Source organism: Myotis nattereri (assembly GCF_964212035.1).
Source record: "Myotis nattereri genome assembly, chromosome: 3".
Classification (NCBI taxonomy): domain Eukaryota; kingdom Metazoa; phylum Chordata; class Mammalia; order Chiroptera; family Vespertilionidae; genus Myotis; species Myotis nattereri.
The window spans coordinates 94,367,069-94,439,157 of NC_138077.1; the positions used below are offsets into that span (position 1 = coordinate 94,367,069).

General features: G+C 40.4%; 1 pseudogene across 1 annotated transcript; it reads left to right on the plus strand.

The window, feature by feature from the left end:
* The first annotated feature begins 35,927 nt into the window (after positions 1-35,927).
* Positions 35,928-39,447, plus strand: LOC308515416 (cAMP-dependent protein kinase type I-beta regulatory subunit-like; annotated as a pseudogene). The gene is made up of 2 exons: positions 35,928-36,022; positions 38,942-39,447. The product of its transcript is annotated as a cAMP-dependent protein kinase type I-beta regulatory subunit-like (transcript).
* The last annotated feature ends 32,642 nt before the right edge of the window (positions 39,448-72,089 follow it).

Consider the following 72,089-nt stretch of genomic DNA (forward strand, 5'->3'; position numbering starts at 1 on the left):
TTGGGGTGGAATGTTCTTAAAATGTCAATTAATTCCATCTAATCTAGTGAGTCATTTAGGATTGCTGTTTCTTTGCTGATTTTTTGCCTAGAGGATTTATCCATTGATGTGAATGGGGTATTAAATTCTCCTACTATAATTGTATTGCTCTCATTCTCTTTCCAGTTATCTTCCAAGGGTTTTTTTTTTTTATGTATTTGGGTGCTCCTGAATTGGGTGCATATATGTTTACCAGAGTTATAGCCTCTTGTTGTATCGATCACTTTAGAATTGTAAAATGACCTTTCTTGTATCTTGTTATGACTTTCACTTTGAGGTCTATTTTGTCAGATATAAGTATTGCTACCCCAGCTTTTTTTTCATTTCCATTTGCCTGAAAAATATTTTTCCATCCCTTCACATTCAGTCTGTGTGATTCCTTTGGTCTGAGGTGGGTCTCTTATAGACAACATATGTATGGGTCATGTTTTCCCCATTTAATCACTCAATGTCATTTGTTTGGAGCATTTAATCCATTTACGTTTTATGTTATTATTGCTAGGTACTTGTTTGTAACCATTTATATTCTTTGCCTATGTTCCTTCTTCCCTTTCTATTTCTTCTTTTTACAACAGTCTCTTTAGCATTTCTTGCATTGCTGGCTTGGTAGTGATAAACTCCCTTATTCTTTTTTTGTCTGCAAAGCTCCTGATTTCCCCTTCAACTTTGATTGATAGCCTTGCTGGATAGAGTATTCATGGATTCAGTCCCTTGCTTTGCATCACTTTGTATACTTCATTCCATTTACTTCTGGTCTGATGTTTTTCTGTTGAAAAATCAATTGATAATTTGATTGGAGATCCTTTGTAGGTAACTCTCTGTTTCTCTCTTGCAGGCTTTAAGATTCTCTCTTTGTCATTAATGTTTGCCATTGTAATTACAACATGTGTTGGCGTTGATCTTTTAGGGTTCATCTTGTTTGGGATTCTCTGTGCTTGTGTGACTTTTTCTTCCCCATATCAGGGAAGTTTTCTGTCATTATTTCTTTAAATAGGTTCTCTAATACTTGCTGTTTTTATTGTCCTTCTTGCATCCCTCTTATATGCATGTCATTTCGTTTCATGTTGTCCCAAAGCTCCCTTAGGCTCTATTCTGCTTTTTAATTTTTTTCTCTAATTTCTGTTCAGATTGGGCTTGTTTCTCTACCTTATCTTCTAACTAATTTGGCCCTCCACTTCTCCTAGTCTATTGTTGAAACCTTCCATCTTGTTTCTTTATTGTAGCTCTATCACTTTTGAGTTTCTCCTTATTCTTGCATTGGTTGTTGAAATCTCTTCCATCTGGTTTATGACCATTACTCTGAATTCTTTTTTCTAACATATGGCTTGCCTCTGTTTCATTTAGTTTCTTTCTTGGTGATTCCTCCTCTTCCTTTTCGGGATTGTTTCATTGTCTCCCCAGTTTTGCTATCACCAGAAGGTCCAAGTGCCGAGTTGCTGAGGCCCGAACCATGTGTGGCGGGAGTACCATGCAACCCAAGCATCACTGAAGAGCTCAGGGACCGAGATGCATGGCTGCCATGGTTGGGTGGGAGCCATGCATGCCAAGAATCAGAGTCCCCATGTGCATGCACCAAGAACCAGAGTCACTTGCACTTGGTGTGGCCTCGTGCGCACACTGAGAAACAGAATCCCCATGTGTATGTGCCAAAAATCAGAGTCACTGGCACTTAGTGTGGTTCCAGGCACGTGTCGAGTATCAGAGTCCCTGTGCACATGTGGTGAGAATCAGAGTCACTGGTGCTTGGTGCGGCCTCCTGTGCACACTGAGGATCAGAGTCCCCACAGGTACGCATCAAGAATCAGACTCATGGGAGCTGGGTGAGGCTGCCGTGGATCAGTGGGGGAACTCTGCACCAAGAATCAGAGTCACTTGCACTTGGTGTGGCCTCGTGCGCACACTGAGAAACAGAATCCCCATGTGTATGTGCCAAAAATCAGAGTCACTGGCACTTAGTGTGGTTCCAGGCACGTGTCGAGTATCAGAGTCCCTGTGCACATGTGGTGAGAATCAGAGTCACTGGTGCTTGGTGTGGCCTCCTGTGCACACTGAGGATCAGAGTCCCCACAGGTACGCATCAAGAATCAGACTCATGGGAGCTGGGTGAGGCTGCCGTGGATCAGTGGGGGAACTCTGCACCAAGAATCAGAGTTCCTGCATGCACATGCACCAAGAATCAGAATCACAGGCCTGCTAGAGGCCCGGGATGCATGGCCACCCTGTGTTGGTGGGAGGCCCACTTGAGGGTTAGGGTTGTGCAGGCCCTATGCTGCTGTGATTCACAGGAAACTGTGGCCAGGATGTCTGGAGTTTCAGTGTTTGTGGGTCTGCAGCTGTGGTAGCAGGTCTTTGTTCAGAGTGGCTGTTGGGTCCTGCTTTGTGTCTGAGGCCAGTCTGGGTGGTGATGAGGGAGGGTTCAGAGTCATAGCTGTTCTGCCCTTCAAGATGGTGTCGTTTCTGTGCCAGCATTGGCCTTTTGAGAGTGTTTGCTGTGGCAGTGGGGTCTCGCAGTCTAAGACTGCCCAGTTCGCCAGCCCTGGAAAGTCTTGCAGGCTCTAACTATCCCGAACACACACACACACACACACACACACACACACACACACACACACACAACACATATCTACACACTCACCTTTCACTCACTCTCTCACACTCTCTCCCTCACTGCCATCTTCCACGTCTCAACAATCCAGACCGGATCTTGATTCAGCAACCTTAGTACTTGAGTTCTGGGCAGGAAAGAACTCAGAGTCAAAACTCAAACTATAAGAGAAATTTTATTTCAAAAATCACAGAGGTAGAAGTGAATCGTAGAAGAAATGGGCTCAGGAAACAAGTTACAGAGGCAAAAAGAAGGGGACCCTTAAGCTTAGGAGAGAGAAAGGTAGAATGTAATGCACCTGGAGGGGAGGGGAGGGGTAGAGTAAAGGCACGGTGTACTCTGGGTCATCAGGGGAGGATCCCAATAGAATAGTCATAAGATTGTTAGGTGTGTCCTTTCAGAGTCGTGGTCTCCACTGATTGGATTGCACTGGGAGAGGGGTCATAGTCATTGCAGCTTGTTTGCTGCTTTTCTGGGCCTGGAGCTGAAACACAACTGAGACCTAGATACATTTGATGCAGGTCAGAACCTCACTGTCCTGGGGGTTTAATGCTTAAGGCTATTCTCTTCCCTCCTTGCTTGTTCTCCCTCTAAAGGAGGGTCTAACCTGCATGACTGGCAACATGCCAAGGGATGAAAGGTCAGAAGTGTATGACCAGCAATATGAAAGGTCAGGGGGTCTAAACCCACATGATCAGTGATATGCTAGGGGAGGAAAGGTCACCCTGGGGACACGATCCTTGTTTTCCCAGTTTTGCGCACTGCCAGACCTTCTGTACCTGGCCATTTTCCTTGCTCTGATCATGTCTGTTGCCTACCACAGAGGAAATATTATGTACTAGATATCACTAGATAAGGTCATGGGAACCACACCTAGCCAAGTTATTAGTCCTGATCTAGAGAACTCTTAACTTATGCAAAATAAAAGATGTTATGGAAAAAGAACAATTAAGGAGATAGAGGGGGGAAATGAGTGGTCAGTTTAAAATTTGTGTTACCCTTTGAAGGAAAAGTGGGATTTTGGCAAAGAAAGGACAGAAAGGACAAATCATATTTCATGTTTCCATTCTCTGGACATTGTTTTGTGCTATTCTTTCTACCCACATTTCCTTCTTTATCCCACTGAACTTTAGGATATGTGGCTGATTATCTTGTTCAATATTTGTTTTTCCATTGATAGAAGATGTATGAGAACATGTGTCATTTGTAAAGCTTTATCTTATTAACTTAAATAGTACCTGCTAGCACTCCCACTTTTTTTGGCACTTAATAAATATTCAGAATATATTTGCTAAATCAATGATTAACTGTATAAGAAAATGTTTCTCTCTTTCTCTCTCCCTTTCATAAATAAAATTTAAAAACTAAAGTAATTCATGATTTTTTTTTTTGCTTATGATGAATAAAGTAAATATACTTTCCTCAATTGATGACTTTGTACATGGACAATAATCCATTCAGCATTCATGTCCACTTATATGTCCACCTTATTTGGGCAATGAAAATGCATGTAATGCACTGAGCTTCAAATAGCTCAGGGTTTTTCTTTAGCATTCCATATAGGAAATCAGGAACAGATATTAGGAATCTAATTGTGGAGTGTAGTGTAAGTACTCTGGTTTATAGTCCTAGGAAATAGAGGCACTGTGTTTGGGAACTATGTCTGGCATGAAAACCCAGCTTTCATCATTACATGTGTTGCCCTCAAAATGCAATAAATAAGGTAGACATATAAGTAGGCATGAATGTTGAATGGATTACTGTCCATGTGCATTCATCATAAGCAAAACAAATAATGATTTACTTTAGTTTTTAAATTTTATTTATTTGTTTATTTTTAATTTATTGATTTGAGAGAGAGGAATGGAAAGAGACAGAGAAACATTGATTTGTTGTTCCACTTATTTATGCATTCATTGGTTGCATCTTACATGTGCCCTGACTGGGAATCAAACCCACAATCTTGGCATATTGGAATGATGCTCTAATCAACTAAGCTACCCAGCCAGGGCCTCATTATTTATTTTAGAACTTATATTTAGATGGTGCCATTCTCTTAACTATAGCTGTAGTCTTTGTCTTTAAGTGATAGAATTGGATTTGATGACTTTTATAGGTCCTTCAAGCTCTAATGTCTCTAAATTTTTATAGTTAATAGTTAAAAGGGCTGTGTTTAGCAGTGGGTAGAATAAATGTACTCTTTTAGAGGTCAAGAGTCACACTAGTTCGATTATTTAAGAGAAGTTGATATTTGTCAATTATACCTTAATAAAGCTGAAATAAAACAGAAGATAAATAATTCCTCCCCATATAATAATCTATCAATTGTGTTTTGATTAACATGACAGTAATGAAAAAAACAACTAGGTAAAAACTTAAGAGTGAAAAACATCAACCAGTGGTTTGGGCTGTATTATGAAAATAACGAAGTTGAAATTCTTCTCATTCTCCTCTTCTCACTGAATTAGTTTGTGGTTTTTATTTTACATAAACACATTCATTAAAGGGCTTAGAGCTGCTTGAACTTGACAGTCACTCCTCTCCTGACACTTCTCAGAGCAATGGCTTGAAAGATACATTTTTTAACTTCCTTTCCCCCATTTTCTTTTGTCTTCTTGGAGTATTATATATCTAAGTGACAGGAGTCTTACAAATATTTAGGAAGATAAACACCCTGAGTCTGTTAGGTACAACAAAAGGATTCATACATCATTTACGTGTCTGGTGCAGGGGAGGACAATCACCTTGGATGGGTTCACTCCATTATGGCTGATTGGTGTCCAGGACATCATTAGTGGTGATTTTGTCTTGTCATTTGTTTATAGATGCTATGAAGGATACTGATCCCAAAGTGGAATTTCTGCCGTAGAGCCAAGAATCATTATATGTTGTTATTTACTTGTAAGATGATGAATACTATAAGATTTGGAACAGCTTCTGCAAATAATTTTCAAAGAAATGCACATTTTATCCTTTTCTACAAGAGTCCAACTTTTGAAAAATAGATGAATAATCACTATTTTACAAATAATTCTTGTTTTTAATGGTCAACTCTCAAAATCTTAATCAAATTTTCTTTTGTCGGGAAATAGAAATCTGGAAAACCTAAGTCTGTAACACTCCTAGTGAAAAGTTCAGAACATCAATTTCCCCTATTTTCATATGAAACCAGGTTGACTATCTTTAATTTTTCTCTCCTCAGTGAATTAAGTTGAGGCTAAATTACTTGCTTGATTATTACACATTCATGACTTACATTGCATAAGGAGACTGGGTCATGGCAGGCTACTCAGGAGATTCATGAACTTATGATTTATGGACCTGCTGCCAGTTTTGCAGTTTCCCTCACATTTTGCATGACTGTAGGCTGCCATTGCCATCCTCCTTTATCTGGAAGATGGTTAAAGAGATGGAGAAGGAATACTGGGAAATCTTCACATAATCAGAGCCTATCCTTTGGGGGCTGAGTAACCATACTATGTGCACTACCTTCTCCCAAACATCAAATGTTACCTTCTAAATAATTATTATATTTACTTAAGGGAAAATGAGATAAAGTAATGTAAATGTCATTTGAAGGGCAGCCATGCTGTAGAGGCCTTCTGCTACCTTTGCACTGGCGATGTTAGATGTAGGCATATGTTTTGTGAACCTGTTTCATCCATAAGAGACGCCTGAGATTCAGAAATTATTTTGCATTTGCTTGACAAAGGAAGCCTCCCCCAACTTCTGTGATTGTATCTCTGTGTCACTCATGATCACCTTTCCATGACAGCTTTTCCTCCTCAAATACATTCTATACTAACACTCTGCTTTCCACAACCTTTGCATGGCTTTACATATGAAATACTAAAACATCACCAGTTTTAATGAAATAGGCAACCTACTATTTGAAGAATTTATATGTATAGCCTGCTGACTAGCTACCCTCCAACATGAGCTAGATGATGCATTTCTGGAAACTTCAAATTAATCCTTTTTATTACAGAAGTAGGTACCCATGCAAATGAATAGAAATAGCTGATCTCATTAAAGGCTGAATTGAAACCAATTCTTATGGTGGCAGTAGCTACAACCTGTGATAATTTCCCTAGCTGCTATATGAGTTAAGTCCTGTAATTACATTTAAAAATTCTAAATAGCATAATTTTAGGTTATATTATATTTTTATGTGTACATTTGTGTGTGTGTTGAAGAACAAGGTGTAGAGATGTATTTAAATAAGCTTGAATTTTAATTAGGTTGGTTTGATTTTTATATTCATGTGGCTTTATATATGTCTTTCTGCAGACACAACATTTTCCTCTAATTCTTTTTGATTCTCATTCTCATTTTGAGAGACTGATGCTTAGATTATGACTCTCATTATAAATGCATACTAAGCTAGAGGGCTATTTTTATGCTCATGGACTCAAATCATTCTGGGACTTTAATTTCTTTTCTATAGTTTGAAACCAATTTTTAAATTCAAAATGATGAAGACATTTGTCCTTGCCCTAAGGCCCTGATTTAAGATTTAGACTGAAGGTTAAATATCAAAACTTTAATACAAATCAAGTGCATGCATTTCTGAATAAAGGTCTGGCACCATCTGTACAGGGCATTGATTCTTCTAGCTAGAGGGCTGAAGAGTCTGTTTACAAAAGAATATACAATTTAGACAGAACACGGGCCCTTCTATCAAATAGAAGAGAAGAGTCATGTTCATTTGTCATTACAAGCACACCATTTCCTTTTCGGCGAGTTAATGCCCTTCCTTAAAAGGAGATTAGTCCTTCAATATAAAGACATTGGAGCTGGCAGGCAGCATTCAGGAGTAGATACAGATTATAAAAGCCTGAGGTCAGACCAATTCAGAATCTCTTTAAAACATCACCAGAGAATACTGCTGTATCCACATTCACCTACCAGGATTATTTTAGACTCATGATCACATAAGTTTTCACAGTAAGAATTTGCATGCAAACAGACATCAGTTCTCAGTAGACAATATGGAAACTTTGGTTAATGCAATTAGAAAGCAAACATAAAGACAGAGAGGGAAATATTCTCATCTTAATGTATGAAAGAAAGGGTCAAACTTGATTTGAACTAACATCTGTCCTCTACAAGTAGATGACCCCAGTTTCTTTAATAACTTACTCTCAAAATTAGGTGCAATGGGTAATTATCCTGGAAGAGAATTTAAATTCAGCTTTTAATTCCTTTCATAGATGAACCTCATACTATAAACACAAGGATAATAATAGGCCAAGGAACATTTAAATATTTATGTAGATTCTACTTCAATTTTTATCTGGAAACTTTGCAACCCTAGTAGAAAGAATGTTTCTCTTATCCTTGCATGTTATCATTTCTAGGACTTTATTTTTTATTTTATTTTTAAAAATATATTTTTATTGATTTCAGAGAGGAAGGGAGAGGGAGGGAGAGATAGAAATATCAATGGTAGAATCATTGATCGGCTGCCTCCTGCACACTCCCTACTGGGAATCAGGGCCACAACCCAGGCATGTGCCCTTGACTGGAATTGAACCTGGGACCCTTCAGTCTGCAGACTGAAGTTCTATCCACTGAACCAAACCATGTAGGGCTACTTCTAAGACTTTAAATGTGAACATGTTAGTACAGAAAAATGCAGTGAAGCCCAGTGATGCTATAGCTTTGAATAAGTATCAATCAGGAAATTGTCTGAGAATGAAAACATGTACCATAAATAAATTGAGAATTATTCCAGGTATTATAGTGCAATACAAATATATAACATTGATGTTACATTAAATATATTTATATATTTTATATTTCCTTAAAGTCTTTGAAGCCACTTAAAAAACTTAAATCAATTTACAGTGATGGCGAACGTTTTAAGCTCGGCATGTCAGCATTTTGAAAAACCCTAACTTAACGCTGGTGCCGTGTCACATGTGGAAATTTTTTGATATTTGCAACCATAGAAAAAACAAAGACTTATTTTTGATATTTATTTTATATATTTAAATGCCATTTAAGAAAGAAAAATCCACCAAAAAAATGAGTTCGTGTGTCACCTCTGACACGCGTGTCATAGGTTCGCCATCACTGATTTAGGAACTTCATTAAAGGCATTGTAATCTTATGAAAAGAAATTAGTTTCAAAGTTACCTGGTTGTTTGAATTTAGGGCAAAGACTGATTATTAGCATATTTTTTATATGAAAAGCTTGGTTATGTATTGGGTGCGTTAATTACAGAGTTTAATCTTTTCCCCATGACACAGGTCATCAGTAAGCACATTCGATATTGTATTGAGTAACAATGCGGTGACCCTTTCAAAAACCAGCCAGGTATGAAAGGTTATTTACCCTGAGAATAAGCTCACCCACACGGCTCTCCTCTTCCAACCTATGGGCCTTAAATATGTGTTTATTCTTTTTTAAAAATTTTTGTTTTATTGCTTAAAGTATTACAGAGAGTATTACAAATGTCTCCTTTTTTCCCCCCTTGACCTTTTCCCAGCCTCCCCTACCACCCAGTGTCTTGTGTCCATTGGTTATGTTTATATGCATGCATATAAGTCCTTCGGTTGATCTCTTAACCACCCCCCCAACCCTCCCCACCTTCCCGCTGTAGTTTGACAGTCTGTTCCATGCTGCTCTGCCTCTGTATCTATTTTTGTTCATCAGTTTATAATGGTCTTTATTATCCATAAATGAGAGAGCTCATGTGGTATTTTTCTTTCATTACTGGCTTATTTCACTTAGCATAATGCTCTCCAGTTCCATATATGCTGTTGCAAATGGTAAGAATTCCTTCTTTTTTACAGCAGCATAGTATTCCATTGTGTAGATGTACCACAGTTTTCTAATCCATCCCTCTGCTGATGGGCACTTAGGCTGTTTCCAAATCTTAGCTATGGTGAATTGTGCTGCTATGAACATAGGGGTGCATATATCCTTTCCAATTGGTGTTTCTGATTTCTTGGGATATATAACTAGAAGTGGGATTACTGGGTCTAATGGGAGTTCCATTTTTAGTTTTTTGAGGAAACTCCATACTGTCTTCCATAGTGGCTGCACCAGTCTGCATTACCACCAGCAGTGCATGAGCGTTCCTTTTTCTCTGCATCCTCTCCAGCACTTGTTTGTTGATTTGTTGATGATAGCCAATCTGACAGGTGTGAGATGGTACATCTTTGTTGTTTTGATTTTCATCTCTCCAATGATTAGTGACTTTGAGCATGTTTTCATATGTCTCTTGGCTTTCTGAATGTCCTCTTTTGAAAAGTGGCTATTTAGGTTCTATGCCCATTTTTTGATTGGATTGTTTATCTTCCTTTTGTTATGTTGTATGAGTTCCCTATAAATGTTGGAGATTATACCTTATTGGTGATAACATTGGCAAATATGTTCTCCCATGCAGTGGGTTTTCTTGTTGTTTTGTTGATGGTTTCTTTTGCTGTGGGGAAGCTTTTTATTTTGATGTAGTCCCATTTGTTTATTTTCTCTTTAGTTTCCAATGCCCTAGGAGCAGTATCAGTGAAGAAATTGCTTCAGCATATGTCTGAGATTTTGTTGCCTTTGGATTCCTCTAGTATTTTTATGGTTTCCCATCTTACATTTAAGTACTTTATCCATTTTGAGTTAATTTTTGTGTATAGTGTAAGTTGGTGGTATAGCTTCATTTTTTTGCATGTATCTGTCCAATTTTCCCAACAGCATTTATTGAAGAGACTGGCTTGACTCCAATTGTATGTTCTTGCCTCCTTTGTCAAATATTAATTGAGCATATTGGTTCGGGTGGGTTTCTGAGTTCTCTGTTCTATTCCATTGATCTATATGTCTGTTCTTGTGCCAGTACCAGGCAGTTTTGAGAACAATGCCTTTGTAATACAGCTTGATATCTGGTATTGAGATCCCACCTACTTTGTTCTTCTTTCTCAGGATCGCTGCAGCTATTTGGGGTCTTTTTTTATTCCAGATGATTTTGTGGGGAGTTCATCCTAGGTTTGTGAAATATGCCGTTGGTATTTTGATAGGGATTGCATTGAATCTGTAGATTGCTTTGGGTAGTATGGGCATTTTAATAATGTTGATTCTACCTATCCATGAACATGGTATGTTCTTCCATCAGTTTATGTCTTCCTCTAGCTCTCTTTTCAATGTCCTGTAGTTTTTTGAGTAGAGGTCTTTTACCACTTTAGTTAACTTTATTCATAGGTATCTTAATTTTTTTGGTGAGATGGTAAATGGGATTGCTTTTTTAGTCTCTCTTTAAGTTCACTACTGGTGTATAGAAATGCCATAGATTTCTTGGCATTAATTTTGTATCCTGCTACATTGCCGAATTCATTTATCAAGTCTAATAGTTTTTTGATGGAGTGTTTAGGGTTTTTTATGTACAATATCATGTCATCTGCGAATAAGGACAGTTTTACTTCTTCTTTTCCAATTTGAATGCCCTTTATTTCTTCTTCTTATCTAATTGCAATGGCTAATACTTCCAGTACTATGTCGAACAGGAGTGGTGAAAGTGGGCATCCCTGTCTTGTTCCTGTTCTTAAGGGAAATGGTTTTAGTTTTTGTCCATTTAGTATGATGTTGGCTGTGGGCCTGTCATATATGGCTTTTATTACGTTGAGGTATGATCCTTCTATTCCCACCATGCTGAGGGTTTTTATCAAAAATGGGTGTTGGATTTTGTCAAATGCTTTTTCTACATCAATTGATATGACTATGTGGATTTTTTCTTTCAATTTGTTTATGTGATGTATCACGTTTATCGATTGGTGGATATTGTACCATCCTTGCATTCCTGGGATAAATCCTACTGGGTCATAGTGTATGATCTTTCTGATGTGTTGTTGGATCTGATTTGCTAAGATTTTGTTGAGTGTTTTGGCATCTATGTTCATGAGGGATATTGGCCTATAATTCTCTTTCATTGTGTTGTCTTTATCTCGTTTTGGTATGAGAGTGATGCTGGCTTCATAGAATGAGCTTGGAAGTGTTCCTTCCTCTTGAATTTTTGGGAATAGTCTGAGGAGAATAACTTTTAGTTCTTCCTGGAATGTTTGGTAAAACTCCCCTGTGAAGCCATCTGGCCATGGGCTTTTATTTGCTGGAAGCTTTTTGATTACTGCTTCAATTTCTTCCATAGTTATTGGCCTGTTGAGATTTTTAGATTCTTCCTGATTGAGTTTTGGAAGGTTGTATTTTTCTAGGAATATGTCCATTTCCTCCAGGTTGTCTAGTTTGTTGGAATAGAGCTGTTCATAGTATTTTTTAACAATCATTTGTATTTCTGTGGGGTCTGTTGTTATTTTGCCTCTATCATTTCTGATTTTGTTTATTTGGGTCCTCTCTCTCTGCTTCTTGGTTAACCTGATTAGAGGTTCATCAATCTTGTTTATCCTTTTAAAGAACCTGCTCTTGGTTTCATTGATTTTTTGTATTGTTTTTTTGGTCTCTATGTCATTTATTTTTGCTCTAATCTTTATTATCTCCTTCCTTCTGCTCACTCTGGGATTTTCTTGTTGTTCTCTTTCTAATTTTTTGAATTATAGAGTTAGATGATTCACTACCATTTTTTTTTTTTTTTTTTTTTTTTTTTTTTTTTTTTTTTAGGTAGGCCTGTAGAGCTATAAACTTCCCTCTCAGGATTGCTTTCATTGTGTCCCATAGGTTTTGGATTGTTGTGTTTTCATTGTCATTAGTATCTAGGATGTTTTTAATTTCTTCTTTGATCTCATTGATAACCCAGTCAATATTTAATAACATGCTATTCAGCTTCCAAGTGTTTTAATGTTTTGGATTGTTTTTATTGTAGTTTATTTCTAATGTTATGCCATTGTGGTCTGAGAAGATGCTTAGTATGATTTCAATCTTCTTGAATTTGGGGAGACTTTGCTTGTGTCCCAATATGTGGTCTATTTTTGAAAATGTCCCATGTGAAATGTCCCATGTGCACTTGAGAAGAACGTATATTCCTTGGCTTTGGGGTGAAATGTTCTGAAGATGTCAATTAAGTCCATCTGACCTAGTGAGTCATTTAGGATTGCTGTTTCTTTGCTGATTTTTTGTCTAGAGAATTTATCCAGTGATGTCAGTGGTGTATTGAGGTCCCCTACTATGACTGTATTGTTGCCGATCTCTCCCTTGATATCTTCCAGGAGTTTTATTTATGTATTTGGGTGCTCCTGCATTGGGTGCATATATGTTTATCAGGGTTATATCCTCTTGTTGTATCAATCCCTTTAGTATTATGAAGTGGCCTTCCTTATCTCTTGTTATGGCCTTCACTTTGAGGTCTATTTTGTACGATATAAGTATTGCTACCCCAGCTTTTTTTCATTTCCATTTGCCAGAAAGATATTTTTCCATCCCTTCACATTCAGTCTGTGTGAGTCCCTTATTCTGAGGTGGGTCTCTTGTAGACAGGAAATATATGGGTCATGTTTTTTTATCCATTCAGCCACTCAATGTCTTTTTATTGGGATATTTTGTGCATTTACTTTTAAAGTTATTATTAAAAGGTACTTGTTTGTAGCCATTTTTATTTTTTGTGCCTGTTTTCTCTCTTAGTTTTTCATTTCTTCTTTTTACACCAGTCCCTTTAGCATTTCTTGCATTGCTGATTTGGTGGTGATAAACTCCCTTAGCCTTTTTTTGTCTGTGAAGCTTCTTATTTCTCCTTCAATTTTGAATGATAGCCTTGATGGATAGAGTATTATTGGATTCAGTCCCTCAGTTTCCATTTCTTTGTAAATTTCCGTCCATTCTTTTCTGGCCTGATGTGTTTCTGTTGAGAAATCATTTCATAATCTAATGGGAGATCCCTTGTATGTAACTTTCTGTCTCTCTCTTGCAGCCTTTAAGATTCTCTCTTTGTCCTGAACATTTGCCATAGTAATTATGATGTGTCTTGGTGTGGGTCTTTTGGGATTCATCTTGTTTGGGACTCCCTGTGCTTATGTGACTTTTTTCTTCCCCACCTCAGGAAAGTTTTCTGATATTATTTCTTCAATTAGGTTTTGTAACCCTTGTTCTTCTTCCTGTTGTTCTGGCACCCCTATTATTCGTATGTTGCTTTGTTTCATGTTGTCCCATAGCTCCCTTAGGCTCTCCTCCTGTCTTTTAATTTTTTTCTCCAGTTGCAGTTCAGTCTGGGTGTGTTTTGCTTCCCTGTCTTCTAATTTGCTAATTCGGTCCTCCACTTCTCCTAGTCTACTGTTGAAACTTTCCATGGTGTTTTTTATTGCAGCTATATTACTCTTCATTTCTTCTTGATTCTTACAATAAGTTATTGATTTTTTCATCTGCTTCTTCTTGATTCTTACATAAGTTGTTTTTTCCCCTCCATCTTTTTTATGCACTGTAGGACCCTTATTCTGAATTCTTTTTCTGACATATTGCATGCCTCTGTTTCACTTAGCTGCTCTGCTGGCACTTCCTCCTTTTCTTTCCTTTGGGGGTTTCTTTTTCTACCCATTTTTGGTCTCACTGACTGATCTAGATGTCGAGTTGTGCAGGGGCTGCTACTTGGGTAGCAGTGGTTCCTCAGGCTGCAGTTGCTCCTCAAGTCATCGTGGTAATGGCTGCTCCTCAGTTGGTAGCGGCTCCTCTGGTGGGTGCTGTTCACAGCAGTGGTGTCTCCTCTGGCTGGGTGGGGCGGCTGCTTACACAGCTACTGTTACTTGGACAGGGGTTGGCTGTTCACGTGGCTTCTGCCCCCCAGATGGGCGCAGACTACTCACGTGGCTGCTGCTCCTTGGATTGGGGGTGGATGCATGCTTCTGCTGTTCCTCAGATGAGGTGGGTTGCTCATGAGGCTGCTGCTCTTTGGACAGGGGCAGGTTGCTTACAGGGCTACTGCTCCTTGTGCCCGTGTGGGCTGCTTGCACAGCTGCTGCTCCTCAGATGGGGGCGGGATGCTCACCCAGCAACTGCTCGTCTGACAGCTGAAGCCTGGATGTGGCTGCTGCTCCTTGGACCAGTGTAAGCTTCATGGGGCTGCTGCTCCTCAGATGTGGTCGGTCTGCTCATGTGGCTGCTGCTCCTCAGACAGGGGCAAGCTGTTCAGGCGGCCGCTGCTCCTCAGGCCGGAGTGAGCTGCATGTGCAGCTGCTGGTCCTCGTACGGGCTCAGTCTTCTCACGTGGCTGCTGCTCCTCGGATGGGGGATGGGCTGCTTGCATGGTGGCTTCTCCTCGGGCGGGAGCAAGCGGCATGTGTGGCTGCTGCTCCTCAGATGGGGGTAGGCCACTCACCCAGCTGCTGCTAGTTGGACAGATGCAGGGTGCATGTGTCTGGTGCTCCTGGGACCAGTGTGGACTGCGCAGGGCTGCCGCTCCTCGGACATGGGCAGTCTGCTTGCACGGCTACTTCTCCTTGAATGGCAGTGGGCTGCTTGCGGCACTGCTATTCCTTGTATGGGTATGGGCTGCTCACACCGCTGCTGCTCCTTGTATGGGGGCAGGCTGCTCGTGCAGCTGCTGCTCCTCATATGGGGGCAGGTTTCTCGCACACCTACTGCTCCTCAGACAGGAGCAGGGTGTGGGCTGCACAGCTGCTGTTCCTTGGATGGGGGTGGGCTGCATGGCGCTGCCACTCTTCAATCATGTGCTGGCTGCTTGTGTGGCTGCTGCTTCTCAGATGGAGCAGGCTGTTCACGTGGTTGCTGCTCCTCGGACTTGGGAGAGGGCCAATCACACAGCTGCTGCTCCTTGGATAGGGGCATGCCACATAAAGCTTCTGCTCTTAGGCCTGGGGCAGGCTGCTCACAGGGCTGCTGCTCCTTGGACAGGAGTGGGCTGCTCAAGTGTCTTCTGCTTGTGTGGTTGCAGTGCCTTGGGCTAAGACGTTGGGCCGGTCAGAGGGGAGCATGCTTCACAACTCACAGGAGCCTGCACCCAGAGTGGCTGGAGACTTGTTGACAGTGGGACCACAGCAAAGGTAGCAGGTCCTTGGCAGGGGTGTCTGTAGAGTCCCAGGTGTTATCTGAGGGCACCCTGGGTGGGGGTGAGGCCTGGATCCCAGTTAAAAATGCTAGGCCTCTGAGGACAAGCCGGCCTCCCAGAACTGCTTACAATGGTAGCAGAGGCTGCCTAGGTAGGCGAGCCTGTTTAGCCTGACCCCGAAGTTCCTGCAGGATCTGTCTGTGCCTCACTCACATATACACACACACATCCCACATGACCACACACTCCTCTTTTGGTTCCTCATTGACTCACACTCTCTCCCTCACTGCCACCTTATTCCTGCCTCTGTAGTTGGGTGTGGGGTGTTATTTACCCATTTGTGGATGGAGTTTCCTCTCCAGGGGTCTGGATATTAGGCTCACTCTCTAGCACCTGGCCAGACAGGATAAAATTCACCTTGACAAGACACAACACAAGGGGACCAAAACATGAATGTACTCACGACAATAATAACTCCACTATAAGTGATCACCTGAGAAAAGAGAATTAGGGGTGAGAAAAGAGAGCATAAATGATATTGAAGAGAGTGAAAAAAGATAAGAGAGAAAAGAAAAAGAAAGAAAAAGAGAATATATATATATATATATATATATATATATATATATATATATATGAAAACACCACAGAACCAATAGATAAACAAACAAACAAAACAAAACAACAAAAAATGCACACACCAAACCCCCAGCAAAGAGGGTGGGGGAAGAATCTGTAGATGCTGAGCTTATATATAGAAGATAAGATTAAGAATTGGATGAATATGGGGAGGATCTCAATTCAGTATAAAGTAGAAAGAGGATGGGTGGATGTGAGGAAAGAGAACGAGAAAAAATAATGATAAATTTACAAAAAATTTGATTTCAAAAATGGTATAAAAATAGCATATAGAAATAAAAGAAAATAGAGTGATGGAAAAATAATGTGAAAAGAAATAGAAAATAAAGCACAAACAAAAACAGGAAAACAAAAAAAAGAAAAAAAGAGATAACAAAGTAATAAAAAGTAAAAATAAAATAAAATAAAATAAAATAAAATAAAATAAAATAAAGATGAAGAAGTGAAGTGTTTCTTTGAAGTGTGTCTTTGACTGGCTTACAGATCCCAGTCTTCTGTACTGTAGTGTTTCTCAGGATCTGATTGCTGAGACTAAAAGTCTTTCTTTAGTCCAGCCCCTTTGGACTCTCAGGGACTATTTAGGGTTTTTGTTGTTGTTTTGTTTTGTTTTTTAATCCTTTGTACCATTCAGGGTGGAATCTGGGTGTGGCTGTTTTAGTTGCCTGGATACTGGAGGGAGAGGCTATCTCTTCAGGACAAAATGGCTGCCCACATCCCAGGCTCAGGCATGACTCTGCACCAAACTCACTGCCACTTCTCCTGGATCCCCCTCTCTCCCCAGGTTCCACAGTTCCACACCTTCTCCCACGCTCCAGCCATAGGTAAGTGTCTGTATCTGAAAGGTCCTATGAACTAGGCTCTATGAAGAAAGGCACAAGCCACAGAGGCCGGAGAGGCTGCACCTCTGTGCACTCCTCTCCTGCGGGCACTCATCAGCCTTTACTGACTGTGGACCCAGATCTAGAATCCCCTGCTGACCAGCAGTTCTTCGAACCTTCTTTCCACTGCGCTCGTCCGGAGGGACAGGCTTGGTGCCGGCGCTGTGTGGATTCCCTCTGATCCTCAGGGCTCAGAGTTCTGGCAGATTATCCTTCCCAGAGCCTTGACTTTACCTTTCTCCAGGAGTCCTCTGCCTTTCCCGGCTGCAAACGGTCTCCCAGCTGAATCTCTCCTACCAATTCAGGCTGGATGTTACTCGTTTCAGCTGCTCACGCTATCTGCTCCGGGACAAGGCACGGGACACTTCCGTCTATACTACCGCCATTTTGTCTCTCACATATTTTGTTTTATATCAACCAAGATTTTAGACTTTTTTTCAGAGAGTTATTCTGATGTGTATTACTTCAATAATGATACTGCTGCCCTTGTTTTTATAATAGTTTTGATAGAAACACAAAAAGTATAAAGCCTATGAAAGCATGTTTTTATGGGTAGAAAAACAATGAAAGAAAGGGAAGAAGTCTAAAAAGATGTAGTGTAACAAAACAAAACAAACAATCAAACAAAGAAACAAAAAAACAAAACCACACCCTTATACTTGGTTCAAATCCTGGCCTTCAAACAGATTAGCTGAATGATATGAAGCATATAACTCTAAAGGTTATTGTTTCTTCATCCATAAAATATGAAACATAGTTTGTACTGTATTTGGTCTTTGCAGGGGTTAAAGGAGATGATAAGATGATGTATGGGGTTAAAGGAGATGATAAGTTGATGTATGTGAAGAGCTTGGAATATAATGCTCATTACATGTTTCTACTCCCACTACCTTCTCAGGTGATAGAAAGGTCAGGATGCAACAATTACTCATATACCAGGCTGTGTTAGAAGGCCTCAAGAGAGATTTCTCCATTTCTCAATTTTTGGATTTTCCTTCCAGGTAGATATGCTAGCCAGTAGTCCAGGCAGAACTTTATGTACAGCAACCTTCTGATTTATTATGGACACTGATATGATGGGAGTCAGTGACCAAAGCAAATGGTATGCATTGGAGCTCAGTGAACTTGTGGGTGCAATTTAGCCCTCTTATACTTAGCTCAAATTCTTTTCATCAAAACTTTTCAGTTTTGTCTGCAACACAATGCCTACTAACCCTGATTTAAAACCTAACTCTCAAGATAAATCTTAACAGACCTCATGTGGCCCAACCTGTACTGTACACTTTATTTCCAAGCACCATTATAATAGCACTAGAGGTCTGGTGCACTAATTCATCTGAGTAGGGTCCCTGGGCCTGGTCTGTGGGATAAGGCCCAAACCAGCTCTCTGACATCCCCCAAGAGGTCCCGGATTGCAAGAGGGCGCAGGCCAAGGAACCTCACTGGTGCACGATTGGGGCCAGAGAGGGACCCAGGAGGTTGGCCAGCTGGAGAGGGATCGTGGGAGGGTTCCAGGGTGTGTCTGGCCCATCTTGCTCAGTCCTGATCAGTTGAATCCCAGAAGCAAATTACCTACCAGTTGGAACATCTGCCCTCTGGTGGTCAGTTTATGTAATAGCAAGCAGTTGAGCAGCCTTAGCATATCATTAGCATATTATGCTTTGATTGGTTGAACAACCTACTGGATGACTGGGCACTTAGCATATTAGGCTTTTATTAAATAGGATTACCATGTGAGGAGTATCACTTCCCAGTAGGTTGGGGTGGTTCTGTGCTGGACAGGTTTTTCTGAAAGCAATATAGAACATGCTTCAACTTCCACATTGTTTATGGTTCTCTTCATTTGTAGATGTAAGGATTCTATAAACTGGTAGCAAAAAGTAATTGTGTAGGTAACATAGATATTATTGAAGCATCTAGTCTTTAGCCTTCTGTTGGTCAAAGAAAAAACAAATAATAGCCTCTAAAAAGAAGTATGAAAATTAACTTATTACATGTCTCAAATTTTTAAGAAAAGGTTCATTGTAATACTTCTTTTCTTTCCACCTCTAACAAACCTAATATCCAAAGCTCCTGAAATGTGCTTTCTCCAACCTCCTAGCCTTTAGTGCAATCTCTTTTTTTTTCCATTTTCCCCATAATATTACATCATAGTAATACAAAAATCTGCTTGGAATTGCAGGGTGATCCTCATCATTTGGGCAAATGAAGAAATTTAACAAGCCAACCCAAAAGCATCTTTTGTGGGAAGTGAATAAGGAAAGGCTAGAACTATTGTTGTTATTTTTATTTTGCTTTTAAAATATGCAAGCTTAAAGTGCCAATGGGCAGAGAATAAAAGAGGTATATTGGACAATGAATATTTATCAATGGACTACTGAAGCAACTTAGTAACAAGTGTGGGGGGGAGGTCAAAGACAGCAAATCATTTCTGCTTTATTAATGTTTGATGACAAACTCTTAGGGGAATTAACTTTAGAAAATAGAAAAAAGACATGAATCTGAGTTTTGTATTCTGGTTGAGTGTAATTTACTCCCTTTGGATACTGCATATCTGCTATTTGGAGACATTAATTTTCTCTCTCCTTTTCAGAACTAATCAATAAAACGAATGAAATGTTATAAATGCTTTTATTGCTTACTACCTTAGTAAACAAAAAATAACTGATGTCTGATAGTAATTTATAAATTAAGATTAAGTAGTTTTTATCCAAAAAAAATATTTCCTGAAGTTGTTTAGGATCAAGAGAAAATGCTTTGTGTGGTCCATTATCTGTGATGCCTGCCTTCGTCATGCTCTCAGGATACTTCAATCCTGACATAGACAGAGGTGTTGACCAGGTAACTTTATGCTACCTTCCATGTTAAGATTCTACAGTAGTCAGAATAAGTCACAAAAGTTTCTTTTTAAAAAGTGTGAGAGAGAAGAGGAAGTAAAGAAAACCAAAGCTTGTGTATAGGTATTCTAAACACAAATAACAATACATTCATGAGAATATTCAATCCTAGAGTGGCTGGGAAAGTGATTGTATTTCCTTGCCCTAAAAATTTTATAATCTGGAATTCTATCTGGAGTGCATTATTATTTTAATGTAATAGCAGTATAGCAACACAACCATGTAATGCTACGATAATCCTATAGAAAATGTGGAGAATTGTTTTGAGTCAGATATAGCCAAGGTTATCCAGTGAGGAAATCATTTTAAATCAGATGCAGGAGTAGCAAACTGTAAAAAAAAATAATATTTCAAAACATTCCAGGTTACATTGGAGAATATCAAACAATAAAGAAGGTAATTCTAGCATAGAAAATGTTTGATGAAAATGATTCTTGGTCCCAACCAGTGTTGCTCAGTGGTTGAGTATTGACCTATGAACAAGGAGGTCATGGTTCAATTCCAGTCAGGGCACATGCCCAAGCTCGATCCCCAGTGTGAGGCATGCAGGAGGCAGTCGATCAATGATTCTCTGTCATCACATGTTTCTATCTCTTTCTTCCATTCTAAAGTCAATAAAATATATTTTTAAGAAAATAAAATCATTTCTTGGAAGAGTCTAAAAATTAATATATGGCATTTTCCTTTATATTATCAGTATTCTTATGCAGAATACCAGTAGCTTATTGGCAGTATATATAGCTCATAAAACTAAACTAAATAATTATGAAGAAAGCAACTGTTATATCCACTTCTTTCATAAAATTGGAAATCTTCTTAAAAGAAATCCAGGTATGTCTGAAGTAGACTAACTGGCAAGTCTCAGGATTGTTTATTCCAGTTGGAAGAGACTGAGGGATTAGCACTTTTTCAGAACCCTGCAAGAAAAGTGTTAGGGGGCAGGGAAGTACCAAACACAAACATAAGTTGTACATTGTTCACCTGAAACAGTTGTTCACATCTATTTAGTGCTTCTCATATAATATATAATAGTTCCAATCAAGTACCCGAGCAGACAGGCACCACTGTAAAGTATTTAGTCACCTTCTTTGATTTCTAATCCTTTCTATGTTCCTCTTTCATTTTACTTTCTTCCAAACCTGTGTTGTGCAATCCTCTCTTAGCTACTTGTCCCTACATTTACTTGTACTCCCATCAACAGAATCACTCTAACAAAATCATCAGTACTTCCTAAAGCCAGTATGGGGTCCCACTGGGGTACCAGTTCTGCCCCACTACGTACCAGTTCTGCCCACTTCTTCCTAAGTATGTGATCTTGGGAAAGTAATGTACATATTTGGACTTCTTTTTACTCTTTTATTAAATTACTAGAGGCACAGTGCATGAAATTCGTGCATGGGGGGGTGGGCAGGGAGGTCCCTCAGCCCAACCTGCACCCTCTCCAATTTGGGAGCCCTCAGGGGATGTGCTACTGATGGCTTGGGCCCACTCCCCATGGTTCTCTGCTCTCTGCAGGGCCTGCCTGCTCCACACCACTGGGATGGGCAAGCAGGCCCTGCTGGGTGCTGCCTGCAGGCCCTGATTGTCTGCCTGTGGGTCGCCACCGCCACCGCCCAGCAGACCCTGCTGGGTGCTGTTTGTGGCCCCCCTTGCCTGCTGGGCTCACGTTGCTGGGATGACACCACCAGCATCCTGCCCAGCCAATATGGGCACCGCCATCTTTGTCGTGGAGCGATGGTTAATTTGCATATTACTCTTTTGTTAGATAGGATTACCTCATTGAATTATCCCAACAATCCATTAAGGAAGTTTGTACTATTATTCCCATTTTACAGATTAAGTGAAGAACTTTCCCAAAGCAACTGTCATATCTAAGAATCACTTCTATGCAATCTAGATCCAGAGTCCAGCAATCTTGACCACTATGCTACATTTCCTCTGTAATATTATATTATAGCCTAGATGCTGTAACTTGGATCTTAATACTCTTCAATTGTATGTTTAAGGGTAATAAAATCTTGTGTGCTCATATTTATATCATAGGAAACTGTGGAATTTACATTACAAAGTATTTAACTTTGTTTGAATACTCAAAAGAAAATAAAAAGTAATACCCAACCTGTTCTGTTATCATGAGTGTTCAGTTTACAATGAGTGAATTCAAATTTTACTTTTGCTTCATTTTGTTTTTTCTTCAACAGTTGGAGTCATTCTTAGGTCTTCCTCCATGATTACCCAGGAACTGTTACTTTACTGAAGACTCAGGCAGAGAACTGGGTAGTAGACAATGTCTGTCAGAAACTCTAACTCATGTTGAAACACTCCTGCTGTATGCAACAGGATAATGAATAAGGTAGTATTTTGTACCATCATCCTAACATCAGATTTCATCATCCTATATAATTAAAGGGTAATATGTAAATTGACCCTAATGGTGGAACGATTAGGAACAACCGGTCTCTATGATGTGCACTGACCACCAGGGGGAAGATGCTCAATGCAGGAGCTGCCTGCTGGTGGTCAGTGTGCTGCCACATGGGGAGCTCTGCTCAGCCATAAGGATGCACTAAGGATGTCTGACTGATGGCTTAGGCCTGCTCCCCCAGGGATTGGGCCTAAGCTGGCAGTCAGACATCCCCCTTGAGTGGTCCCAGACTGCAAGAGGATGCAGGCCGGGCTGACGGACCCCCCTGAGTCCCTGAATTTTTGTGCACCAGGGACCCCACACTGGCTTTAGGAAGTACTGATGATTTTTTTAGAGTGATTCTGTTGATGGGAGTACAAGTAAATGTAGGAACAAGTAGCTAAGAGAGGATTGCACAGTCTATATATATATAAAAGCCTAAGTGACTATTCGACTGTTTGACCATTCTACCGTTCTACCAGTAGCTATGATGCACAATGATCACCAGGGGGCAGATGCTCGGACCGGTAGGTTAGGTTGCTGCTGGGGCCCTATCGGTCCTGAATCTGGTTCACCTGTACCCTGGTTCCAGAGAGGAGGGAGGTGGGAGCCTGATTCCTTGCTGAATGGCCGTGTTAGCTTGCTGCTGGGGCCCTGTCGGCCCCGAATCTGGTTCACCCACACCATATTCCCTTCAATGTGCACAAATCCATGCACCAGGCCACTAGTCTATAATAATTCTTAAAAGATTCAAATTATAACTGGTTTCATTTTCCCATTGGCTTGATCTGTATTCCCATGTTAAATCTAACCACACCCCTGATTAATTCGAATCCATTTGGTGTCTTCAATGGATCTTTTGATTTCTAAGTACTCAAGAGATGTTTTTAGAAAGACTTTGTAAGTTTTGATATTCAAAGAAAGGTGGCATTCAGATATTTCATAATATGCATGGAAGATTCTGCTGATAGATCTGCAAACAGCCTTCTTTTGAAGAAACCTGTCTTTTTATTTATACAGCTGATGGTGCCAGCATTGTGAGGAAGAACATGAGTGAAATGGCTACACACGATACAAAGGGATTGCTAAAAATAACCCTGACTTGTCTGAGAATCTCCTGGAAGGTGCTTCCATCCCTTTTGCTTTTTTGTTTTGAGTGGTCTTTCCAATCATATTATAGGAATCTGTCAGGTACTTATTTGTATTATGGCTGGTTTTGACAATGCAGTGCTATCGAGGCTGTAGAGGTGGTGGTTACAAATCCAAAACAAACACATTCTCCAGCACTTACTGTCTGCTCACTTTGCAAGCCTTCATGAGTGTGAAGCTTTTTTCATTTTCCCAATTGAAACCCTAGACCTATTATTAACATATTATGATTTATAAGAGAGTGATTTTTTTAATAACAACACTGAGAGAGCAAAACCCATTTGTTCATCCCAAGAGGTTTGAGAGCACATTATAAGCACAGGGTGGTCAGAATAAAAACGAATACAAGTACACAGACCATGATTGTTCCTAATTGGAGAAAACACCCAATTAGAGCCAAAAGGCTAAGAAACAAATTGTTTGCCACAGTAAATCATTCTCCTAAATATCATTATTTAAAACATTTGAACTCTGTTGAAGGATATAAACAGTGATGTGGGCTTCACAAGGAACACCGAGACAGCTGGCTGGCTTTAAATCTCAGTAGCAACCACATTGGAAGCTGCCAGGGCTTTTACTGCTCCATTTTCACTAAAGACTGGATTACTGAATCCCCATTATATCCTCCATGTCATTTTCATCTCTATTGCACCAATTAGGCTGCATTGAGGCTTATAGGGGCTTACATTGAGTTTCAGATAGATGAAAGAAGCCAGTCTATACTCTTTGTGATAAAAATAGTCATTAATTACTGAGACTTGTAAACTGCTTAGCAGCCTTCCTAATGTGGCCCGCCAGGTGCTTCTCATCCTATAGCTAATCAGCAAAAGAGGAGAAAAATCCTCAGGGACTAAGGATCTTTTTGGCTCAAAAAGACAGTCAAGGTTAAAAATCAATCTAAAATACAGTGAAAACCTAAGTCAATATGCACTCACTGGCAAAAAACTGCCTTGCTTTGCTTTCAATCAATGTTTATTAGAGAAAAATATCTTATAATATTGTTCCATAGGGTAACTAATTACCAATAAAATATTTTCCCCCTATCTGATAGAAGATAATGTGTTCCGAGGAGTTGAATGCATGGAAACACATTTATAAATAATTCAAATGGAGTTAGATAATTACCTAATTAAAGAAAAGTGAAATATCATAGGAATTAATGAAGTAATTCAGTAGAGAGGGAACCCAACTAGTAGTCTGCTGAAAGCAACAGTGGATAGTCTCACCTTTGAATGGACAGCTTAAATATGCTAGTGGAATTTCAGGTTAGTCTGTTACAGAATTGACTGCCATATTCAGTATTTTAATTTTTAACAATAACCTTATGTTTAAATGGCAAAAATGCCCATTATGCTACTTCATTAAGGCAATCAGAAGCATGGGGTAGTAAATATCAGCATGATTAACAACTTTCATGTGGTAGACAACATAGAGATGAATGGTTTTTGTGTGTACAAGTATCCCACAAGTTGGAAAGATAGAAAGCATGCCTGTATGGAATGGAAGCATGCATTGAGGGCTTCTTTCTTAATGTACATATTTCATAAGTAAAAACAATGCTTTTTAAAGGAATGCCATACAGCCATGTTTCATGCATTTCAATATGACCAATATTCGTGAATGGGTGTGCAGTTTTTCAAAACAATGGCCAAAGAAAATTGGAGTGATGGGAAATCGGCTAAATTGATTTCTACAAAAGCCTTGAAGAGAGCTTTAAAAATGAACATTGTGTGCAGGGGAGAAAACAACTATGACAGAAATTACAAGTGGGTTGCACTACATTACAAGCTTGAGATTGCTTATTAAATGCATAACTTGTTTTTCTGCTATACCAGTCATTTTACATAAGTGTGTGATTTGGCTTCCATTTATAATGCATAACTGCAGCATGCTTCAACAGTGCCACAGGGAATACTTGTTATGGGTTGAATATTTGGTTAAAATCCTTGGAAAAATTCCAAAAGCATTTCCGTATCCCTGGCAGATTTGGATAAGCATTTCTTTTCAGTTTACTCTTCTCCTTGGCAAATGGAGAGAAAAGAACTGCCCTCCCAACACAGGACAGACAATACATTCCCATTTCCTTTCTTCCTACTCCAATTTTTTATAAATTGATGGTATTTGTATTTGAAAGTAATTTAAATTTATACCACTCCCTGGGAAAAAGATGTCTTAGAATCTGCTTGTAAAATGTTGAGTTACTAATGTGCACTATATTTATATAATTATTTTAATAATAAGTAATTATTGTATTTAAAACCAATGATGAAGTATTGATTCCTTAGTACAGTTTTTAAGTAAAATTCTATTGCACACCAATCCTGAGGAGCAGGAAGGGATAGAGAGGAAGTGTTGTAAGAGCAGGTAAGTAAGAAGAAATTTGCCCAAAACGTAGAGAAGTAAGTCCTTATATGCTTTACCAAGTGTAGATTCTGGCAAAGCGAACAAGAAATGGGACTCAAGGCTACAAGAACGGGGGTAAAACTTTTAAACATGTTCCAGGACTGTTCATTTTCTAACTTCTTTGCTATGTCTTGCATACACAATTTGAAAGGCTTTGCAGGGACAATCTGTTAGCAGAGGGAACACATCTTATTTTTCAATTAATAAAAAGCATATAGAGAAGAGAACCAAGATGGTGTCAAAGGTAAATGCCCATACTTGATGCCTCCCACAACCACATCAAAATTACAACTAAAATGCAGAACAACTATCATCCGGAACTGTTGGAAAGCTGGCTGAATGGAAGTACTACAACTAGAGAAGTAAAGAAGAAAGCACACTGAGACTGGTAGGAAGCGTGGAAGTGCAGAATGGGCTGGTCCGGCACCCAGGTGTGCCGCTGTTTTAATCGGGAAGGAGATCACCTCTGTGGAGGCAGCCTAGAGGAGCAAGGGGCCCCAGTCCCGCACCAGACCACTAGCCCAGGGTTCCAGGGCTGGGGAAAGAAGTCCTTATGGGCAGTAAGCACTATGGACTATAAAAACCAGTGAGGATTGGGGTTGAGTGAAACACAGGCTGCTGGAGACCCATCTGCTCCTCTTTAAAGGCCCACACCATGAACTGAATTTACAAGCTCCCACTTCCTCTGAGCTCCAGTGCCAGGTGAGGCTCTGGGGGATCTAGACCCATACAGGGAGAAACTGAACTGTCTGGCATTGGGGCAGGAACTTAAGGGCAGCTTTCCTTCAGATGGAAGTGTATAGGTAAACGCCTGTACTTGCTGCCTCCCACTACCACATCAAAATTACAACTAAAATACAGAGCAACTATCATCCAGAACTGTCAGTAGGCTGGCTGAATGGAAGTACTACAACTAGAGAAGTAAAGAAGAAAGCACACTGAGATTGGTAGGAGGTGCGGAGGTGCAGAATGGGCTGGGACCTCCCTGGTGCAGGGCTGACTGGCAGCCATTTCTGTTTGCTCTGCCTTGGTGATTCCCTGAGACCCTGCCCCGCCCAATTTAAAACCCCACCCAAGCTGTGCCAGCAGCTTTTGCATATGAATAGTCTGTCCTTTATCAGGCTAAGAATCTGTTAAACAAGCTGCAGCTGGGTCAGGGAGCCCCAAACCTATCAACAAAAGGCCTAAGACCTCGCACCAGCACCAGCCTGCCTTGCTTCATAGCAGGGCCTCATCTGGGCATTTCCAAAGAGGAGGAATCTGCAGATCTCTTTGTAGCTCCTGCTGGGTAGCCCCAGGTGGTGGCTGACTTTGCACCTACCTGGATATCCAAGAGCCAGGGTACCCAGTAGTCAGTGGGAGACCATACCAGATTACAACTCTTCACATCCATAAGCGACACACTCAAAGGGCAGACTCATTGAGCACCAAAGTCCCGCTGAAGCAAGTCCTGCTCTATAGGGTGTCTCCTGCACAGCAGGTCTCCATTGTAGTCATAGCTAGTCCTCACAGCCAATTGGCCTGGAGTACAATTCCTCCCAGTGACACTAATAGCAGTCAAGGCTCAACTACAACAAAACTGTGCGCACAGCCCACAAAGGGGTGCACCAAGAGTGTCCACTTCAGGTGACTTGGGAGGTTGAGCCACTGGGCCCCTACTATACAAGGCCACTCTATCAACTCAAGGAGGCTTAACAGCTACCCAATACATAGAAACAAACACAGGGAAGCAGCCAAAATGCAGAGACAAAGAAACATGCCACAAATGAAAGAAATGGAAGAAAGCAAACTACTGGATGTAGAGTTCAAAACCACAGTTATAAGGTTACTCAGGAATCTTCTAGAAACTTCTGAGGAACTTAGTGAGACTTTCAAGGATCTTAGTGAGAATTCCAAAAAAAAAAAAAAATGGAAAAGGACCTGTCAGAAATTAAGCATATACTGACTGAAATAAAGAATAATATACAGGGATTCAACAGTAGACTAGAGGATCCTGAGAATCAAATAAATGGTTTGAAATATGAGGAAGCAAAAAACACCCAACCAGAGGAGCAAAAAGAAAAAAGAATCCAAAAATATGAAGATAGTGTAAGGAGCCTCTGGGACAACTTCATGTGTACAAACATCCGAATTACGGGGATGCCAGAAGAAGAGAGAGCAAGATATTGAAAACCTATTGGAAGGAATAATGCCAGAAAACTTCCCCTACCTGGTGAAAGAAATAGACTTACAAGTCCAGGAAGCACAGAGAACCCCAAACAAGAGAAATCCAAAGAGGACCACACCAAAACACATCATAATTAAAATGCCAAGGGCAAAATAAAAAGAGAGAATCATAAAAGCAGCAAGAGAAAAGCAATTAGTTACCTATAAGGGAATGCCCATATAATTGTCAACTGATTTATCAACAGAAACTATGCAGGCTAGAAGGCAGTGGCAAGAAATATTCAAAGTGATGAATAGCAAGAACCTACAACCAAGATTATTCTACCCAGGAAAGCTATCATATAGAATTGGAGGTCAGATAAAGAGCTTCGCAGACAAGAAAAAGCTAAAGGAGTTTATCACCACCAAACCAGTATTATATAAAATGCTGAAGGGTATTTATTAAGAAGAGGAAGAAGAAGAAAGAGGTAAAGATAAAAAATATGAACAACAAAGTGACAACAAATAGATATTTATCAACAAGTGAATCTAAAAATCAAATGAATAAAAAATCTGATGAACAGAATAAACTGGTGAATGAAATAGAATCAGGAGTATGGACATGGAACAGAGTGATGATTCTCAGAGGGAAAGGGGTTTGGGGGTGAGGGAAGAGATTAGTAAAAGATATTATATGCATGTATGCATTACTTATGGACACAGACAATAGGGTGGCAAGGGCCTGGGGTAGGATGGGAACTGGGTGGAGGGGAGCTATTGGGGTGAAAAAATAGGGACATCTGTAATAATCTCAACAATAAAGATTAATTTTTTAAAAAAGCATATAGAGACTGAGAGATTATGCTGAATATTCTTTTCTTTTCACATTGTCACAAGAGGCACCTAGGTATAATGGACATTTAGAAACCATTTCTTTCTCTGCCATCCCTTCTTTCACTCCATTGCTCCCCAACATATATTGCTTACTTCCTTCTGCATCTTTTCCAATGGTATGTGCTGTCTTCATCAGGATTTTAGAGCCTTGGTTCCCTCCTAATAAGAAGCTTCAAAGTCAAGGTCTTGAAGAAAAATCCTTGGTTAGGTTTCGGTATAGCTGATATCAACTATGTCCTCATGTCTTTAGGAGGAATAAGCCTAAGTCTTTCAAAATAATCATGGTGCAGCATCAAAACACCTCCTCACCATCAGAATAGAGGAAGTGAAGGAATAAAAAGAGGAAAAAAGCCTTTTCTGTTACTCTCCCTCTAATGATCTATGAGTTTTCAGAACAAATAGCTATTTATTTTTCCTCAGTGAGTGGGTTTGTGTTTCAGGGTTTGAAGGTAAGCCATCTCTAAGTACTACATACCTAGGAGATGTCTTTCTTGGACATACTAGGCAGATCATAGATCAGTTATGCAGAGGAAAGAAAAAATTAAAACTGAAGTAAAAGAGGAGCACCATGGACTCCTATAATTGAATAAATTGGGGCACAGTGGTCTGAGGCTGAAATGTTTTCATCATGGGCTACATTTATTGATGTTTTTCACGTTCTTTCTCTTGGTTTTGGGTTTCCTCTTCAGCTTCAGATATCACAAGATGGTCATCAACACTTTCAGAGTAAAACCAATGTCCTATAAAAAAAAGACATAGATTTGCATTCTGCTTTATATAATGGTTAGGAAATAGCTAGACAAATACAGCAGGTTTAATTGACAAAAGATGGGAGTGATGATATAATTATTTTCTGAAAGCATGGTTGAGTCCCCTGGCTATTTCTTAGTAGGAATAAGACTAAATACCATGTCTTTATTTTCAGAATGGAGCATCTACAGGTAAATAAACCTTTCTGATGCCAAAATTGGCTGTGTTTCTTAGTTTAGATTAAATGAAGTTACCTTAGAACCCTCCCACCATGGACAGAACAAAATATGACTAGAAGGCAAAATATCTCTTCCAACCACAATTTATTTAATTCCCACATACATTTATTAAGGCCCTACTATAAGCCAAAGATATACAATAGAAATATATTTCTCAACATTATGTATCCTATGGATATTTGATGATATGGTCCTTTGATTTACTTAAACATTTTTTTGTTTTTGAATCTTTCTGAAGTTCATGTGAGAACTAATGATACCTGCTACTCCATAGGTGAAGTCAGTGCCACATATGTGGGAAAAAAGGCTCATCTTCCATCAGAAACAGCTGCCAACAGTAGTCAGCATCTGAGCATGAGGACAAACCCTGAAAAGTGAAAGCAGAAAAGTGAGGTTCATCAAACACGGAGGTCCTCAGGCAGGTCGTGGACATCAGTGTTGGGGATGTGAGTCTGAATCTATAGTTCTTGGTCGCTACCAGAAAATCAAAGGCACATGTGTGGGAGTTAATTGGGGTAGAGTTGATATTTAATTTAGGATTTTGTTTAATTATCTTGAAAGTTTATTAATAAGCATTTTAAGTAATATATTCTATTAATGGAAAAGTTTTGCTGAGGTTGATAATTTCAGATTTTCTGAAATGTTCTCTGTCACAAAAAAATGAACTGTTGATGAAAGATTACTTACTGAATACCATGCCTGGCTTATTGAACCTAAAAATATATTTTTAAAAATATTATGAAATATTGAATTGTGGCCAAAATGTGTACATGACCTTGAGTGAGGAAGATAATATTTATAACCTTCATCAGTGGTTTAAGAAATTTCTTTTTTTAAAAAATTAAACCTTTATTGTTCAGATTATTACAGTTGTTCCTCTTTTTTCCCCCCATAGCTCCCCTCCACCCGGTTCCCACCCCACCCTCTGCCCTTATCCCCGCCACCCACTGTTCTCATCCATAGGTGTACAATTTTTGTCCAGTCTCTTCCCACACCCCCCACACCCCTTTCCCCCAAGAGAATAGTCAGTCCACTCCCTTTGTATGCCCCTGATTCTATTATATTCACCAGTTTATTCTGTTCATCAGATTATTTATTCACTTGTTGATAGATGTGTATTTGTTTTTCATAATTTGTATCTTTACCTTTCTTTTTAATATATGTTATTGATTTTTTACAGAGAGGAAGGGAGAGAGAGAGTTAGAAACATCAATGAGAGAGAAACATCGATCAGCCACCTTCTGCACATCTCCTACTGGGGAGGTGCCCGCAACCAAGGTACATGCCCTTGACTGGAATCGAACCTGGGACCTTTCAGTCCACAGGCCGACGCTCTATCCACTGAGCCAAACCGGTTTCGGCTGCCGTTTTCTTCTTCTTCCTCTTCTTAAAGGATACCTTTCAGCATTTCATATAATACTGGTTTGGTGGTGATGAACTCCTTTAGCTTTTCCTTATCTGTGAAGCTCTTTATCTGACCTTCAATTCTGAATGATAGCTTTGCTGGATAAAGTAATCTTGGTTGTAGGTTCTTGGTATTCATCACTTTGAATATTTCTTGCCACTCCCTTCTGGCCTGCAAAGTTTCTGTTGAGAAATCAGCTGACAGTCGTATGGGTACTCCCTTGTAGGTAACTGACTGTCTTTCTCTTGCTGTTTTTAGGACTCTCTCTTTGTCTTTTGTCCTTGGCATTTTAATTATGATGTGTCTTGGTGTGGTCCTCTTTGGATTCCTTTTGTTTGGGGTTCTCTGCACTTCCTGGACTTGTAAGTCTATTTTGTTCACCAGGTAGGGGAAGATTTCTGTCATTATTTCTTCAAATAGGTTTTCAATATCTTGCTCTCTCTCACTTCTTCTGGCACCCCCATAATTCAGATGTTGGTACGCTTCAAGTTGTCCCAGAGGCTCCTTATACTATTTTCATATTTTTGGATTCTTTTTTCTTTTTGTTTTTCCAGTTGGGTGATTTTTGCTTCTTCGTATTTCAAATCTTTGACTTGATTCTTGCGATTCTCTAGTCTGCTGTTTGAACTCTGCATAATATCCTTTATTTCAGTCAGTGTATGCTTAATTTCTAGTTGGTCCTTTTTCATAACCTCGACGGTCTCACTAGATTTCTTGAGTGTCTCACTAAATTTATCGGCAGTTTCTAGAAAATTCTTGAAAAACCTTAAAAGTGTGGTTTTGAACTCTATATCCAGTAGTTTGCTTTCCTCCATTACTGTCATTTGTGACTTGTTTCTTTGTCTCCGTATTTTTTATGCTTCCTTGTGTTGATAGAGTGGCTTTCTGTGTTAGGTGTCCTATAGGGCCCAGTGGCTCAGCCTCCCCAATTACCTGAGGTGGACACTCTTGGTGCCACCCTTTGTGGGCTTTGTGCACAGTCTTTTTGTAGTTAAGCCTTGATTGTTGTAGGTATCACTGGGAGGAATTGACCTCCAGGCCAGTTGGCTGTGAGAATCAGCTGTGTCTATGGTGGGAGAACTTCTGTGCTGAAGACACCCTTCTGGGGCAAGACTTGCTTCAGTGGGGCTTTGGTGCTCACTGAGTCTGCCCCCTGAGTGTGTCCCTTATGGATCTGAGGAGTTGTAATCTGGATGGTCCCACTCTGACCACTGGGTACACTGGCTCCTGGATCTCTAAGGAGGTGCTAATTTAGCCTCTACCTGAGGCTCCCGATTATTCTTCTTTTTTGGGGGTTTGGAGGTGACCAGATGAGGCCCAACTGTGAAGCAATGCAAGCTGCTGTGGGGCCTTGGACCTTCTTTTGGAAGTTCTGGGTCTCTCTGATTCAGCTGCAGTTTGTTAGTTAATTTTCAGGTTGCAGAGTGCCAGGCCTTTCATCTGCAAAAGCCTCTGTGCACAGTTTGGGTGGGGCGGGGTCTCAGGGGATCAACAGTGTGGAGCAAACAGCTATGGCTGCTCCCCAGTCCTACCCTAAGAGGCCCCACATCTCAGTGTCCTGGTAATTGCTGCAAGCACCTCTGAGAGAAAGCTGCCCTTGACTTCTGCCCAATGCCAGACAGTACAGTTTCTCCCCGTATGAGTCTGGGTCCCCAGAGAATCACCCGGAACTGGAGTTCAGAGCAGTCAGGAGCTTGAGACTCCTTCCCGTTTGAAAAAGACAACCACGTCCTCAGCTGCCAGCCTTTTCCACGTGAGCCTCATACCTCTGCACTTCCGCACCTCTTCTGAGTCTCAGTGTGCTTTTCTCTTTCCTTCTAGTTGTAGAATTTCCACTCAGCCAGCCTTCCTGTGGTTCTGGATGATGTCTGTTTTGTCTTTTAGTTGTATTTTTGAAGTGGTTGTGCCAGGCAGCAATTTCTGGTGTTTACCTATGCTGCCATCTTGGTTTCTCTTCAGAAATTTCTTTACGGAACCCATTTATTGGTTTTTGAGCTCTGTATCAGACATATAGTTTTTATCCTCAAAAACTTCATATTTTCCCAGGAATGATTGATTCTGTTCATTTATTACCATGTGCCTAAGACAGGTCAGACACAGCACTCTGTTCTAGGGAAAACATGATGAAAACAATTGATTTGTTCCCTGCCCCCATGTAGCTTAGATCCATTTTGAAAGATGGGAAAAATATTTAATCAAATAATCTTACAATGTAATTGCAAGTAGGATAAATGGTATCAAGAAAGGGTTTTGGTTCTGAAGAGAGCATATTGGAGAGATTTGGTCTAGTTGATGAGGCTTGGAAGTGTTTCTAGGAACATAATAATTAGCTGATATCTGAAGGATGCTTAAGATTTAATTAGAAAAGATGGGAAAGAGACTAGCCATAGAGGTCAGTACTGAGGCCCTGTAATAGGAGGAAACATAGCTCCTTCCTGGAGTTGAGAGAGCTATGTGACCAGAGTACAGATGTTATTGAAATAAGGGGCTGAGGGAGGGGTGTCAGACTACTTGGCTTGGAGGGCATAGTAAGGTTTTAGACATTGCCCTAAGAGTTCTGGGAAGATACTGAATTGTTTAAAGCAGAGTGTGGGGTGTTTGAATTATAATTTCATTATGATTGTTCTGGTGGCTGTATATGGAGAATAGATTGGAAAGGGACATAAGCAGAACTTTCAGACAGCTTTTGATGAGAAAAATGACCATCATCCAGACCAGTAGTGGTGAAGATGCATCCTATATATAGATCTATGAGATATTTAGAAGTAGGGTTGGGAATTGGAAAGTGGTAATGCAGTTACTGTCAGGAGCCAAAGTAGTTAGTTAGAGGTCTACTTACTCTGGCAGGGGTGTACTCGATGCTCAGAAACTTACATGCCTCCCCAAACAAACAGCTGCTGATAGAGAAAGTGAATTCAGCCCTAGCCGGTTTGGCTCAGTGGATAGAGCGTTGGCCTGCGGACTGAAGGGTCCCAGGTTCGATTCTGGCCAAGGGCATGTACCTTGGTTGCGGGCACATCACCGGTGGGGGTGTGCAGGAGGCAGCTGATCAATGTTTCTCTCTCATCGATATTTCTAACTCTCTGTCCCTCTCCTTTCCTCTCTGTGAAAAATCAATAATATATTTTTTAAAAAAATTTAAATGAGAAAGTGAATTCAATGCAACCTGCATTCCAGGGCCCTTGATTATTCCTGGCCAAATAACTAGAAAGAGACAAAATAAACAGATCTGAAAGGTAAGGGAATCATTTTATTTAACCGAGGTCCTTGCCTTGATTCAGTTCTCGCTTTAAAGAGAAAATATTCCAATTAGAGATATTGTTCTCTGAATTATTTTCATAAAGCTAATGAAAACCAAATCTGGTTGCAAATGTCATACCTTTACAAGAAGACACTAAAACCCTAAACAGCCTTGAGTGCTTTTTACTTAATGTTCAATTTGTCGCTAATATACTACAGGATTTAAGTGTTAGTGTTTAACCTGTTAAGAGATTGTAAGTTAACTTGAACATTTAACAATGAGCTGTTTTAAAGAGTATTACATGTGAGCAGGTATATAAGAGAGTGGATCATAATTTATAGTACTTGCCTGAAAAATAGGCACCTGTTTTAATGATATGTATGTGTTAATGTGTTTAGTAAAAGCTCTATATGGAAAAAAAAAAAAAAAAAACTGACCCAGCAAGGCAGAATAGTGCATTTTGCATTGTTGTTCCTCACATGATCATAATGCTGAAATTTTAAGTTAAAAGCTTAGAGACCATTTATTGCATCTTTTCACCATCCTTTTAAAAAACGTATTTCCCCATTTTAACTTTACCAACTTTCACACTTTGCTATCCTTTTTTTATTAAAAAAAATCCTAAAAAGAGTTGTTTACAATGCATCTTAATTTACCTTCTCTTATTCTCTCTTACATCTACTCAGTATGTTGAGCCTGCCATATTATAAAAATTCTCCATCAAGGGCACCAATGACCTCCACATTTCAAAATCCAATTGCTCATTGTAATTCTTATCTTAGTTGATATCTCAGAAGGAATGTATAAACTAATTCTTTCCTCCTTTGTAAAGTATTTTTTCACTTGGCTTATGGTGTACATTCTTTATTGTTTCTCCTTTTCCTCATTTTCAGTTCCTCTTCATCTCCCTGACATTTTAATGTTAGAAGTCAATTGATGTCTTTTTTCTTTCTACAATCACTCTCTTCCTGATATTGTTCAATTTCATGGCTTCCTTTGTGGAACCCTAAATAAGATATTTAGAGTGAATAGCTATAAAATAATAGTTATTATTATTCTTACAACTATGCTATATTAAGCACATGCTCTATTTCAATTAATTCATATGCATTAGCATTACCTACTTCATAAATATGAAATTTATTTTACTTAGTTCAGTTATGCCCCAGCATCCATATATATCAGAATTCATTTGTTGTACTAAATAATGAGCACAGTATTTTAAGACTGAATAAAAGACATAGAAACACTCCAGAAGACCATTGAAGTAGAAGCTTACAATATAATATTTTGTTTTGGCACTTGGAAGAATGTTGAAGGAGGTTGAGGGATGTGACCACCATTTGACCCCAGAGCTGGACACAGGCAATCAGAGGTTCCTCACCCTGACCCCTATCTTTGGAATGTATGTTCCACCCACAATTCACACAATGGGAAACATTTAAAGGAAATGGCTTTGAGAGAGCAATATATTCTCGAGACCTTATGAAGTAAATATGTGACTGATTCCTGTTAAAGTTTCTATATAAACTTTTAAGATTATGGCCAGGTATGGACATCTACTCACCTTACAGCTGCCCAAGACAAGCCTCATATAAAAGTTCCCTTGTTTATTAAACCTGCCACCTACCAATCTGGAGTGTCCTGCCTCTTTCTTCAGTCTCTCCCTGCCCTCTGTGGAGAGGGGCCAGTTTCCAATTTCCCTTGGGAAATTTCTAAGGTTTTAAGCCAACAAAAAGTTGAATACTTTTAGAGATGATAAAGACACTTCAAATACCTTATTGATTATTCATTTACTATTATCTATAGGCAGCAAGACTCATACCTTCTCACTGCATGTTAAAACTTGTCCTATAGCTTCTCCTTGCACTGTTTGAGCTGCTGCTTGGTATCTCTGGAAGCAGATGTCACAATGGAATTTGGGGGTCAGGATGTGTATTATAGAAACCTGTGAAAGAAAAGGAGAGGAGGTGTGCTTGAGTAGAAGAAATAGTCAAACAGACTAGACAAAACTTTGACCAAACCAACAAGGGGCTCTGGAACAATTTCATATGTTAAAGTGATGTGCATCAGGCTCACCCATCTAAACTTTATCCTTCTCACTTAGTAACCAGTTATGGACTCTCCTAGAAAGGATGTGACCTCAGATTAAAACATATATATATATATATATATATATATATATATATATATATATATATATATTAAAACTCTTTCCCTAGACAGTTTGGCTCAGTGGATAAAGCGTCAGCCTGCAGACCAAAGGGTCTGGATTTGATTCCAGTCAAGGCCACATGCCTCAGTTTCAGGCTTCTACCTGGCCCGGGGCCTTGGTCAGGGCACATGCAAGAGGCAACCAATCGTTATGTTTCTCTCACATCAATGTTTCTCTCTGTCTTTCCCTCTCTCTTCCACTCTCTCTAAAAATCAATGGAAAAATATCCTTGGTGAGGATTAAAAATAAATAAATAAAACTCATCAGATTCTTCCTTTAAGGACACATCAACCCCTATGTGTCCCTTGCACCTAGGACCTGTTCCATGCATATTGGGATAGCAGCTCCATCTCTAGCCAGGGTCCAAGGTTTTCCTAATCAGAGCCCTGTCCATGGCATAACTGACTTGCCTTGATTGAACATTTCACCTTGGTTTTTGTTGGTTACTTAACTCCATGGTCCTTGGCTTGGCCTTTGCCCTTTTTTGCCCTGACATACAAATAATAAGAATGCCTTTGTAGGCAACCAAACAGGTTTGTGGCTTTCATACTTAGATTCTGGTTGCCTGATATCTCAGATGCTTATTTTGTTTTTTGTTCTGCCCCACCCCCTCAAATGGAGAATTAATGGCCCTTAGCCATTGCCACCTCATCCTGTTATCTTTACATCTACTAGTTCCTCCTTAAGTTACAATGTCTGATATTTACCTGTGCTTTTTTGTTACCCATTTCCCTAGTGCCCCTCCTAACTTACCACTGTAAACCATTAACTGCCACCTTGTTGAAAGAATATTTCTGACCTACCACCAGTGATGGTATCCCCACTGCCCGCAGGTTGCTTGGTCATCTAGCCCCAATACACCATATTATGGCCTACTTCTTGGACTCCATTTGTGAGCTGAGTTTGAGCTTGGGGTGTAAAGTGTTTATTAATGATAAACTTCTTTAAAAGAAAGAGGAGGAGGTAAAACCTCATGAAAGTAGTTGAATTGCAATGTGGGCCCCACAAAGCCCCAATCAAGTTGGTAGGGAGTTTTGGAGTGAGTAGTGCCCATTAGAGTATTGTATCAGGCTAAAATTCCTGGGACTTTATACCCTCACCTTGCTCAGTCAGTTGATATGGTCTCAAAAATGGTGTGACTTCTGAAAGCGAGGCAGACGCTGAAGGAGCTGAGAGCTGAAGGCTACCTGCTGAATATGCCAGAGTTTAGCAGGTTCATTCTTGAAAAGAAGTCTCTGGGCGGCACATATTCATGTCTACCACGGAACTCTTATGTTGTGTTGGTCAATAAATATATTTGTTATAGATATAAATATATCTTTGATTTTTAATATTTTTCATTGCAATTTTTGGAAACTCTGCTCATCCTTACCATTCTAATCACATACTCTCTTTCACACACCTTCTTCAATCTCTTTAACTTTTTTTTTTAATCCTTGACTGAGGATATTTTTCCATTGATTTTTAGAGAGCGGAAGAGAGAGGGAAAGACAGAGAGAAACATCAATGTGAGAGAAACACATCGATTGGTTGCCTCCTGCACGAGCCCCCACCTGGGCCCAGGCCAGGAAGAGCCTGCAACCAATGTAGGTGCCCTTGACTGGAATCAAACCTCGGGCCCTTCAGCTGTAGGCTGACGCTCTATCCACTGAGCAAAACCAGCTAGGGCTTCAATCTCTTAATGTTCCTCCTTTATGCTTTCATAGTATTAAGATTATCTTCCTATGCCATATTTGTAATGATCTACACTAATAAAAGAGAAACATGGTAATTGGCGTATGACCGCTACCCTTTTCATTGGCTAATCAGGGAGATATGCAAATTAATTGCCAACTAAGATGGCGGTTAACCGCCAACAAAGATGCCAGTTAATTTGCATATGTACGCACAATGCAGGGAGGCTAAAGGGAAAGCAGGAAGAAGCCCCCTGCCACTGACAGTGATCGGAAAGTGGGGGGGGGGGGGCCTAAGAGCCATGATCAGAGAATTGGGCGCCTTTGCCGCCCTGGCCAGTGATAGCAGGAAGTAGGGGTGGAGCCAGCGATGGGAGCTGGGCACGGTTGAAGCTGGCAGTCCTCGGAGCTAGGGGTCCCTTGCCTGGGCCTAAAGCGGAGCCCTCGATGGCGGGCCGCTGCAGCTGCAGGTCCCCGCTGCCCGGGCTGGAAGCCTCATTGGCAGCACGCTGCAGAAGAGCAAGATGTATGAGGAGTTCCTCAGCAAGGTCTCCATCCTGGAGTCCCTGGACCTGGAGAAGTGGGAGCGCCTGACGGTGGCCCACACCCTGGAGCCCATGCAGTTTGAAGACGGGGAGAAGATCGTGGTGCAGGGGGAGCCCGGCGATGACTTCTTCATCATCATGGAGGGCACAGCCTCTGTGCTGCAGCGCCGGTCCCCAACGAGGAGTACGTGGAAGTGGGGCGTCTCGGGCCCTCCGACTACTTTGGGGAGATCGTGCTGCTCCTGAACCGGCCCTGGGTGGCCACCGTGGTGGCCGGCGGGCCCCTCAAGTGCGTGAAGCTGGACCGGCCCGCTTCGAGCGCGTGCTGGGGCCCTGCTCCGAGATCCTCAAGCTCAACATCCAGCGCCACAACAGCTTCATCTCCCTCTGCGTCTGAGCCCCGCCCCAGCACCCGCTTCCCGCCTGTGGTGGCTCCTCCGTGTCCGGGGGCCGAGGGGCTGGGGTCCCACGGGGTGGGCGCCGCCCTCCCTCCAGACTCCCGTGTGGAACGAAACAGTCCCCTGTGCACTTGAAGACAAGGGCAAACGGGCCCCCCGACTGAGGAGCAGCCGCTGCCCCTCCCCCGCACCCCATCTCTCCACGCTCTGTGGGCTCATCTTAGGGACCCCTCCACCCTCCTGCGTGCTCACCCGTGGCGGGAGGATGAGGACCCGGCCACCGCTGTGTCCAGGTCACCAGGTCGAACTAGGGCGAGGTGTCCCAGCGGGCGACCCACAGGCCCCGGGGCTCCGAGCAGGAAGTCGAGGCTGAGGGAGGAGAGGGCCCCGACCCCAGGGTGTCCTGTGGGAGATGCTCCAGGTCAGGGCCGCCCAGGAAGGAGGAGCCGCCTGCAGGTGACCCCCACCTACAGGAGTGGCGGGCGCTCACCTGTCTTGGAAAGCCTTTGTCGGGTCTGGGCCACTCACCAGGTGCCGGTTGGTCCCACTGTCGCCCCGGCTGGCCGGGCCGAGGCGCCCAGGACGGAGGAGACCTCCTGCATGAGTTTAGGACTTGCCGCGGGTGAGCGCTGTTCTCAGAGCCGGGCCCGAGCCAGGTCTGCGTCCTGTTTGCAGACGACTCTGGATAAAGTTGTCAGAACCACGTCCCGGCGGCGGGGGCCTCGCCCTGCGCAGTCCACCACCTGAGCTCAGGCCCCGGGGCCCACACCCCCAATCACCGGCTCGGACCCCCCTCCCCCCCCATAGATGCATTTTCAATACAGCAACACCCCGAGCCAGGCCAGGAGGGCTCAGCCACTACAGGCGCTTGGCAGCTTCTGGTGGCTCCGGAAACAGTGGAAATAGTGCCCTGAGCCCGACGTGCTCCTGCCTGTGCCCGTCTGGGTGCCAGCGTGTGGCCGTGGCATGGGTGACTGTGACATGTACCCGCATGTTTATCCATGTTCCGTGCTGCATGTGCCATTAAATGTGCGATGAAGCACCAGTGGGGCAGAGCGGGAGATCGCGGGGAGCTGGTGGTCCCCGCCGCCCAGGCCTAATGCCTTGGCCAGAGGCGTTAGGCCTGGGCAGGGGCGGAGCCTGCAACCACGGGGAGCTGGGGGTCCCCTGCCCAGGCCTGACACCTCTGCCGAAGGCCTCAGGCCTGGGCAAGGGGCCGATCCGGTCATTGGCCATCAGAGGGTGATGAAGGTCAACTCCTCTGGCGGAGGCATCAGGCCTGGGTGGGGGGCGGAGCCAGTGATGGGGGGGAGATGGGGGTCCCTGTCCAAGCCTGACACCTCTGGCAGAGGCGTCAGGCCTGGGCAAGGGGCCGATCCTGCGATTGGAGGGTGATGGGGGTCAACGCCTGAGGGCTCCTAGTATGTGAGAGGGGGCAGGCTGGGCTGAGGGACACCCCCCCCCAACCCGGTGCACGAATTTCATGCACCGGGCCCCTAGTATTATAGATAAAAGAAATAGTACTTGTGAAACTTTTCTATATGTGTTTTCCTTAATAGAAAAAAGTGTTTTTTCTCCCTAAAATCTGAGAGCGATAAAGATAGAGCACTTGAGTTGGAGCTAGTGGTGGTTGTGGTGTGTGGAAGAGGTAGATAGAGTATTTCTCCATACTATAAGGATGTGCCTGATACTGCTGCCTCATAAGCTCAGGGGGAAGATTGAATCTGGTTGGGCAAAGTATGCACATGCACAAGGCTATGATGAGAACATAGAGGGAACTCAAAATGCAACAAGAATTGAGGTGTTCTTGTGACAGGAAAGGAAGTAGAGCTTGCTAAACCCACAGCAGAGAGCAGCTAGAATCCAGAGGGCAGGAAAGAATGTCCACATCCTCAGGGTCCTCTAAACTCCACCTCTCGACATATTCATTGGTTTCTTGTGAAACCATAGTGGAAACAGAAGAAATAACAGTGATGGGAGTTAAACTTTGAATTAACTGAGTAATTAATACATTTAAATAAGAATTTCAAACAAACTTGAAAAAACAATCTCATATTGCTATCCAGGGGTCCTCAAACATTTTAAACAGGGGGGCAGTTCACTGTCCCTCAGACCACTGGAGGGCTGGACTATAGTTTAAAAAGAAACTATGAACAAATTCCTATGCACACTGCACATATCTTATTTTAAAGTAAAAAGCAAAACAGGAACAAATACAATATTTATATTTGCATGTGGCCCATGGGCCATAGTTTGAGGACCCCTGTGCTATGCACTAGGGTGAAGACTTGAAGCAAGATTAGATCACACATGAAAAATAAATGTCCCCCATTTTTCAGCATACATGTGCAGTAGAGTATACATTTCAATGTTTTATTTAGCATTCCTCAGGAGATTGCAGGCTCCCCCATTTAGACACAATCCCTCCTCATCTTTTTAATCCTTAGGCCTGGCAGTTATAGGTCCTCAGTTAATGTTTTCACCCTTAGAGTAGGGGCCTTGTTTTATTTTTCTGTATTCCTAATAGTGTCAAAAACTGAATTTTGCAATTATAGGTCATTTAGAAAATACTTTTTATGTTTAATTGTATAATTCATATTAGTCAGCTAGTTTCTTCTTCTGTATGTATATGGATTTATAATTTATAAAAAAAAAGTGTACTCCAAGCATTTTGACCAATTTTGAGATTTGATTTATCTGTCCTCCTTCATTTCTTTGTATTATAAAGTGTTTGTGAAGCTACTTTCCATTTCAGCTTAAATTATCTTTTGGTTTTAATTTTAATAGATTATTTTGGTGCTGATTTTTCTTTGCTTATATACTTTAAAGCCCTGACCAGTTTGACTCGGGGGATAGAGCGTCGGCCTGCAGACTCAAGGGTCCTGGGTTCGATTCCGGTCACGGGCATGTACCTTGGTTGCGGGCACATCCCCAGTAGGGAGTGTGCAGGAGACAGCTGATCTATGTTTCTCTCTCATAGATGTTTCTGACTCTCTATCCTTCTCCCTTCCTCTCTGTGGAAAATCAATAAAATATATTTAAAAAAATATGTTATACACGACAAGTGCTGGCGAGGATGTGGAGAAAAAGGAAACCTGGTGCACTGCAGGTGGGAATGCAGACTGTGCAGCCACTATGGAAGACAGTATGGAGTTTCCTCAAAAAATTAAAAACGGAACTCCCATTTGACCCTGTGATCCCACTTCTAGTATTATATCCCAAGAAACCAGAAACACCAATCAGAAAGGATATATGTGTCCCTATGTTCATAGCAGCACAATTTACCATAGCTAAGATTTGGAAACAGCCTAAGTGCCCATCAGCAAATGAGTGGATTAAAAAACTGTGGTACATCTACACAATGGAATACTACACAGCTGTAAAAAAGAAGGAATTCTTACCATTTGCAACAGCATGGATGGAACTGGAGAGCATTATGCTAAGCGAAATAAGCCAGTCAGAGAGAGATAAATATCACATAATATCACTCATTTATGGAATATAATAAACAACATAAACTGATAAAAATAAATTCAGAGACAGAGAAGCATCAAACAGACCATCAAACCTCAGAGGAAAGGCAGGGGAGGGTGGGGGGAGGGGGTAGAGATCAACCAAAGGACGTGTATGCATGCATATAAGTATAACCAATGGACACAGACACCACGGGGGTGAGGGCATATGCGAGGGAGAGGGGGTGGTGGGGGAGAGGTCAATGGGGGAAAAAGGAGACCTATGTAAGACTATATGTAATACTTTAAACAATAAAGAATTAAAAAAATGCTTCTTAGCAAGAAAATGGGCCTAATAAGAAGTATTTATTGCTAATTCACTTAAAACTTATTTCTTTTCAGGTTTTTAAATATGAATAACACCATTTACTGGAACAGAAAATTTTACAAGGTTTTTACATTAATTCTTTGTCTAATTCTTGCCAATTTGCTACAACAGTGTAATTGCATTGCCTACATTATGGTTAACAGGAAAGATTAGGTATGTAGCATTTTATTGTCTTTGACAGCTTGATGAATTGTGACTTGAAGTGAGTAAGTGCTTTGTTCTAATTGTCTCTTTTTCATTAAAGCTGAGTACTATACTGGGACTTTAGGGGAATACTCTTCTTACTGCTTTTAAGTTCTAGCTGTTCACGCTGATAAACTATCTCCACCTAAACATTGTGCAGCCAGCTCTTTGTTTCTATTCCACCTTTTTAAAAATCATTTCAAGACTAAAACTGATGAAGATCAATCAATACAACACACTAAAACAGCTGTTAGAAAAAGTGATTCCAGGAAACAGAATGCATTTTCCTGCATTTCAAAGAAATAGAATAAGATAAAAGAATGTTTGATATTATGCCATTTTCCCATGTATACATCTGTGCAGCATGTATAGGTATTTTTTTATACCTGTGCAAGGTGAATCTGTGGTTCATTAACTTGATTATCCACCATGGTTAATGCAGGTTGGACTTCATTAGTTTGATCCTTTGGAGTGAACATTTGCATTTCTCTTTTCCAGAGGTATAAATAATTTCTAACTAGCTGTTCCACAGAGTCATTTATCCACTTGTTCATTCACAACTAATTAATTTCATTCAATTGACACACTCTTATTGAGGGTCAACCATGAGCCAGACTTTATACTATAAGCAATGTGGAAAAAAAAGATGAATGCAATATATCCAATCCCTAAAGAGGTTATATTCTGCTCTTAAGGGAAATCAGATGAGAGACTTTGACTTCAATCCCATCTTTTTGCTTAAAATAATAATCATATTATTATTTCTTTTATGGGATGGAAGGGCAACTTCATGCAGGGAATAGCTGAAAAGAATGTGTTGGACATTTTCACTGTACTGCACCAATTTCAGTAGGTAACTTTGACATGGTTAGAGTACACAATGTCCCACTGGTATAAAATGGGGAAAAAGAAATATGTTTAGGATATGTTATCCTCTTTGCTAGGTGCAGGAATTTGGTGAATTTATTGTGAAGTTAGGAAGATCCATTGAGAGTTTTAAGAAAATAAATGATGGGATTATTTCTGAGTTTTAAAAAACTAAATGATGGCATTGCATGTCAGTTAAAGGCAGGGGAAAGAGTAATTTCAATATTCCATTTTAGATAAGGTGAATGTAAACATTTTTAATAAACTTGTGGTGAAAAATGGCAAGTGTGCCAACTAATTTAATTCCAGGTAATGATGACTATTGTACAGGGAAGGGAGGTGGTTGGCATTTCTTTCTTCCTTTCTGCTTGACTTCTGCCACTTTTGTTTTCTCTGGTGACTCCATCCAAATGCCCTGTTAACTTGTGCTTGACTCCTGGGTGGCCTCACAAGAAAGTATCAGTCTTTAAGACTTGGTAGTTTTGCAAGAAAATGTGTGAAACTCAGTAAATTGAGGACATTAATCAGGGTGAATTTGATGGATTTTTTACAATATGTTTCAAAGAGTTGTTCAGGTCAAGAACACTGAAGTCAAAGGGAATGCTGCTGTTGGGTAAGTGAACCACTACATTCCTGAAAAGAGAAACAACTCTAATGGCAGAGTCTGAAGAAATAAGCCATAGATGGTGTTCAGTGGCTGGCAGAAGAATGTTCCGAGCCAGGAGAGGTCACTTTGATACTTGGTTCCCTTGCCTGACTCACATTGCATTTTCTATTTAATGTGGATAATTTTGAGGTCCCCTACTCCGAATTACTTTTTTTTTTTACTGACTTCATTTCTTGGGTTCAGTGATCCTGGTTCCATGTTTAGTATCTTTCTGAATAATTTGAATGATGTTTACTTGAATAGTTCAGAGCCAGAATTTAAAACCTTGCCAAGAAGACCTTAATGTTTTTCTCACTTGACTAAACTTTAGACAAGTTTCTTCTAGTCTCTAGGCCCCTGACCTCCCTTTTCTTAGAAAACTTACCTTAGAAAACTAGTTAGAGCCAAAACCGGTTTGGCTCAGTGGATAGAGCATCGGTCTGCGGACTGAAAGGTCCCAGGTTCGATTCCGGTCAAGGGCATGTACCTGGGTTGCAGGCACATCCCCAGTGGGGGATGTGCAGGAGGCAGCTGATCGATGTTTCTCTCTCATTGATGTTTCTAACTCTCTCTATCTCTTTCCCTTCCTCTCTGTAAAAAATCAATAAAATATATATATATATATATATATATATATATATATATATATATGGAAAACTAGTTAGAAATTCTTCCCATGTCCTTTTGAGGTGTAAATCTCTTAAAGGCTTCTCACCATCCAGTTTTCTAACAAAGCAATCTTTCTCAGAGGCCTGGGAACCACCCCTTTAATATACAATCATCTTGGAAGATAGTGTCTCCGTCTCCCAATATCTGTGGGAGAGGAAGAACTTAATTTAGGCAGGAGACCTTGCTCTAAATTGGAAAAGTACTTCCTAGGACATAGATAAGAGAGTGAATAAAGCCAATAAAGCCAAACACAGATGACCAATGTTTCCCCATCCCACCTATGCTACTTACTGCCTTCAAGTTTCCTCTAAAATCTTCCTTTCTTCCTCCTTTCTTTCTTTTTTCCTCCTTTCTTTCTTTTTTCTTTCTTTCTTTCTTTCTTTCTTTCTTTCTTTCTTTCTTCTTTTTTTTCTTTCTTTCTATTTTTTTTTTTTTTTTTTTTTTTTTACATTTGGAATGGTGGATTAATGACTCTTGCATAGTAATATGAAGGGAGTTATATCACTCCTTTCTAGGCCACTGTGTTTTTGGAAATAGCAGAGTTTAGCTATATTCTCTGCTAGAGGAAGGAAAAAATGGAGGACTTGCAACTAAGTATATTATAGACCCAGAGTAGTTGAGTTATCCTTGGTGTTACAAGCACTAAAGAAAATAGGTCTCTGTTCAGATATGTTCAATGGTTGGGAAGATGGCAGCAAAATCCATAATCTGAAAACTCAGAATGATGAATTTCCTGAGAAAGAAATAAAACACAGTAAGGTGGCTATTAGTAAACAGTGGAAAGAAGGCAGGGTTGGGTAGTAGGAAGAATCCCATTCAATATAAAAAAACTGAAAGCCAGAGGAATGATATAATTACAAAGACAAACTTTGCTGGGTCCAGTGGCTGTACTGAAGATGAAAGTCCTAACATATATTTAATATTATTATAAAAAAACAGCAGCAATTTGGAGGAGAAATTGTAGGGACTTGTCCTAGAGAATAAAATTATTTGAGATAAACCAAGATATGGGCTGCTCAGAAATGCATCCAGGCTGATTGACTTCTATCAATACTTGGACTTTATCTGGCTACTTGAGTAGTGAAAAATGCAAATAATCTGCCCTAGCTGATTTGGCTCAGTGTATAGAGCATTTGCCTATGGAATAAAGGATCAAGGGTTCAATTCTGGCTCAGGGCATGTACCTTGGTTGCAGACTTGATTCCCAGCCTTGGTTGGGGCTTGATCCCCAGCCTTGGTTGCATGCAGGAGGCAAGCAATTGATGTGTTTCTCTCACATTGTTGTTTCTCTCTGTCTCTCTCCCTCCCTTCCACTATCTCTAAAAATCAATGGAAAAAAATATCCTTAGGTGAGCATTAACAACAACAGAAAAGCAAACAATCCAATGAATTGATGTGAAAACCTGGATAATTGGATTTAACAAATTATACATAAACCTTTTACCTAACTGTTAATCATTTTGGGAGGAGAGCCCCGATAAATGAGGGGGTTCTGGACTGTGTCAGTTCTGTGTTATCCTGCTTTCAATTAACATGAATGTTATGAGTGCATAGGTACCTGAGAACCTACTGATTAGATTGTGACTCTTGGTGGTGGTTTCTCTAGTGTTTGAATGCATGGTTCAGAATTGTTTGTAAGCTTAAAGTTTGTCAAGGTTGTGACAGTGAAATAATGTCACCTCTCACAAGAAGAAAATAATTTACTCTCCTCATCCAAGCATCATTGGAGGCAGGGGTGCTATAAAACAAGCTCCAATTCTGGACAGTGAAAAATCATTAACAGTCACTGGTAGTTGGAGACTTACTGTGGACTATTGAGGCTTATAAAGAAGGAACTGTTGTTATTGTGATGCAGCATTTCATTACAGTGACTGAACAAATAGCTGTCACCAGTGATATTTTATATGTAACCTCGGGCATTGCTAAAGTCCTCCTTTCTATACTCTTGAAAAATCCCCAAAATCAGTTTGTCTTCACTTAACAAGTAACAGTATGTTTTTACTCTCCCAAGCTCTCCATGGAAGTGTCATCAGGAATTCAACAAACTCAAGTACAGTGTGAACTTCTAGGTGAGGTATAAACCTATATGAATGATATTTTGATAGTGGTTCCCACTGTAAAATATCTTCTCATTAGATTACATGGCATCCTAGCCCAAGTGACTAAATAATGAATGGGACCTTCAATAAGAATAGACTTCAAGGCTCTGCCACACAACTAACCTTGGCAGCTAACTGTACTGCAGTCCTTAGAGACATTTCATGGCATATTCAGTATAATTTGCTTGTTTTTCTGTCTCCACTGTAAAGGAGGAAGCCCATCAATTGTTTGGCCTCTTTGGATATTGGAGGAAATGTGTTCTATACTAATTTTACTAAAACCATTATCCTAAGGCACAAGTGGCCAAACTTGACTGGCAAGCCATAAATTCCAGATTCATGTTATATCTGTAATGAGCCTTAGCAAAAAACAACCAAAATCAAAACGAAACATAACAAACAATAAACCTCCACTGGTATTCAGTGGTTTCTAGGCTTTTGTACTTGAAAACTTATTCTGTAGTCTAGCAACAGCTGCTGGCCCATGGTGGGGTAACTCATCCTCACTACAAGAAGAGTTTTACTTCTCTTATACTTTGTGACTTTTTCTGTAAGACATCATCACTGAATTACACATCTCATAAGACAAGGTAACCCTAAAAATAACCTGTTGGAAAAAATGGACGTAATACAACCAATCAAGAGCTGTGCTTGGTTTCTTAGTCTTGGTCAGCATCATAGATAGGTGACTCGGTACTCATTCCTCACCAGATGACTCACCTAGAGTTTTATCCAAACTGTGAGATCATTAAGGGTCTTGTCAACAAGATTTTTCACCTTAAGAGAGGGCATGAATCACTGATAAAGACCAAAAGAAAACAGAAAACAACACCTTCCTCCAAGGTGGGTAAATCCTATAGAATGCCTTAACCACCGGCCAAACATACTGAGAGTGAGTTGTTGGTAACCCACAGCATTAGTGGTTCTATGCTATGGACTGAATTTTAGTTCTAATCAAGGAGCAGCATTCATGGCATAAACTGAAATAAACATCTACATAGATGCATAGGTACATGACAAAGAGTCTCTCCTGGACTAAACTGTATGAGGCTCCCTGGACTTTTCAACTAGACCTCCAGTTTTGGACTTCCACATTTGTGTCTGAATTGTCCAATTTTAGCAAGAATTCTGCTAAATTGGTTTAGCTCATCAACTGTAACACTTGATATACTCAGAAACTGAGTGAATATGCTTGTTGCTACATATAATACTGACCTGTAAATCCCAATACTTTTAAAAATATATATATTTTTAATGATTTTAGAGAGGAAAGGAGAAGGAGAGAGAGATAGAAACATCAATGATGAGAGAGAATCATTGATTGGCTGCCTCCCGCATGCCCACACTGGGGATCGAGCCCACATCTCGGGCATATGTCCTCACCAGGAATTGAACTGGGACCTCCTGGTTCATTGGTCAACACTCAACCACTGAGCTACACTGGCAGGGCTACTTTTGTTTTAACATCTTTTTCAACTTTGTTTCCTGTTTAATACAAATGTGCAGACTCATAAGTTTAACTGTTGTATTAAAACATTGTTACATGTCAAGAGTGTGATTATAACCTTTATTTATATAAAAACAAATATTTAGTCAATTACCATGTCTTAATTTAATCTTTTTATACCTTCCATTTTTAGACCCCACCCCTCAAGGCCTTCATTGCCCACGTCCACTTTTAAGTAGTTAAATCAGTGCCATGTTATAACAAAAATGTAGTGATATAATTAACCAGTCATTAAATATTTACTTCTACATCTTAAATTTTTGCTCATATCTTATCACTTTTGATATCTAATCAGGTTCCTCATTTTCTGCCATATCCCAGGTATGTCTGATCACCATGTCCTACCTTCAGCAAGAATCCTATTAAATGGTTTAGCCCAAATCCCCCCTTACTCCTCATATTTTCTCTTAGCAATTTTCTATCCACTGACCTTCATTCTGCCACTTGGCTATAAGTTCTCACTAGCCAATGCTGTATTTGGAGTTGAGTCCAATTTCTATCCCCAACTACAAGACCTATTGCTGTGGTTTCTACACCTATTGCAATGGCTCACATTGAATAAAGTTTTACTTGCCATACTTTAACAAGTAGAACAAAACCATCATAATTGATAGGAATGCCTGATGAGAAAAGTTTTCACATTCATAGAATCCTCTATTTGCCACCTATTCTAGGCTCCCCATTAATCATATTTACAAGGCTAGTTGGGATGGCTGCCTGCTGTTCTTTAAAAGTTGCACACTGTTATAGCTACTTCACCTTGGCTCAGCAACAGTGCACCCAGGAGTCATGGAGTAGCATGAATTTGAGGAAGAAGATTTGGCCATCTTCAATATTTTTAAAATGTCTGTTTGCTATGGCAATGGTGTAGAGATTAACAATTTCTAACCTTTCTGAATATATGCATAGTGTGTATTGCCCAGATTGAGTCCACTTGGAGAGACATGACTCAGGATGGTCACTTTGCCTCTCACTGTCATCTGGTTGCCTTCTTCTATGCTCAAAAGTTGCTTTGGATAACAAAAGAGTGACTTCTGAATCTCTGAATAAATTTTTTTAAGTAAATATACATTTGAACTTAGAACCAAAGAGAAATTACATACCTCAATTAGTCAGGCATAGGTATCTTTTCCCCCAGAAAATGTGTGGATTTGTGTAAATTTTCTATTTCAGATATAGATAAAAAGGTGGATATGGTCCTTCACAATTATTTCAAGCGGTGGCTTGCTATCTGTCCCAGCTGCTGGAGACCTCCCAGCAACTTTGCAAGGATCACTGTGACCCAGAATCCATGAGAGTTAATGGAAAGATGAATACTTAATGAGCCACCCAGGGCAGGGATAGACTGAAAACAGACAAATTTGGATGACTCTGAGGCTCAATGTCCTCCTCCCCCAACTCCCACTCTCTTTTGGAAGCTTAGCAAGCAGCTAGCATAGCAGTTTTTAATCAGCTCAATAGTGAAACAGCCTGATACCTGAAGCTAAGCTCAGAGGCTCTCTGGCTGTGCTCTACCTTGGCTTTCTACTCAATGCCAAGAGGGTAGAGGAGTCAATCACTCTGCTGCATTTCTGCTTGTGAGTTTTCCCAACTAACCTTTTATTTTACAACTAGAGGCCTGGTGCATGAAATTCGTGTGTGTGTGTGTGTGGGGGGGTACCCTCAGCCCAGCCTGCACCCTCTCCAATCTGAGACCCTTGGGGAATGTCAGACTGCTGGTTTAGGCCCAGGGATCGGGCATAAACCAGCAGTTGGACATCCCTCTCACAATTCTGGACTGCTGGCTCCTAATCACTCACCTGTCTGCCTGCTTGGTCACCCCTAACTGCCCCCCCCCTTCTGGCCTGATCACCCCTCACTACCTCTGCATGCTGGTCTGGTTGCTCCTAACTGCCTCCCCCCTGCTAGCCTGGTCACCCCTAACTGCCCCCCACCCCCGCCAGCCTGATTTCCCCATGCAGCTTGCTTGTTCAGTTGTTTGGTTGTCTCTCACTAACCCCCCTGCCGGCGTAGTTGTGGGCAGCCATCTTGTGAGGGCATGATGGTCAATATGCATATTACCTCTTTATTATATAGGATTATACCTATAGTGCTGTGGTGGATGTGTGTCCCTGCCTGACATGCAAAAATATTATATATATCATTTCTACACACGAAACTTTGTTTAAACTCTAATGGTGGGAAGTAGGAAGATCTATTAAGAACCCAAGAGGAACCACAGATTTGTCAACATTATTTCAAGTAGATGTGGATAATTTAAAACCTATGAATATGTAATACATAACTTAAGAGGTTTCAATTGTAAGATGTAAATATATTGTAATAGGCTGTTCCTCAGAAGACAGGAATATTACTAGGCCTTCCTTTAGTGCATGTAAATAATTCTGCTTCTATTACCATTAGAGTATGACTAATATCCAGATATGAAGTACAATAAATCACAATGCACAGAGTTTCAGCTCAGTGAACAATGCTTCAAATTAAATGATCTTACATAGTGGAAAGGAAAACACAGGAGTTTTCTTTCCAGTGATGTTTCCATAAAGGTGGCATGCTTACTACAGATCATTGAAGCTCACACCAACTACAAATCTTAGTGTATTTTGAATGCTTATTGTGAGACCAATGATGAAATTGGCGTTTCCATATGGCATTGAGTGAAACATTTGTGAATTCAATGCAATTCTATGAGTTATAAAACAGTTTTATTTTATTTTTTGTTTTGGGAGACCAGGGATCATGATTAACAAATAGGGACTACAACCTGTATTTTTGTATGGTTTGGTATGTTTGAAAACATGAACTATAAGAGGGCAGTTGTAGAGGAATTCTGCATCAGTAGTACAGGCAGAGGGAGTTAATGAAACTGAAAGATGGAATGTGGAAGGAATTCTAGAAAAAAAAACGGGGGGGAGTGTCTTGGAAGTTATGAGCTGCTGAATGCATAGTCACGTAGAGAACTCAAAGTCTTAGTGACAGTAAGGCCAGGAATAGCCTCTATTCATTTTAGACACTTTGAAAGAACTGATAATACTTCTCACCATTGGACTTATTAAAAACACATTAGGATAAAAATGATTACTTTTAATATGGAAAATCAGAAATAGTTACAGATAATGTGATTCATGAATCTTCAGGAAGAAACAGAATAAAGATAGCTACAGTTTTATTTTAGTATAAAAAATACCGCACTTCAAGCTTATGGAAATTACTAAAAATTTTAGTGGCATAACTTCAGAAATGATTAATGGCAGGGCTCAGAGGACCAATGGTCATTGTCCTATAATAGGAACAGAATTGAACCTAAGACAAAGTAAAGGTTTCAATACGATGATGGACTTGGCCTGTCAATTGTTAAAGACTAAGCCAACTCTTTCTACCAGAAAATCATGAAATTCCTTCCACTTGATCAGATACTTAATATTCTTGTTTAATTTTCATGAATGCTATACCAGTGCATGTTCTGTAAATTATAGTTGAAACCTGGATAGACAGCCAAGGTCCCCACAAATGAAGCACTTATACATTTTTTTCATATAATTTGGAAATATTTTCAACTCATGTAGAAATGATCCCAGTAAAATAAGAATACCACACATAAATTGGAACTTATTTGGAAATTATTGAAGCCTGTCCATTGATATTTACTGGGTAATAGTATTCTATTTCTATAAACTATTTCTAAATCTTTTTTTACTTTGGGGAAGTGGATTAAACTTAAACATACATACAGACATAGGGAAATATTATGAGGCTTTTATTTAGTGCATGTATATAATTCTGGGTGTCCCCCAAAATTTATACACACTTTGAATGATTATAAAATCAGTGTTTATTAACATACAGTTCATTTTCAAAATTTAAAAGAAATTAATACTTTTTTGTCAATGCCTATTTTCAAACTGATTACCCTCTGGTCCAGGCACTGCTGATAATGTGAAGCAATGAATAGCAAACATCAAGTATCATTTTATTCAGTATTTGTGTGCCCTCAGCTTATCAACTGTTGCTTGATTTGTACTGAAAACTTTATCTTTTATGTATCCCCATGAAAAAAAGTCAAGTGACACTTTAGGATAAATTTTCTTTGTTCACAGCTTAGTCTGGCTTCACCAATTATTTGAAATCAGCTAGACCAAAAAAGAGTGAAAATTGAGTTATCATCTGTTAAATTGTATATATATATATATATATATATATATATATATATATATATATATTTGTATATATGTGTATACATATATAATTTAATGGAATTAATTATAATTTTGTGCAACTATCACCACTATCTATTTCCAAAACCTTTTCATCACTCCAAATGGAAACTCTGTAATTATCCATAACAATAAAAGCATAATATGCTAATTAGACCAGATAGCCAAACGACCTCCCGGACATCATTCCAGACATCCTTCTGGATGAAGCCGCTGTGGTGGGGGCCGAGACAAAGGGGTTATCAGGCAGGCAGGTGTGTTCTTAGAGTCGATCAGGCATGCAGGCAGGCAGAGTGTTAGGGGTGATGATGCAGGCATGCAGAGGGTTAGGGGTGAACAGGGAGGTAGGCAGAGTGGTTAGGGGCAATGAGGCAGGCAGGCACAGGTGGTTAGGGGTGACCAGTCAGGCAGGTAGGTGAGTAGTTAGGAGCCAGCGGTCCCAGATTGCAAGAGGGTGCAGGCTGGGCTGAGGGACCCCCCCACCCCTCCGTGCATAAATTTTGTGCACCAGGTCTCTAGTTAAGTAATAACTCCCTATTTCCTTCTTGTCAACTCCTGGTAACCACTAATTTCTGTCTCTAGGAATTTGCCTATTCTAGATAGTTCCTATAGGCATAATTATACAATATTTGTCCTTTTGTTTATGTCCTACTTCACTTAGTAGAATGGTTCCAAGGTTCATTCATGTTATGGCATGTATCTGAACTTCATTTCATTTTATAGTTGAACTAGAGGCCTGGTGAACAAAATTCGTGAACTCGGGAGGGGAGGCCCTCAGCCTGGATTGTGAGAGGGTTCAGGCTAGGCCGAGGGATCCAACCAGCGCAGAATCAGGGCCTGGGAGGGATGTGGGAAGTTGGCCAGCCAGGGAGAGACCACGGGAGGGCTCCAGGGTGTGTCCAGCCCATCTCGCTCAGTCTCCTTCGGCCAGACCCCAGCAGGAAGTTAACTTACTTGTCAGAGCATCTGCTCCCTGATGGTCAGTGAACACCATAGCAATTGGTTGACTGGTCAACTATCTGCCACTTGGCGGTCAGTGCACGTCATAGCAAGTGGTTGAGCAACCTTAGCATATCATTAGCATATTACGTTTTGATTGGTTGAATGGTGCCGGGGTCCAACCCCAGCAGGTCCATGGGTTCCCAAAGGCGTGGACGGAGTCGGCGAAGAAGGAATGACACGGAGAAAGCGTTCAGTTGATCAGCAGCCTAGCCAGGATCTCCAGCCAGGATCTACAGCCAAGTTCTGGTCTGGATCTCCAGAGAGGTTCTGCTTAGGATCTCCAGCCAGGTTCTGTGTCCATGTTCTCTTGCTAGGTTTTCCAGATTCTCCAGCCAGGTTCTGTAGCCATGTTCCCTCGCTAGGTTCTCCAGCCAGGTTCTGTCCAGGTTCTCCAGTCAGGTTCAGTCACCAGGTTCTAGTCAGGTTCTCTTGCCAATTTCTGTAGTCAGGTTCAGTCCAAAATCTTTTGCCATGTTCTCTCGCTAGGTTCTGTCTCTAGGTTCTGAGGCCAGTTTCTGTCCAGGATCTTTTGCCATGTTCTCTCCAGCGAAGTTCTTCTGTCCCTAGAGAACGTTCTGTGTAGGTTCTGTGCCTAGGTTCTGTCTCTCTCTCTCTCTTGCTGTCTTGTTACATCTGTATTTATACCAGTTGATTCAATCCTATCAATCTCTATTACAAAGGTTAGGGCGTTTCTTATCTCCATTCCAGGGAGTAAAGATTATGCAGCTTAAGCATGATTGTTTGTAGTTAAAGTGATTAATTACCCACCTGGCACTTAGTTAAGAGGTTTTATTCCCTCCCTAACTTCAGGGGAAAATCCCTACCTGGGGAAACAACCTTTCTCAGAGACCTTGGTTAAAACACATAGTGCCTAGAAGGTGAGCAAACATATTAAGAACAGTATGCCATATATTCCAGGTCCCTTGAAACAGCAAAGATGGACCGGCTCCCGGCAGAATGGCTGACTGGATGATTAGACACTTAGCATATTAGGCTTTTATTATATAGGATTATATTTTGTTGGTCCATTCATCTGTTGATGAAACCTTTGATAATTTCCACCTTTTGGCTATCCTATCTAATAAAAGAGTAATATGAAAGTTGACCATCACTCCAACACACAAAATGGCCACCACCATGTGGTCAAAGGTGGCTGCCCCCATATGGACACAAGATGGCCATCAGGGGAGGGCAGTTGGGGGCAATCGAGCCAGAAGGGGAGCAGTTAGGTGTTGATCATGCAGGCAGGTGAGTGGTTGGGAGCCAGCAGTCCTGAATTGTGAGAGGGATGTCTGACTGCCCATTTAGGCCTGATCCCACAATGGGGAATCGGAAATCCCATGAGGGGTCCCAGATTGGAGAGGGTTCAGGCTGGGCTGAGGGACATACCCTCCTTCCCCCCACCCCCCATACATGAATTTTGTGCACCGGGCCTCTAGTCTATACTAATAAAAGCCTAGGTGGTCCTTGCACTCTTGCATGCAATGTCATCCCAAGATGGCCACCACAAAGATGGGTACCACAAGATGGCCACACTCACAGTGGAGGCATGGCCCAGAGGCCACTCTGCGTGGTGAGGCCTGGGGGTCCCACAGCTCCATGCGGCACGGAGGAGGTAGGATCCTGGCAGAGATGGCAAGTCGCAGTAGGGGCGGACAGTTGTGGGTGATCAGACCTGCAGGGGAGGGCAGTTGGGGATGATCAGGCCGGCAGGGGAGGGCAGTTATGGGTGATTGGGTCATCAGGGGAGGGCAGTTGTGGGCAATCAGGCCAGCAGGGGAAGGTAACTATGGGCATTTGGGCTGCTATGGGAGGGCAGTTGTGGGCAATCAAGCCACCAGGGGAGGGCAGTTGTGGGTGATTGGGCTGGCAGCGAAGGGTAGTTTTGGGTGATCGGGCCATCAGGGGATGGCAGTTGGGGGCCATCAAGCTGGCAGGGAAGGGCAGTTGTGGGTGATTGGGCCATTAGGAGAGGGCAGTTGGGATCGATTGGTCCAGCAGGGGATCAGTTAGGCATCAATCAGACTGGCAGGGGAGCGGTTAGGGGGTGATCAGGCTGGCAGGAAGAAGTGGTTAGGGGCAATCAGGCAGGCAGGCAGGCAAGCGGTTAGGAGCCAGCAGTCCCAGATTGTGAGAAGGATGTTCGACTGTCTGACCAGCAGTCAGACATCACCTGAGGGGTCCCAGATTGGAGAGGGTGCAGGCCGGGCTGAGGGACACCCCCCATGCATGAATTTCGTGCACTGGGCCTCTAGTCTTTATATATAAAAGTCAAGTGACTAGAATGATGGAACGACCAGAAGGTCCAGAATGACGGTTGCTACGATGTGCACTTCAGTGGCCAACTGGCCTGATCAGGGCCCCAATTGCCCCCCCCCACCAACTTCCCACAGCCCCTCCCCCAAGCTGGCCTCACTCCCACTTAGGGGAAGGGCTGGCTGGCCAAACACCTGTGGCCCATCCCCCTGACTGGCCACCACCTATGGCAAATGGCCCTGGCTGGCCCGGCCCCTGATTGGCCCCCATCACCCCAATCAAGGATGGGGCCAGCTGGCCAACCTCTGGCAGACCCTCTCCTTGGCCAGCTCCCCCAGCCCTGATTAAGGGAAAGGCTAGCCAGCCAACCACCCACGGCCACACCCCTCGGCTGGCCCTGCCCCTGATTGCCTCCCCACCCTGATTGGGGGCAGGGCCAGCTGGCTAACTGCCCCCAGCCATTCTCCCCTGCTGGCACCACCCCTGATTGGTCCCCATAGGGGTGGGCTGGCTGGATCCCTCCCATGTATGAATTTATGCACCAGGCCTCTAGTCTATCCTATCTAATAATAGACAAACCTGGTAATTAACCGTACCTCCGACACGCTTCCTATTGGCTAATCAGGGCTATATGCAAATTAACTGCCAACCAAGATGGCGTCCAGCAGCCAGGCAGCTGAAGCGAACATGAGTCTTGCTTGCTCCAGTGATGGAGGAAGCCAATGTTCCCCACCTGCCTTGCCGGCCTCTGAGCTGCACTCTAAGAAACAATGTTGCAATTATAGAAGCTAAACAAACCCCAGAAACCTGCTTTCAGCCAGCCGGACCTCAGAGCTGGAGCTGCAACAGTGTTTCAATTATAGAAGCCAAACAAACCCAGATACCTGCTTTCAGCAGCCGGGGTCTCAGAGCTGGAGCTGAGCCTCAGAGCTAAAGCCGGCTCTCAGTTCCAGTGATAGCCATAGAAGGTAAATAAATCCCAGAATAAAAAAAAGAAAACAAGGAGAGGTTGGGAGCTTCAGTCACCTGCCAGCCTGAAAACAGCCCTCAGCCCCTCACCCAGACTGGCCAGGCACCCCAGTGGGGACCCCCACCCTGAAAGGGATGTGGGCAGCCTGAAAACAGCCATCAGCCCCTCATCCAGGCTGGCCAGGCACCCAAGCAGGACTCCCACCCTGATCTGGGACACCCTTCAGGGCAAGCCAGCTGGCCCCCACCTGTGCACCAGGCCTCTATCCTATATAGTAAAAGGGTAATATGCAAACTGATCCTAACAGCAGAAGGACTGGGAATGACTGGTCACTATGACACACAATTACCACCAGGGGGCAGATGCTCAATGCAGGAGCTGCCCTCTGGTGGTCAGGGCACTCTCACATGGGAGGAGCTCTGCTCAACCACAAGCCAGGCTGATGGCTGCCAATACAGCGGTGGTGGTGGGAGCCTCTCCTGCCTCCTCAGCAGCGCTAAGGATGTCCACCTGCAGTTTAGGCCTGCTCCCCACTGGCAAGTGGACATCCCCCAAGGGCTGCCAGGCTGCCAGAGGGATGCCTGATTGCCATCTTAGGCCCCATCTCCCACGGAGCGGGCCTAAGCCAGCAGGTGGTCATCCCCTGAGGGCTCCCAGACTGTGAGAGGGTACAGGCCGGGCTGAGGGATCCCCCCCCATCCCCCTGAGTGCACAAATTTTTGTGTACTGTGCCTCTAGTATATATATAAAGGCTTAAGTGACCATTCAACTGGTTGCTATGATGCGCACTGACCACCAAGGGGCAGACGCTCAACACACAAGCATGGAAACATGGAACAGACTGATGAATCTTAGAGGGAAGGGGGTAGTGGGGAGGGAGGGAAGAGATTAACCAAAGATCTTATATGAATACTAGAGACCTGGTGCATAGAATCGTGTACTGGTGGGGTCCTTCAGCCTGGCCTGTGGGGATCGAGCTGGAACCAGCAGTCTGACATCCCCTAAGGGGTCCTGGATTGCAAGAGGGCCTCTAGTTGTGAATAATACTGGAATGAACATTGGTGTGCAAATATCTGTATGAATCCCTGATTTCAATTCTTTAGGGTATATACTTAGGAGTGGAATTGCTAGATTTTGAAGTCCTTCTATGTTTATCTTTTTGAGAAATGAGAAAAATGTGTTCCACAATAGCTATACTATTCTACATTCTTATTAGCAATATACAAGTATTCAATTTCTCTACATTCTCACCAATACTTGTTTTCTTTTCCTTTCCTGCCCCCCCTGTATTATTACAGCTATTCTATTAGGTGCAAAGTGGTATATCATTTTGGTTTTGATTTGCATTTACCCAATGACTAATGACGTTGAGCATTTTTTCATGTGTTTATTAACCATTTATATATCTTCTTTAGAAAAATGACTATTCGGGTTGTTTGTCCATTTTTTAACTGGGTATTTTGTTTTTTGTTGTTATTGAGTTACAGAATTGCCTTATAATTCGGCATATTAATTCCTTTCAGATATATAATTTGTGAAATTTTCTCCCATTCTTTAGGTAGCCTTTTTTACATTTTTGATGTAAAATCAAAATCCTTTGATGCACAAATATTTTAAATCATGATAAAATAAAAATTATCTCCCCCCCCCCCCTTTTGTTACTCATGTTTTTGGTGTCATTTTAAGAATCCATTACCAAATCCAAAGCCATGAAGATTTATCCCCATGCTTTTTTTTAAGGAGTTTCATAATTTTAGTACTAATATTTAGGTCATTGATTACGTTTTAGTTAATTTTTGTGCATGTTATGAAGTAAGATTCAACATTTATTCTTCTGCATGTGGAAATCCAGTTGTCTCATTATCATCTTTTGAAATTATTATTATTTTTCCAAGAATGGACTTGGTGATTTTGTTGAAAATCAATTAGCCATAAATATACAGGTTCATTTCTGACTTTCACTTCTATTCCATTGGCTTATTTATCTATCTATCCTTATGCCAATACTACACTGTTTTGATTATTGTAGCTTTGTTGTAAGTTTTGAAATTGGGAAGTGTGAATATTATTCTATTTAAAGATTGTTTCTATTTGAAGATTGTTTCAGCTATTCAGGGCTCTTGCAATTCTATATGAATTAAAGTATTGGCTTGTAATCAATGTAAGTATGTGAAACACATCAACTAGGAAACAGAGATTGTCACATTGGACAAAATATATGCTGTTACACGAGAATCTCTTCAAATATATTGTTAAAGACAAATGCAATAAACTGAATCTCAATACATTTTTAAAAGATTGAACTCATACAAACTATCTTCTCTGACTCCCATGGAATAAAAACAGACATCAATTACAGAAAGAAAACTGAAAAAAAATTAAAAATATGTGGAAATTAAAGAATACACTGCAAAACAACCAATAGGAAAAATAAAAAATCATAAAAGAAATTAGAAAATACTTAGAGATGAATAAAAATGAAAATATAATTAGTCGGCAAAGGCAATGTTCAAGTAGAATTTAGCTGTATATTCCTAGACAGATTTATCTGAAGGTTTTTGTGATTTATTTTAAATTTATTTTTTATTGAGATAATTGTACTTTTACATGCAGATATAAGAAATAATACAAAGAAACTTATATACCTTTATCCAGTTTTCCAGCTTTCTGCAATAGTTACATCTTTGATAACTAGAGTACAATATCACAATTAAGAAATTGATGCAATCTACTGATTTTCAGGTTTTATTCAGGTTTCACTAGTTTTACTCACACTAGTGTGTGTGTATGTGTATTTGGCTCTATGGAGTTTTCTCATATGTTTAGAGTTGTGTGATTACCATAATACTAAAGATATAGAGCAGTTCGGTCATGAGGATCTGTCATCTACCCCTTTTGTAATCACAGCCACCTCCTTCAATATCCTTATCTACTTACTTTCTAACCTCTGTTAGCCTCTAATCTGGTCTCCATTTCTATAAATTGTCATTTAAGAAGTGTGACATAAGTGAAATCATATACTGTGGACTTTTTGAGATTGTCTTTTCCACCCAGCATAATTCCTTTGGGTTCCATCCAGGTTGTTGCATTTATCATTATTTTTTCCTTTTTATTCTCGTTGACAAGGATATAGCCCAGTTTCTCTTTGTCCATTGAAAGTTATTTGGGTTGTTTACAATTTGGACTATTATGAATAAAGCTACTGTCAATATTTAATGCCGCCGGTCTTTCCCAGCATCTAGAAGGGTTCAGGAATCTGGATAAGGCACTGCAGTCTAAATCAATAAAGAGACTAGAAATATAAATTTGTAATTCATGGGGGAGCTAGAGGAGTTTAGCTGTAGGAACCAAGTTCTCCTGAATCTCTGGACCCCTCGCTTTTTATTAATACAAATTGTCCTAAGGCAAAGTAGATATACATATCAAAGGTTAAGGTTTAGTACACAGTAGGCATTGTCTGTTTTGGGGGAACTGCCTTTGGCTGTTCAGGTGTCTGGCCAACAGGAGGCAATAACATGTAGATTAAAATGCCCTCAGCTGTCTGGCAACAGACAATCATTTATGCATCCTTTTCAGGTTTGGGGGAATGACTTTGGCCATTCCAGTAGGTAATAACATATGATTCAGCCCCGCTGAAGCCTCAAGGTTCCATCAACCTTTTGAGGAAACTTCTTGCATTTATGACATGCTGGAATTAGCCTCTGGCTAATATTCCCATACACATTTTTGTGTGAACATAAATTTTCATTTTCTGGGATATTGCTCAAGAGAGCAAATGCTGGGTTGTATGGTAAGCACAAGTTTAATCTAGTAGATTGCATTAATTTCTTAATTGTGATATTGTACTCTAGTTATTCGAGATGGAACTATTGCAGAAAGCTGGAAAACTGGGTAAAGATATATAAGATCTCTTTGTATTATTTCTTATACCTGCATGTGAAGGTAGAATTATCTCCAAATAAAAAATAAAGCTTTTTAAAAAATCACAAAAACTCTCAGAGAAATCCTGTCTAGGAATATACAGCTAAATTCTATACTGCTTTCCAGAGAAGTTGTAGCATTTTACATGACTGCCGGCAATATATGAGTGATCCTGTTCTCTGACAATTTTAGGTTTCTCTGCTGCTGTAACCAGTAACATTGGCTGACTTCAGAGCAGGTCCAGGGAAGAAACAAATGAAAAACAAAACAAAACTGAACGACAACAACAAATCCACCAGGGATTCCTCTTGCATTCTACAGTTGAAGAGTTTCTTTGTCCCAGTCTTGTTGCTTTAAAAATACGGTTTCTCTGGGACATTTTCCTGTGGGTGCCCTTTGTGTATTTAAGGATTCAGCTTGCTCTTAGATCAAACATGGGAGATAAAAGAGGGCAAAAAACTCCTTATTCACCACTCTGCTAGACTTTCTTCAAGTGTTGATACCTCTCCTCAATCTGTCTGCTATTGTTTATTTTTGAGAGTCCTTTTGTCATTTCTTTTGTATTCTGTTCAAAGTTTTAGTTATTAGCATTGCCAGCTATTGTGAGCTTGCTTTATCTTGGCCATTACTGGAATCATTTCACACAACATGAATTGTCAAACTGTCATTTTCAAATATATTGCTGCTCCAGCATTTTTTTTTCAGATCTCTTTGTTCTCTCTCTCTCTCTTTCCCTCCCCCCGCCCCCCTCTCTCTTTTTTGGCCAGCTGGGAAAGATACTTGTAAAAGTGTTCTAAAGTGAACAATGGCTAAGTGATAAATGCCATCTAGCTGATGATCTAATATATGAGAATACAGCTTCTAACAGTGAAGATGATGAATAATGTCAATAGTAGGGTGTGCCTCAAAAGAAACCAAAGAATATTTGGAATTATTTCATGGTGTCCCCAGTTGCAGTACGTAGGAGCTTTTACATTCTTCAATGGGAGATGATTAAGTAAAAGGCTTATAAAGTAAATTCTTTTATGTAAAAAAGAAAAGTAAATCCAGTTTCTATTTTTGTTTCCTCCGATGTTTTTCCATTTAGCTTATCTTGAGGTGAAAAAAAATCACTGTAATTTCAAAGGCATGAGCTTAATTCATGATATATTAGGTGTCCAAATTCCTTCTGGGATTCTAGTCTCCCTCCAGGAGAGATAATTAACCTCTGAAAGTAATCATGTACAAAGTTTCACCTAGTGGTTTGTCTTAACAATTGATTTATCTCATTTACCTTTATGACTCATCACTTAAGGCTGGAACCATGATTGGCAAGGATGTAAAAAAGAATGGACCCTCACTGGGACATATCAGCAATAGGAACCCTAAGTACTGCATTCTCCTGTTCAATATTTAGGAAGTATGGCAATTTTTTAAACAAGAACTCTAGGATATTTTCCATTCCTGGTGGCCTGGGAAGCCCACGGAGCTTCAATTCTAAAGGATTAACTTCCCATCCAGGTCTATACTATTTGCTAATTATGTTACTTTGCTTAGTTTATTATTATGAGCCTTATATTAGGTTACTGGAATCAAGATGCAATTAACATTATCAATCACAAGGACTTTGTTTTGAGTTCTAAACACACACACACACACACACACACACACACATACACACACACACATCCTAAATAAAGAGGTAAATTAATGTGAGGTAAAATGACCAGAAATTGAATTTATTTGGGGCTAGCAGAAGAATTGCAGTTCTGGAAATGCATGCTATACCAAGCCACAGGTGAAGTCTGTTGAGGGTTTGGGATGAGGTTTATTTATGGATAAGTAGAGCAAAAAGGGGAAGTCCAGCCTGAATCTAAGCAGTAAGTTCATTGGCTTGAAGATAGGGAGAGATGCATGGTGAATATTCATTGGTCAGGAAAAAACTCTCTGTCATATGTATGAGCATCTGCATCTAATATCTCTCAGTTCCATTTTAGATTGAAGCTCTCTCTCTCTCTCTCTCTCTCTCTCTCTCTCTATATATATATATATATATATATATATATATATATGTATGTATGTATATGATGTATATGTATATACAATATATATATGATGTATCATATATAAATATTTAGTTCAACATTTAAATATATGTGAGTACTTTATAGGATTTTAAACAGCACAAAAAATATTATTTTCTGTAAATAATTTATGCCTAAAGAGCAATTTTTTCCCCAGTGGAAAAAGAGGCTTAGAAATATTAGTAAATTCCCAGAGGGTAGTTATTGGAATAGTTATAGTATTTTATATTGTATTTCCACTAGAAATATCTTTAGGTGATTGCAGAAACTTAGGATTCTCTCTGTCCTGAATTATAATTATACTAGAGGCCTGGTGCATGAAATTCATGCACTTGGCGGGGGGTGGGGGGTTGTCTCTCAGCCCGGCCTGCACCCTCTCCAATCTGGGATCCCTTGGGGGTTATCCAGCAGCTGGGCATCCCTCTCACAGTTCGGGACTGCTGGCTCCTAATCACTCTGCCTGACAGCCTGATCGCTCCCTAACTGCTCCCCTATCAGCCTGTTTGACAAATAACCACTTTTCTGCCAGCATGATTGACATCGAACTGCTCCCCTGCTGGCCCGATCACCCCCAACTGCCCTTCCCTGAAGGCCTGGTCACCCCCAACGGCCCTCCCTTGCAGGCCTGGTTATCCCCAACTGCCCTCCCTTGTCGATCATCTTGTGACAATGTGGGGGTGGCCATCTTGTGATGACATGAGGGTGGCCATCTTGTGATGACCTGGGGGCAACCATCTTGTGTTGACGTGCAGGCGGCTATCTTGGGATGACTTAGGCAGCCATCTTGTGGCAGCCATCTTGTGACGCCTGGGGGTTGCCATCTTGTGATGACGTGGGGCGGCCATCTTGTGAGGATATGGGGCGGCCATCTTGTGAGGATATGGGGCGGCCATCTTGTGACACGAGGGCATGAGAGTCAATTAGTATATTACCTCTTTATTGTATAGAAATTCCACAGCTCTCTTTGAGGTTCTGAGTCTTTGAACTCAACATTTTAGAATCTACATATGAATTGCAGTGTCCTGTCAATTTTACTATAATCAAATACATTTCAAAGCCAAACATTATGATGTTTAAAAAGGGACAGAGAACAATTATATTTGACAAACAATTTTTATATGACCTGAAAATGTCTTAGGATTAAACACCCTTTTATGCTCTGATTTGCTTGGAAGTGTTTGCTTAGTTGAAACTTGTGAAATCATTTCACTTTACATTGTGGGCTGGTTAAAAATGTTGAAAAAGTCTCTTGCTGAAGCCGGTTTGGCTCAGTGGATAGAGCGTTGGCCTGTGGACTGAAAGGTCCCAGGTTCGATTCCGGTCAAGAGCATGTACTTGGGTTGCGGGCACATCCCCAGTAGGAGGTGTGCAGGAGGCAGCTGATCGATGTTTCTCATCGATGTTTCTAACTCTCTATATCTCTCCCTTCCTCTCTGTAAAAAATCAATAATTAAAAAAAAAATGTTGGAAAAGTCTCAACAAAGATTTTAAATTTTGCCTCTTTGCTCGTTTGAATGAGAGCTCCCAACAGAGGAACCACCAAGTTTGTATTGAACACATTTTGAGTTGTTACACCTAACACTGTAATCATTTATGCAATTTCCATGAATACCCAGGAGACGGTAATGCTTTTCTGTTTGTGGAGGAGTACAGAGTCATTGATCAAAACACTTGACATAACTATGAGAAAACATCTAATTTTGAAAATAGAAAGCAGTTTTCTTTTTGTTATGTTTAGTATAAAATAGAAGCATTCATGTTTTTCTCAGAGTTTAAAACTAGGCATGTGGAAATTTTTTGTGTCATCCAGAGGGCAAATAAAATAAATAATTCACAATGAATTATCAATTCTAAGTGTTTTAGAGTCTGAAGAATTTCCCTATGTATGAATTTCAATTAACCCTCTTTTTAATAATCATATTTCAATTCTCTGGATATATTCATTTTTCAATAAAAATTTGTAAACTGATGGAAAGGTTAAAAACAAATACTAAATGTTAGGTAAGAAAATTTGAAATGTGCAATATTTCTCATTTGTCTCCCTGATTGCCCTATTTGGAAATTTCCTTAGTAACCCACCAACCTGCCACTCCATCCTCAATTTTTGCAAAGAGGGTATTTTAGATTTCAAAACTTCTAAGTTTTTAAGAAAGATTCAGAAAATTAATGCTATTTTGAAAGATTGGTTCACAAAATAAGCACATAAAGGAAGCACATTTTCTGAAAAGAATTGGAGCAGTTTTGATGTTCACTTCCTGAAATAAATAACTTATGGAGATAGGGCTGCACCTTCAAAGCCTCTGTTTCCTTAACAGAGATTCCAGGACATAATCACCTCTATTCTTTCAAATGAAGGATTTTACCAGGTTGGAATTAATTCATAAGCACTCTTAGAGATTAGTAAAAAGGCCATCTCTCACCCCTGGAAGGAAAAAGAAAAACATTTCCCCCTCAAGATTAGAAAAGATGAAGGATAGGCTCTTAATTCCCTAAGTAGAGTTCAATGTTCGATTTAATAAACCCAGTAGCTAAAGGTCAGGTTATTATTATAATGTCACACACACACACATACACACACACACACACACACAGGCGCGTGCGCACACGCACACGCACAAGCCCATGCTCATTGCTCCTATGAATGATTTTTTTTTTTTTGGGGGGGGGGACCCGCTTTGCTGTAAGAAGTCACCAAACAGGAGATGTCTTTGGCTAGTATTGTTATTTATTTACTTTCTGGCTAACCATAATAAATCTCAGCAACAAAATTAGTGGTAATATAAACTACACTTAAGAGTATAGGCATGATGTCATTCACCTTTAATTCAAATCCTGGTTCTAAAGGTAACTAGTTATGTACATCTTACTTAAATTCTCTGTGCCTTAGTTTTCTCTTTCACAAAGGAAGAATAATAATCAGACAAAACTGATAAAGGTTTCTTTAGGACAAAGCAATGACTCAACATGTAAAATACTGCTACATGATTAGCTTTCAGTAGAATTTAGATGTTTTTATTATGATCACTCCTCTTTTAATAATCATCAGATCATCACTATTACCAGCATAATCATCATTATTATATTCAGAATTTCTATTTTGTTGAATTATATCAACCTTTTATCTTAGTGGATTAATTTTGTTCCTATATTTAGTAGAGGAAAGTGCATATATTCGTATATTGTGTGTTGGGGCATTTAATAGTGTTTTGTTTTTTTTTTCTCAATTCTCAAAAGGCTGAACTTAAAGATAAAATAATGCATCTATTGAGCAATACATGTACATTTAGATATATAATTATTTTAATTTTATGTTCCAAAAACCACTTAAAAATGCCTTAAAAACATTTTATTTTAAAAATTTAAATTTAAACATTTTGTAAGAGGTTCTTAGATACTTTAAGCATATATTTTAACTCATTATAGAAATCTACTGTATATTAGATGTAAAATGAAAATTTATACCATTTCAGTACACAGTCAAGTGAGGAATTGAAAGGGAACAAAAATAAAAGAAAAACAGAAAACCAACTTTATAGCCTAACTCCATATTCATTCCAGTACCATGAATAAAATTATCCCTTTTCTTTAAAAAAAAATCTGTTATAGGACTTTTCTCTTTGGTACTGGGATATTAAAGATCATATGGTTCTACATCGTCTTCTCAATGAAAAAATATAAAAGTAAATGTCCAAGATGCTGTATAGTTGGGGGTTGTGGGGATTGTGGTGAGGGGCATGGAGTAGGATAGAATGAATCCATAAGGGAAAAAAACAAATAATTCCATTTAAAAGGTTATCAGGCTATATGTTCCAGAGAGATATATAATCAGGAGATATTGTTCAGGGGATATTGAATAATATATTCAGGAATGTTGTTCAGAGAGAGCTAATATATTTATTTATATATTTCACATATTTCTTCTTCTAAATATACACTTCCCTCTCTTTGCCTGGATAAAACTTCTGTGTTTTTCATGTCTTTGCTAATACAGAATTTCTGCCTCATCTCCTTGCTTTTACCTTACGTTTCAATCATACCTCCTATCAACGAAACAATAAAATAATTTTAAAAATATTTTTCAAATTTCAAGTTACAGTTGACATACAATACTATACTAGTTTCAGCTGTACAATCCCATAATTAGACAGTTATGTAACTAATGAGGTGATCGCCCTAAGTCTATATATACAGAAGTTATTACAATACTATTGTCTATATTTCCTATGCTGTACTTTACATCCCTGTGACTAGTCTTTAACTGTGAATTTGTATTTCTAAATCACTTCACCTTTTTCACCACCATATCCAATCTCCACTCCCATCTGGAAACTGTCAAAATGTTCTCTGTATCTTTGAGTCTGTACTGTTTCTGTTCTGCTTGTTTATTTATTTTGCTTTTTCAGATCCCACATTTAAGTTAAATTACTTGGAATTTGTCTTTCTCTGTCTGATTTATTTCACTCAGCATAATACCCTCTATGTCTGTCCATGTTGTTGTAGATGGCAAGATTCCATTAGTTGTTTTTGTTTTTTTAATGTCTGAATCATATACCATTGTATAAATGCACCACTTTTACTTTATCCATTCATTTATTGATAGACAATTAGGTTGCTTCCATATCTTAGCCATTGTAAGTACTGCTGCCATAAGCATAGGAATGTGTGTGTCTTTTCAATTTAGTGTTTTGGTTTTCATCAGATAAATATCCAGAAGTGGAATTTCTGGGTCCTTCTTTGTCTCTTGTGATAGCCTTTGTTTTAAAGTCTATTTTATCTGGTATAAGTATTGCTACCCCAACTTTTTTTGAAAGGTGTTTCATGAAATATCTTTTTCCATCCCTTTACTTTCAGTCTGTGTGTGTCTTTCAATATAAAGTGAGTCTCTTGTAGACAGCATATGTATGGGTCATCCAGCATATGTCTTTTGATTGGAACATTTAATTCATTTGCATTTAAAGTAATTGTTGATAGATATGTATTTATTGCCATTGTATTTTTTATTTCTCTTTCTCCACCTTCTCCTCCTCCTCTCCCTCCTCCTCCTCCTCCTTCTTCTTTCCTGAGTCCCACTCATCAAAGTAGATTTCTAACTTTATTATTTTTTTTATCTCTAACTTTAGTTTTGAATTATCTTCCTAGATGATGTTACATATGTTAATAACATTGGTATAATACAACTCCCTGAAGAGGGGTTTACTTTTTTCCCCTTTTTATTGAATTTTTTAGGGTGACATTAGCCAACGAAAGTATAAAGGCCTCAGATGCACAGCTGTACAACACACCACCTGTACAATGTATTGTGTGTTCACCACCCCAAGTCAAGCCTCTGTCCATCACAATTTATCCCCCTTGTACCCTCCTCCACCTCCACACCCCCCCCCCACAATCACCATAATGTTGTCTGTGTCAATGAGGTTTTTTTAAATTTTTTTTCTTTTTTGCTCAGTCTTTCCACTCACCTTCCCATTCCCACAGCCTGCTCTCCAACACATTTATTGTAATACTGGTTTGGTGATGATAACCTCCTTTACCTTTTCCTTGACTTAGAAGTTCTTTATCTGCCTTCAATTTTAAATGATAGATTGGCTGAATAAAGTAATCTTGATTGTAGGTCCTTGCTTTTCATCATTTTGAATATTTTGTACCAGTCCCTCCTGGCCTGCAAAGTTTCTGTTGAAAAATCAGCTGACAGTCTTGTGGAAGATCTCTTGTAGGTATCTAACTGCTTTTTCTTGCTGCTTTTATGATTATCTCTTTGTCTTTAACCTGTGGCACTTTATGATGTGTCTTGGTGTGGGCCTCTTTGGGTTCATCTTGTTTGGGACTCTCTGCACTTCCTAGACATTTATGTCTATTTTCTTCACCAGGTTAAGAAATTTTTCTCTCATTATCTTTTCAAATAGGTTTTCAATCTCCTCTTTTCCTTCTGGCACCCCTGTGATGCAAATGTTGGTATGCTGGAAGTTGTCCCAGAGGTTCCTTATAGTAACCTCATTTTTTTCCCCATTCTTCTTTTCTTTTTGCTATTCTGATTGGTTGCTTTTCTTTTGCTTTCTTCTTTTCCAAAATGCGATTTGATCCTCCGCTTCATCTATTCTACTCTTTAAAAAAAAAAAATATATATATATATAGTCGCCAAAACGGGTTTGGCTCAATGGATAGAACATCGGCCTGTGGACTGAAAGGTCCCAGGTTCGAATCCGGTCAAGGGCTTATACCTTGGTTGTGGGCACATCTCCAGTAGGAGGTGTGCAGGAGGCAGCTGATCGATGTTTCTCTTGCATCGATGTTTCTAACTCTCTATCCCTCTCCCTTCCTCTCCGTAAAAAATCAAAAAAATATATAAATTTTTTAATATATATATAGGAATGTGTGTGTCTTTTCAATTTAGTGTTTTGGTTTTTTATATTTTTTTATATTTTATTGATTTTTACAGAGAGGAAGGGAGAGAGATAGAGACTTAGAAACATCGATGCGAGAGAAACATCGATCAGCTGCCTCCTGCACACCTCCTACTGGAGATGTGCCCGCAACCCAGGTACATGCCCTTGACCGGAATCGAACCTGGGACCTTTCAGTCCGCAGGCCGACGCTCTATCCACTGAGCCAAACCAGTTAGGGCTATTCTACTCTTGATTCTCTGTAATGTATCCTTCATTTTAGTTGTTGTATTTTTTTTATTTCTAACTGGTTCTTTTTCGTGTTTTCTATGTCCATTTTTATGTTTCTTATCTTTTTGTTGAAGTTATCACTAAATTCATCTACTCTTCCCCTAAGTTCATTGAGTATCCTTATAACCAGTCTTTTGAACTCTGCAACTGGTAGATTAGTTGTTGCCATTTTGTTTAGTTCTTTGTCTGGAGTTTTGTTCTGTCCTTTAATTTGGGACATTCTTTCATCATTCATCTCTTCATTTTGGCAGCCTCCCTGTCTTTGTTTCTATATATTAGGTAGAGCTGCTACATCTCAGTCTTGGAAGACTGGCCTTATGTAGTAGGTGTCCTATAGGGTCCAAGTGGTACAGCCTCCCTAGTGACCCTAACTGGGTGCACTAGGTGTGTCCCCATGTGGATGTGCGCACTGTCTTGTAGTTGAGCCTTGATTGTTGTTGGTACATCAAGGATAGGGCTTGACTCACCACCCTACCTCCCACCAGTCAGGCTGGCTGTGAGGACTGGCCACAACCACCGTGGGGGATCTGCAATTCAGGGGCTGACCCCATGTTGCAGAACTCATTTCAGCAGGGCTCAGGTATGCGCCCAGTCCATCTCTCGAGTGTGTAGCTTGTGGAATGGTTGGGTAGTGCTTGGACATGGTCTGAAGCTGTTTACTGGGTGTGCTGACTCTGAGGCCTCCTGGGAGGTGCTGGCCAAGTTCATCCACCACCTGTGTTCTGCCTGAGGCCACCCAGCATGAGCTACAAAATGATCTGCTTATGGCTGCTGTTTGTGCTGGGCTTGGAGGTGCCCAGGAGAGGCCAAGCTGCAAACTAAGGCTGGCTGCTGCTAATGTCATGTCTGAACCACTTAGCAAAAGGTATTGGGTATGCAGAGGCCAGTTACTCAATAAAGTGATCTTAATTGCCTCAGTAGCTGTATATCTCTTGCTAGACAAAAAGATCCTTCCTTATTTATTATATTTGTTGCTTAGTAAATAGACCTAATAATATTTTTCAAATTAAAGAATAAATTTGACATTAAATTTAAATACACATATAGTCCTGACTAGAAAATTTGGTCCACATACAAGGTAAAATAAAACCTGATTGAATTTTATTATTAACTTGATCATACAAAAATTGCCTTATTTCTCTTCTTGTCATTGTGTGTGTAGACACTAATTTGTTTATAGTGCCTTCAGATAAAATTTTATTTTTCCTCTATATTCTGATAACAACATTTTTAAAAGACTCCTTTACTCACATTTTTATAGAAAAAGTTAAGTTTTCAGATGAATACAAATATTGCAAATAGCACATTAATATGTTTTTATTTTAGCAATTAACATAAACTTTAAACAATGTTTCCTTGATTAGTTCACAGAACTGTGAAAAGAGTCTTGTAAAAAATATTTAGGTAGCATTGAACAATGCTACAAAACAAATGTATTTTTTCAAATGAAGGGGTCTTACATTAATAAAGAAAAAGGAAGAATGGAAAAAAAGGAGAAAAAGTAAATTAGAGTGGATTTAGCAATATTGTAGATAGAAGGTTAATATTGACAAATCATCATATTTACATATCAATTATAATTTCAATAACATTTTAAATACACACACCATGCTGGAGAACATTATGCTAAATGAAACAAACTAGGCAGTGAAAGATAAGTACCAAATGATTTCACTCATATGTGGAATTTAATGAACAAACTGAACTACCAAGCAAGTGAGAGACAGACTCAT